The sequence below is a fragment of the Bufo gargarizans genome, chromosome 8 (genome assembly GCF_014858855.1).
Source record: "Bufo gargarizans isolate SCDJY-AF-19 chromosome 8, ASM1485885v1, whole genome shotgun sequence".
In the NCBI taxonomy this organism is placed as follows: domain Eukaryota; kingdom Metazoa; phylum Chordata; class Amphibia; order Anura; family Bufonidae; genus Bufo; species Bufo gargarizans.
Window position 1 is genome coordinate 168,736,251 of NC_058087.1, and position 72,089 is coordinate 168,808,339.

Consider the following 72,089-nt stretch of genomic DNA (forward strand, 5'->3'; position numbering starts at 1 on the left):
CATGGATTGCAGGATAAAACTTACCAGGAAAGGTTAAAGGACCTTAATATGTATAGCTTGGAAGAAAGAAGAGACCGAGGGGATATGATAGAAACTTTTAAATACATAAAGGGAATCAACTCGGTAAAGGAGGAGAGCATATTTAAAAGAAGAAAAACTACCACAAGAGGACACAGTTTTAAATTAGAGGGGCAAAGGTTTAAAAGTAATATAAGGAAGTATTACTTTACTGAGAGAGTAGTGGATGCATGGAATAGCCTTCCTGCAGAAGTGGTAGCTGCAAATACAGTGAAGGAGTTTAAGCATGCATGGGATAGGCATAAGGCTATCCTTCATATAAGATAGGGCCAGGGACTATTCATAGGATTCAGATATATTGGGCAGACTAGATGGGCCAAATGGTTCTTATCTGCCGACACATTCTATGTTTCTATGTTTCTATGTTTCTACTTGCACTTAACCGTCCTAGGCAACGGAGTGCAACTGGGTGGCGATCCCTAACCTGTGTAAGTGCGGAGTAACAAACAAACAGACAAACAAAGAGAGGTTGAACTAGCAAGGTCAAAACCAGGAGATCAAGGCGGTACCAGGGAGCAGGCAACGCCCACCGTTGCCTTGGAGACGAGGACGCAGCGCATGTCCTCGCCCCAAAGTTATCGCAGGGCGCCGGCGGCCCCGAAGGGAAGGAGCGAGAAGCCAGCGCCCTGTGGCAAGCACCATACCTTCCTTCTTGACTTTACATGTCCCAAGAGGTATGGTGGGAGATGACCAGCCTTCAATAAAAAACACGATTTTAAAATACTTTGTCGGGAGATGCTTATGCTGTATGTCTCTATAGGAGATCACCCAGAACTTTTCCTGTGTATTGTATTTTGTGATATTGTCCTTAACTTGCATTGTGAGGAAATTTGCCGTAAAATATTGTTGGATACGTGTTGTTCTGCCCAGCTGGGTTAAAGAATCATTACAGATCATGTCTGCCTCAGTCTTGGTATTTCTGAAAGTGTTTAGTGTGGTTATAGCACCATCTAGCGGTGTTAAGTTGTATTACACCTTGTTTTTCCTGTTACGAATACTACTGCATTATGGTAGTGCAAAGCATTCTGGGAAAGAGAAGTCACCAGTCTCCAGGACACAGTACAGAGCTGTCCTATGCATGTCTCCTTCTCAAACTCCTTTGTTTCAGGGACATCATGTTATGCAGAGCTGTTCAGTTAGTTGTAATTCTTACTCAGGGAGTTGTCACTACTGTTAGCTAGACATGTAATCCTATGTATAGGCAGCCATTTTACCATGTGCTTTCACTGTCAATGCAAATGTTATAGTAAATGCTATACATGCTTAATACTTATACATATTATTTGTATTCTTGTAGTTTTACCAAACAATCCTGTTTTACCAATCAATCAATCGTATATAAACAATTAATCACATATTTACGACCTGTTGACCAATAAACAAGTTAGACTACAAAGAACAGTCCTCTTATTTGGAAGACAGGGATGGTTTATGCTGAATGTCAGACTGCACACTGTGTGGACGTGTATGAAGACAGAACACATGTCTACCACCAAGTGCCGATGCTATTTATGCAGCATGGCGTTCATCATCAGAGGTTCCAGTGGAGGCTCCATCACTTATAAAACATTGATATTCTATCCTAAGCCTATGTCAATTTCTACTGTATGGTAAAGCAGGTGGCAAAAATATATTTACTAGCCTCTTGTAAAATCTTGAAAGATTCACGTTGAACTCCCTGTAGCATAAAGGGGACTGCAGTCATATGTTGGGATTGGGTGACATTTCTGTACAGCGGAGCTGCTGGCTTCCCACCTGTAAAGTTTTGCTTGACTTCAGGCTGTAGATGTGGCTATAACTGTCAGGCTGTATTGTGTACGGCAAAATGGGGTCAGAGTTTGGTTTTACTAAGTATAAAATCTAGGTTGAGTAACTGTAAGCTTAGCCCAGGTTTCTGAGACATGAACCATATGAACGTGGAGGACCGCATGTCATCAATCTGTGTAATAGACAAGGGGTGATAGGGGTTCTCCACCAGACAATCCCCACAATCATAAGCTAATCACCGAGTGTCCTGCCGCTGGGATCCACAGCTATGGCTTTAATCTGCAACTGTTTAATTCCCCTACAGCACCCCCACAGTGGAAATGAAGAATTACATAGCCCTCATTGAAATCAGTGGGCTGACCATGTAATGAATGGACATGTCGGGTCCTCCGGAGTTGCTCTTCATTCCAACCCATAAATGAGGAGACTGAAAGTGGGACTTTATTAAATGGGTTGTTTCTTGAAGACAAACCTCTGTCCATATATGTTTTAAGGAATATTTACGTCAAATTGGGAGATCCCTGCACAGGATAGTCCTCGATGAGGCCAAACTGGTGGACCCAAGCTGACTACATACTGCATGGATAGCCATTCAATAGCTGTCAATTAAAATGAGATTTCCAGAGGTTCTACGAATATGGTGTCACTGGCATCATGATCAATACTGAACTCCCATAAAACCCCATTCACTTTAATGGCAGGCAAACCTGAAAAACCTTCAGCTCATATTTGCAGCCGCCAAATACTTAGTAGAAGTGCACAAATAGTCCAAAAACATGGACAGTGACATACCAGAGGGGGATCAATGGCAAAAATTCAGTATTCAGTATTTTAATCAGGGGCCATTTTTATGCGTCTTAAAGGGAAATTCTCTGAAATGTGCCCTGTTTTAGGCCACAGTAGTACAGGCTTAAAAATTAGGCATTCACCTGACATAAAATAAATTGTGATTATGTGGCTGGAGGTACATTATGTGGTCACTGAATAACAATTTTACTGTAGCCCACTTTTTTTTTTTCACTTTTTTTGGGGGGCAACTGGTACTGTATATCCGCAAACCAATGCTGCCCTACCCAACTGCACTATATAGAAAGTATATTGGTATATAGCACCCTGCTTCAATCATTTTTTTTGGGGGGGGGGGGCAACTGGTAAATCACACCAGTAGAAATTATTTGTTCCAATAGCGTTTGCCCCTCTATATACCTGCGGTATCGCAGCAGAACCGCACACAACTGCCGCACAATACAAATGCACTATAATATACTTTCTATGTTAGAAAGTATAAGTATATCACACCCCTCTGTGTATCACACCTATCGATAGCACACTATACTAGTCCTTAAAAGGACTTTTGTGGCCCTATTAGCTAGTGTTCAGTGTCCCTAACAGCCTGTCCCTGCTCCACACAGCAACCTCTCCTACACTGGCAAAAGACTGAATGTAAAATGGCGGCCAGATCAGGTTTATTTATACGGTAGGGGGTATGTCCATGTGCTGAAACGTCTCAATTGGCTGTCCTGTACCACCTGATGGATGTGTCATGGGTCAAAGTTCTTCACAATGTAAAAGAATATGGCGCCGGTGGACCTCGCCATATGTTCGCCCTTTCAGGAAACCGCGAATGAGCAAAGTTCGCAGCGAAATGAACTGTAAGTCCATCTCCAGAACCGGCTACTGGCAGATGAAGGATGGAACTGAGCATGTGCGACCACCTCAGCGATGTTACAGCTGGTGGCCTATCTTCAGGATGAGTTATCTCTATCTGATTGGAGGGGGTCTAACATCCTGCACCCCCATTGAGCAGTTGTTTCAGAGTAGCTTCAGCCCCGTAATTTGATGCTGGAACTACGCAGCTCCATCCATCATGTAGAGGTTGGAGCTGGTAACTGCTACACAATGGACAGAGCGGTGTATCTACTGCAGAATGGCTTGTCAGCGGGAATGCGGCATGTAGGATCCCCACTGAGCAGATCGTGATGGCCTCAATCTGAGAATAGGTCATCACTAGTAAAATCCTGCACAACAAAGGGGTTTCAGTGTATACATTTTAGGTCAAATCCCCTTTAAGAGCTTTAAAATCCCTTTTTGTATATACTAGATGGTGCCTACATACAGAACCTGCTAACTGAGACCATTTAGATTAGCTATATATTGAGGAATGTGTATGTCCATGGCTCTGGTACAAATGCTATTATGCTCCCATGTGAGCCTCCAATATCTGCATGCTAACGTCCATATGTACTGCAAGGATAATACTCCCCCCCCCCCCCACCCACCCCGTTATTCATTTTCTTTAATACTCCACAGTTCACACACTAACTTCCGAAGGTTTTATCTTTTTCTCTAAAAGTGGGCACAAGTCCATCAGATCTGTACATGCCCAACCTCATTGTAAAGGATACTTAACCAAATATCTGATTAAAACGCTTGTAAACTGAGCAATATAAACAGCAAAAACATTAAATACCAAGATAGGAAGAGATAAACTTGAAATCTAGAAGAATGAAAACTTTCTGTGATCTGTAACTGCACCCGTTGCCAATCACAGGGTTATTGGTCATCAGCAACTCATTGGGTTCTTGTAACCTAGCCCTTGGTGGGTGCTTCAAATTGTGCTGGGAGTTCCCGCTTTAAGAAGACAGAGAGAGCTGCTTCATTCATTGTCTGGACACAGAGTTTGTTAAAAGGGGAATTTTGTTGCATAGTGTCCATAATGAATATTATAGATGGCCCATATGAGTATTTAGTGAAACTGTACCCAAATTAGTGCCCAGTGACAGGATCCCATTATCATTATCAGAAAGATGTAGGTTATGAGTGGTATGATTTTCCTTCAATTAATTTGGTGGGTATGGTGATGTCCCTATCCCCATTGGAAGCAGAGTAAGTTGTGCCCAGGAGTGTAGCAACAGAGGCCCAAAGTGGGGTTGGCCCATCTCACACATTGGTGGCATATCGCTAGGATATTCCAGCAATGTCATATAGGTGTGGGTCCCACCTAGTGGCGATAAGTATCTGATTGGTGGGGTTCACCCACTGATCAAGAGAATGGGGGTCCCATTTCCAGATTGAATGAAACAACAGGTTGAGTTTGTCAGCTCCGTTCACTTTCTATGGGACTTCCAGAAAAATCTGAGCCTTGAGGTTTTCACGCTTGTGGAACTCCTATAGAAGTGAATAGGGAGCATGCAGTGCATGTGTGGTACACTCTCCTTTGCTTTGGAGGCCTCCTTCTACAGATAAGTGCGGGTATAAGAGGTGGCACCTGCACCTATCGATGCGATATGGCACCAACATGTGAGATGGGCCAACACCTAGGAGTTTTCCCACAATACAAACTTATCCCCTGACCACAGGATAGGTGCTAAGTATCTGATTGGTGGGGGTTCAACCAATGTCATCAGAAAGTGCCCGATTTCCAGACTGGTCGAGTATGCCGCTGCAGTCACTTTCCAGAAAAAGCTGAGCACTGAGTCCTATAGAGAAGGAAGGGAGCAGCAGAGTCCATGTTACTCCTGGCATTCCATTCATTGGGAGAAATGGGACCCCAATCAATTAAATACTTCTCCCCTTTAAGATGGCCCAAAGAAATAAATGTCACACGGTAGTTGGTGATGGAAGGGGGGGGGCTGTTACAGTATTTTCTTTGGTATGCCTTAGGTGGAGTCTTAAGCAGCTGCCTCTGTTGCCTAACCCTTGACCTGGTAAACAAAGTGAATCATGTACAGACGTAGCAGAGATTACCGTCACATTTGGTGAGTTCTCACATCTAGTTAACGTGTCATGACTGTGATTGTTAACACTGCTACATCTGTAGGGCTATGCTTTTAGTGGGTAGGCTTTGTGTTTACTATCCCCCCGATGTAAACATTGAGAAACCAATAGCCACCAATTGTTCTTTACGTCTTACATTTATTTTTTCATTGCATTTAAGAATAAATACATTGCATCGAACTCCTGTTACATATAAAAGTATAAATATATAAATACAAAAAATGTAAAAAATATTGACTGAGAATTTGCAATGTACATTGCTACCTAATATCCCGCACTTTACCAGTGCTACTTTTGTTTAACTTCTTCATTTTTCTAAATTTTGCTCCATCCACTAAACACAATAGATAAACATCCTGGTATGGGGACTTCTCTTTATGCCGGAGCTGGATCCTCTCCTCTCTATTGCTGCTCTTGGGTGACGGCTCGTACGCAGGTGCAGCCCACGGTCACAATCTTTCTCTCCAGCGTGAAGACGGGGACGCACCCCTTCATCTCACGGTGAAGGACCAGGATCTCTTGTTTGATGGGGACGGAATTTAAGTCGTTGTCCACTTTGCCCTCGGCGTCTATGCATCCGGAAAGTTCACACTTGGCCTCGGCAATAACCACAGGGTGTCGGTGGATGTTTTTGTCATAGCTGTGGACAAAAAGAAAAAAAAAATACTTGGAGATATTGATTCAACTTTGACTAAAGCTCCTATAGACCAAATCTTAACGTCAGAGTTTAATGTACCATGCGGCTCATTGGGCCCCCTGGGGAGATAGGGCTAGAACACACTGAATGGGGCCAACACATGCCAGGGCACTGTCTTGGCCTGTCCCTCTCTCATGCTGTAAGGGGTAGGAGGCACCAGAGACCCCGTTTTGCTGACCCACACCTTCTATTATTATATCTATGCCCACAGTGTGGCACTACCCTGATAGCTCCGCCTATGTAGTGAGCGCCGCCTACTTTTTTACAGGGACTACAACCTTGGAAGAGTTTGAAAGTGTCAACCATTGCAGTAAACCCAACATTTGCTCAGGACGGTTGTCACCTCTCTTCCCCCACAAAGTATCACATAGGAAATGAGAACATGGTGTACAGTGCAAAGCATGATGGTCATTTTCTTCACTTTATCCACATTGCCATGAATCCTGGAGCAGGATGGGACCTGTGCAACTTTCTTCTATTACTCTATCCTTTATATGCAATTTTGCAACTAATTGCATTACTTCAGTTTAGCTTACTATCAACAAGGCAGGGGCGGGGCTTCCAGGAGTTGCTCTGGGGCGGTATGAATCCTAGTCACTGCCCCTGCTTAGTGCAATGTTAATCCATGGTTGCTGATTTCATTCATGAATAATCAATATTTGATTATATAGCAAACGTACATTACCTGTACTCCCATGGAGAGGTGGAGCGCTTCCTCACATCACCACTCAGGAGAGGCGAGTCCTGTCCACTCATATTTAGGCTGACTTTCACCGTAGGTGGGAATTTAGTGGCAGGTGGACATCCTTTATGACGATGAAGATCCAGGCATTGGACAGACATCAAAGTGGTGACTCCAAGGAGCAGCAGCACCGCTGTGAACTGAATGTGAGAAGACGATTAGATGACAATATAGACAATATATTTATCTCATTTACTGCCAGTGTGCGGAACATAAAAAGCTCAACCACAAGACATGCAGAAAATAACAAAGATTAGCCTAAAGAATAATAATTTACATACATAGATACAGACAGAAAGATAAGAGATAAATAAATAAATATTAGATAGATATTAGATGGATAGATATATAGTAGATAGATAATAGATAGATAGATAGATAGATAGATAGATAGATAGATAGATAGATATTAGATAGATGGATAGATAATAGATAGATAGATAGATAGATAGATAGATAGATATGAGATAGATAGATAGATAGATAATAGATAGATAGATAGATAGATAGATAGATAGATAGATATAGATAGATAGATAGATATGAGATAGATAGATAGATAGATAGATAGATAGATAGATAGATAGATAATAGATAGATAGATAGATAGATAGATAATAGATAGATAGATAGATAGATAGATACAGACAACAGATTCTCTGTTGACAAGCTAAAAAGAAAAAAAATCAAATACTGTCTAAATGTATTCTAAATTATGTTGAATAATATTATAAAAAATGATGGATGAAATTATATACGGTAAGTACTAAAAAATCTGAAATCTAAGCAGTACATAATGGAAATAATCCATAATAAGTAAAATAAAAAAAACAAATATAGGAAAAAAAATCTTAATACGTAACACAATCATAATGAAAAGTTAAAATAAATAATATATATTAAATAAAGTATATAACATAAAATAAACAATAAATCCTAATAAAGTAAAGGAAGAGGTCATTGTCGGTGCTGTCTGTGGCGGTGGGTCCGCTTCTCACCTTGCAGGTTCCTGTCAGGATGTCCATGGTTCTGCTGCTGTTTGATCTCTGGCTGCTTTCTAGTCTTGAGCAGGTGATTGCTGTGATGTGCTGAGGTCTAGACCCGGCATTATATAGAGAGCACGCCTTCCATATCTGGTTCAGCCTGTGGTTTCAGGTTCTTGTCAAGTAGGAAAATCTTAGCTGATAAATCATAGAGAGCGATAGGCTTCCTGAGCTGGAATCTGCTGATAGTTGCCCCGTCAGGGAGTCCGGGGTGAAGAATTCAGTAACAGATTTGCATATTAATAGACAATACGTCACAGTGGAAGTGGGTCGTGGTTTTCTCCAATGAGTCTTCTGATTTTTATCTCGCTTTACATCAGGTGCTTCTATGTTCTCCCATTTCTGATACTAGCATTTGACTTTTCATTCTCTGCATTTTATCAACATATAGAAAAAAGACCAAAATTCCGGATTGCAATAAATATTTAGGTTACCAGTAAACCGGCTGCTAAAATCCTGAAGCACCAGGTCACACACACATCATACTTTTTGCAGAACCTTCTATGAAAATCTCAGCGTCATCCCAATTTGAGACCACAGGTGATATAAGTTATAATACTCAGATATTCTCATCTATTTGGGATGGGTATAAATCGATATCATTGCATTTACAGGTTTGCGGGATGAAAAGATCTGAGTAACTCCCTGGATCAACGACCCCTCTCTAGTAGCTATAGCCTGTAATATTATTACGCTCCAGAAATACATCCAGGCCCCTCTTGAGTTCCTTTATTGTACTCACCATCACCACCTCCTCAGGCAGAGAGTTCCATAGTCTCACTGCTCTTACCGTAAAGAATCCTCGTCTATGTTTGTGTACAAACCTTCTTTCCTCCAGACGCAGAGGATGTCCCCTCGTCACAGTCCTGGGGATAATACATGTACAGCGCTGGCCGGGTCTTTAAAGATCGCGCCAGCTCCTGAGCGCTGCAGGCACCATAGCACCATAGCCGCAGGTGGCCCCCTGCTTCTTATAGCAGACACCCGCGGCTCATGTCCGCAACCGGCAGTAATGCCGATCGCGGACATTTAACCCCTCAGATGCCGTGGTCAATCCTGACCATGGCATCTGAGCGCACTGAAAATCGAAAGCGCGCGCTTCCAGTTATGCTCTAGCTCCCCCGTGAGGTAATCAGAGGAGCCGGAGCGTGTGTGCAGAAGCCTCTGTCTTTATGAATTACAGGAGGCTGCTGCATATTATCTCCTAAAATCATCATAGACTCCAATGCAAGTACATTGGAGTCTATGATAATAGCAATATAATGATTGCATGTTATAGCTCCCTATGGGAACTATAAAAAAGTGTAAAAAAAAATAAATAAAATGTTTTTAGCAATAAAAATTTTAAAAAAACATAAAAATTCAAATCACCCCTCTTTTGCCAAAATAAGAATAAATGAACTAAAAAAAAAAAAAAAATACACACCGTCGCGATGTGCGAAAACGTCCATAGTATAAAAATCCAAAAATATATTCCCTATACGGCAAACAGCAAAACGGAAAAAAGCGTGCAAATGGCCGATTCACCGTTTTTGATCGCTTCATTTTCTACCCCAAAAAAATTAAATAAAAAGTGATCAAAAAGTCATACACACCCCAGAATGGTATCAATGAAAAATTAGCCCCCATACAGCTCCGTACACATAATTACATAAAAGTTATAGGGGTCAAAATATGGCAACAAAAAAATAAAACTGATTTAAATTTTTTTATCACTATCAAAACGCAAAGAAAACTATACATATAAAAGGTATCGCCTCATTTGTACTGACCTGTAGAATAAAAGTGACCAGTTAGTTTTATCGTACATAGAACGTCGTAAATAAAAAACCTGTAAAACTGTGGTGGAATTGCTTTTTTTTTTTTTCAATTTCACCCCATTTGGATGTTTTTCCCCAATTCCCACTACATTATATGCAATATAAAACGGTGGTGTTGGAAAGTACAACTTGTCCCGCAGAAATATAAAATAGTGATAGCTCTGGTAAGGCTGAGAGTGCGAAACGAAAACGCAAAAAAAACTAAAAAAACTGAAAGGGTTAAAGGGGTTGTCTCACTTCAGTAAGTGGCATTTATCATGTAGAGAAAGTTAATACAAGCCATTTACTAATATATTGTTATTATCCATATTGCTTCCTTCGCTGGCTGGATTCGTTTATCCATCACCATTATACACTGCTCGTTTCCATGGTTACAGACCACCCTGCAATCCATCAGTGGTGGTCGTGCTTGCACACTATAGGAACAAGCACCAGCCTCTCTGGTGGCCGGGACCATCGGAGCGCACATAGGCTAGTGCTTTTGCCTAAATTGTGCAAGCACGACCACCACTGATGGATTGCAGGGTGGTCTGTAACCATGGAAATGAGCAGTGTATATAATGTGATAGAAACATTTATCCAACCAGCAAAGGAAGCAATATGGACAATCACAATACATTAGTAAGTGGCTTGTATTAACTTTCTCTACATGATTGATAAATGCCACTTACTGAAGTGAGAGGACCCCTTTAAGTTTGAACTATATTCTCATCCTATATGTCTATGACCCTTTTTTACATTAATCATAGCATAACCCCTTTAGGGACACCAGGACTATCCAGAATTTGGACTACCCAGGGCCATCGAGAATACACCCAACTGAGAACGAAACACAATCACGCACCACCGACCTGACACAATATTGCCAAAACAAGGTGGACTTAGATTTCTGTACTCAAACCACAATTCCAAGTTTAATGATAATAACAAGAACCTGAACCAGAACTACAAAGACACAGCCTGACCTGGGACAAAAATACCCTCATCAGAGCACATGCACCTAAAAAGAGAAAAATCGAATTGTTAACTCCATTGAGATCCCACTGTTTGCATTACATGAAGTAAATGTGACCTTTCTGATATCACTTTAGAACATACTATACTACCTAACATAGCTCAGAAATAGAGATGAGCGAGATCTTCATTTAAGATGGTGGCGTCTGGCCCGTCGCAAGCAAATGGATGAGGTATGATTTTTTTTACCGCCATTCAGCGAAACTCGATTCACTATGACGAAGCACGAGGAAACTTGCCTTTGTGGCGAATTGAACTTTCCCTGAAATTCAACACTACTCAGAATTTTCCGAGTTGCCTTTGTAAGAATAACTTAAAGGGTACCAGACAAATGGAAAAAGAAATAGGCGTGCTAAGCCTTCAAACAAGCCCTAGTCTGCTCATTTGCTGGCTGATCGTATCTGTTATGCGCCAATAAAACTGATCATTTGTCAGCAGCACTTTGTGTCATGTAAACAGGGGATGTGATGACGACGATAATAGAAGATAATGGTGGCATGAATGATCGTAACTTATGAATAAAGAATGTTCATCCAAGTGTAAAAGCTACTTTCAACAAACGCCGATCAACTTGCTCTATTGATGATTAGCGCTTGTTACGGGCCATTATTTGTCTGTGTAAACAGATCGTTAATTCAGGAACTCTTGAAATAGAGACACAAATCCCCCGACACAAGAGCCTATATAACAATCAAGGTATCGCTATCTACTCTTTAGCAAACATGATTGTTATCTACTAGAAGCTTCTTTATTCTTGCTCCTAACACTTTGAAAATAAACTAATCATTAGATGAAAGGGACCGCCATGGACACAAATTTTACCCCTAGATAGGTTAACCTATTCATAGGGCATTTCAGATTCCTAAACCTTCCTATCATATCGTGAATCTTTACTGGACATTCTTTTCTCTCCCACGATTTTTTTCCATGTCCCAAAGTCTTCTGCTCAAACTATCCCTCAAAGATGCCTAAAGTAAAAAGAAATGGTATATTGGAGGGAGAAGAGTGGGGAGAAAGCAAAATAAGAAGGAAAGCAATAAGGTCCAACAACTAAACATCAAAATTTGTTGACGTGCCTGTTAGAAAATAATGTGAATCGTTTTGTGACCACATTACCTTTGCTCATAAAAGAGATTCCTCTAAATTCCTCAGAGAACTGCTAACTTTAGACTGGAACCCCGATTTGCGATTCTTGACTCTAGATTAATATTTCTATGCTTTCACATTTCCCATCAATTAAGAGTAGAGTTTTTTTAACCAGATTTTTTAGCATCTAATCTCACTATTAACACTTTGAAAATGAACTAATTATCATTCAAGAGGGACCGCCATGGACACAAATTTTACCCCTAGATAGGTTAACCTATTCATAGGGCATTTCAGGTCCCCTAAACCTTCCTATCATATCGTAAATTTGTACTGAACATTCTTTTCTCTCCCACTATTTTTTTCTCCATGTCCCAAAGTCTTCTGCTCAAACTATCCCTCAAAAGATGCCTAAAGTAAAAAGAAATGGCATATTGGAGGGAGAAGAGTGGGGAGAAAGCAAAAGTTAAAAGCAAAATAAGAAGGAAAGCAATAAGGTCCAACAACTAAACATCAAAATTTGTTGACGTGCCTGTTATCAAATGATGTGGATCGTTTTGTGACCACATTAACTTTGCTTATAAGAGATTCCTCTAAATTCCTCAGAGAACTGCTAACTTTAGACTGGAACCCAGATTTGCGGGTCTTGACTCTAGATTTAGATCTCTATGCTTTAACATTTCCCATCAATTAAGAGTAGAGTTTTTTTTAACCAGATTCTTTAACATCTATTCTCACTATTAACACTTTGAAAATGAACTAATCATCAGATAAGAGGGACCGCCATGGGTACAAATTTGATCCCTAGATATGTTTGTTACCCTAATCAAGAGGCATTTCTCACAACATAGTAACTGATAACTTCCAATTGAATAACCTTAGATACTATGAGAGATGTACAGATGATGTCTTTATTCTGATGCAAAGAGAGCAGATTAAGTGGTTGATTTTGTTGAATGAATGGTGGCTTGACTCAGAATCATTCCCGGCTAGGGTGCATTCACATGACCGTATGTATTTTGCAGTCCACAAAACACAGATCCACAAAAAGTACGGGTGGCGTCCTTGTAAGGTCCGTGTTGCATCCACTTTGTTGTGGATCTATTGTAACAGTGTCTATTCTTGTTTACAAAATGGACAAGAATAGGACATGTTCTATCTTTTTTGCAGGGTTACGGAAAGGACAGACGGATGTGGACAGCACACAGTGGGCTGTCTGCATTTTTTGTGGACCCATTGAACCTATCCGTAAAAAATGTGGATCAGATGCGGACCAAATCTACAGTCGTATGAAAGGGGCCTTATGTACATGGCCTTTCTAGAAAAAGATGTTATCCCAGAAACTGACTTGTCTCCTAAGATGGTCCCTAGTGCGGAGGTTTCCCCAGCTTGCCATAGTAAATGGTTTTGTAGCAACTTCCCTCTATACATCGTGCTCAGAATTTTGAACAGATCCATATCACTCCAAGAGGGCAAATCCCTGAAGATATTACAAATAAATGTACAGCTTTGAAGAAAAGTGATCCCTGCTGAATGCTCAACTTTCAGTAACTTACAATAACGATGCATTTCCTGCTACGCTTTGCTTGTTTCACAGATGAAAAAATGCTGGAATGTTAAGTCAAATTACACCCTCCTGGTAGTAAATTTTAGAAATTATAGATTAAAACATAACACCCAGATGTGCATTTTGTGGGGTACAGGATAACACATAGGGAATGATATAAAGCTGGCAGGACATTTGCATTAGTTGGTGATTGTTAGATGATTTTTGGAAAAGTTATGAAGACACATCATTTAGACATCAGTTTTGGGTGTAAACTGCACGGATGGCCTTTGACATTTGAAGAGAACCTATCACCAGGACATTCGCTGATCAGCCAGGCACAATGCCTTGTAGGCCTAGCTCAGCTGAATCTCATGATACCGTTCACTGAGAGTCCGCTGCTTAATTCTGGAGAAAAAGGAGACCTGCCTGCACATCAGCAGTTCAATGCACCAAGTGGTGCTCAAACCGCTCTGTGCACCCTTGCTGCTCCTTTTTCCTCTGCCACCCCTCCTTCTTGATTACCAGGACCAGGTTCCTACATAGTCGTCTCACCTGGGCCTGTCAATCAGGAATGAGAGAGCGGGGATGGCAGAAGAAGCAAGAGGAGCACAGGTGCACAGAGTGGCTTGGGCATGCCCTTGGTGCACTTAACTACTCATTTGTATATGATGAAAAAACGACTTTTTCTCCAGAATGATGCAGCAGTTCACTAAGTAAAAAGTATCATTGCCTACACCAGAGCTAGCCTGGTGACTGTCAGTAAAATTAGAGCTTCTGTTATCCTGACAAACCTGGAATATGAACAGACAAGTGGGTGCGGTCGCTTTTGCACAAGTCTATGTCTGCTATAGAGTGGAACCATATTCTGTCAGGCAAGTGAAAATTTGCCAAATTTAGTGTTAATTTAAGAAATCTGAGACAAATTTCTCCAACTAGCTCCTTTTTTTTAGGGTATGGTCACACGGTCAGGTTTCCAGATCCAGTTTTAGAAGACAAAGCCAGTAATGAGTTCAAAACGGTGAAGAAGTAATATAGGCGTATCTGTTCTGCCCAGCAGGGTTAGAAAATTATTCTGTTTTATTCTGCCAGGGTTTTGGTATTTCTCAAGTGTTATATCACCATCTAGCAGTGTTAAATTGTATTACACTTTGCTTTTCCTGTTAGAAAGACTGCTGCATTGTGGGCGGTGCAAAGCATTGTGGGAGTGCAAAGCATCCTGGGAAATTACATCTCACTGATGTCACAGTACACACATAATAAACACAGTGATGTCACAGTACAGAGATAGTAAACACAGTGATGTCACAGTACAGACATAGTAAACACAGTGATGTCACTGTACAGGGATAATAAACACAGTGATGTCACAGGTAGGGATGAGCGAACTCGAACTGTATAGTTCGGGTTCGTACCGAATTTTGGGGTGTCCGTGACACGGACCCGAACCCGGACATTTTCGTAAAAGTCCGGGTTCGGGTTCGGTGTTCGTCGCTTTCTTCGCGCTTTTGTGACGCTTTCTTGGCGCTTTTTGAAAGGCTGCAAAGCAGCCAATCAACAAGCGTCATACTACTTGCCCCAAGAGGCCATCACAGCCATGCCTACTATTGGCATGGCTGTGATTGGCCAGAGCACCATGTGACCCAGCCTCTATTTAAGCTGGAGTCACATAGCGCCGCCCGTCACTCTGCTCTGATTAGCGTAGGGAGAGGTTGCGGCTGCGACAGTAGGGCGAGATTAGGCAGATTAACTCCTCCAAAGGACTTGATTAACTGATCGATCTGCAGCTGTGGATCATTGAGCTGCTGATCCTCAATTGCTCACTGTTTTTAGGCTGCACAGACCGTTTGTCAGTCTCATTTTTCTGGGGTGATCGGCGGCCATTTTGTGTCTTGTGGTGCGCCAGCACAAGCTGCGACCAAGTGCATTTAACCCTCAATGGTGTGGTTGTTTTTTGGCTAAAGCCTACATCAGGGTGAAGCTGTCACACCAAGTGCATTTAACCAGCAATAGTCTGTTCATTTTTTGGCCATATACAAAATCAGGGGCAAGCTGCGCCTGTCACCAAGTGCATTTAACCCTCAATGGTGTGGTTGTTTTTTGGCTAAAGCCTACATCAGGGTGAAGCTGTCACACCAAGTGCATTTAACCAGCAATAGTCTGTTCATTTTTTGGCCATATACAAAATCAGGGGCAAGCTGCGCCTGTCACCAAGTGCATTTAACCCTCAATGGTGTGGTTGTTTTTTGGCTAAAGCCTACATCAGGGTGAAGCTGTCACACCAAGTGCATTTAACCAGCAATAGTCTGTTCATTTTTTGGCCATATACAAAATCAGGGGCAAGCTGCGCCTGTCACCAAGTGCATTTAACCCTCAATGGTGTGGTTGTTTTTTGGCTAAAGCCTACATCAGGGTGAAGCTGTCACACCAAGTGCATTTAACCAGCAATAGTCTGTTCATTTTTTGGCCATATCCCAGTCTAATTCTGTCACTAAATCCATACCGGTCACCCAGCGCCTAAATACTAGGCCTCAAATTTATATCCAGCTAAATCTGTCCCTAGTGCTGTAGCTGGGCGAGTTATTTAGTGTCCGTTCAAGCACATTTCTTGTTCTGGGTTGAAATACAATTCCCAATTTAGCAATTTCATAATTTAGTGGTTCCTGCTATATCAGAGCTATTTGAAATCTATCCCAAAAAGGGTATATAATATTGAAGGTGCACATTGGGTCATTCAGAATAACTTCACACACACCCGCTACTGTGTATTTCCAAGTCTAATTCTGTCACTAAACCCATACCTGTCACCCAGCGCCTAAATACTAGGCCTCAAATTTAAATCCCTCTAAATCTCTCGTTACCCACCGCTGTACTGTTGTTGCTGGGCAAGATATTTAGTGTCCGTCAAAGCACATTTTTTGTTCTGGGTTGAAGTACAATTCCCAATTTAGCAATTTCATAATTTAGTGGTTTCTGCTATATCAGAGCTATTTGAAATCTATCCCTAAAAGGGTATATAATATTGAAGGTGCACATAGGGTCATTCAGAATAACTTCACACACACGCTTCTGTGCATTTCCAAGTCTAATTCTGTCACTAAATCCATACCGGTGACCCAGCGCCTAAATACTAGGCCTCAAATTTAAATCCCTCTAAATCTCTCGTTACCCACCGCTGTACTGTTGTTGCTGGGCAAGATATTTAGTGTCCGTCAAAGCACATTTTTTGTTCTGGGTTGAAGTACAATTCCCAATTTAGCAATTTCATAATTTAGTGGTTTCTGCTATATCAGAGCTATTTGAAATCTATCCCTAAAAGGGTATATAATATTGAAGGTGCACATAGGGTCATTCAGAATAACTTCACACACACGCTTCTGTGCATTTCCAAGTCTAATTCTGTCACTAAATCCATACCGGTGACCCAGCGCCTAAATACTAGGCCTCAAATTTAAATCCCTCTAAATCTCTCGTTACCCACCACTGTACTGTTGTTGCTGGGCAAGATATTTAGTGTCCGTCAAAGCACATTTTTTGTTCTGGGTTGAAGTACAATTCCCAATTTAGCAATTTCATAATTTAGTGGTTCCTGCTATATCAGAGCTATTTGAAATCTATCCCAAAAAGGGTATATAATATTGAAGGTGCACATTGGGTCATTCAGAATAACTTCACACACACCCGCTACTGTGTATTTCCAAGTCTAATTCTGTCACTAAACCCATACCTGTCACCCAGCGCCTAAATACTAGGCCTCAAATTTAAATCCCTCTAAATCTCTCGTTACCCACCGCTGTACTGTTGTTGCTGGGCAAGATATTTAGTGTCCGTCAAAGCACATTTTTTGTTCTGGGTTGAAGTACAATTCCCAATTTAGCAATTTCATAATTTAGTGGTTTCTGCTATATCAGAGCTATTTGAAATCTATCCCTAAAAGGGTATATAATATTGAAGGTGCACATAGGGTCATTCAGAATAACTTCACACACACGCTTCTGTGCATTTCCAAGTCTAATTCTGTCACTAAATCCATACCGGTGACCCAGCGCCTAAATACTAGGCCTCAAATTTAAATCCCTCTAAATCTCTCGTTACCCACCGCTGTACTGTTGTTGCTGGGCAAGATATTTAGTGTCCGTCAAAGCACATTTTTTGTTCTGGGTTGAAGTACAATTCCCAATTTAGCAATTTCATAATTTAGTGGTTCCTGCTATATCAGAGCTATTTGAAATCTATCCCAAAAAGGGTATATAATATTGAAGGTGCACATTGGGTCATTCAGAATAACTTCACACACACCCGCTACTGTGTATTTCCAAGTCTAATTCTGTCACTAAACCCATACCTGTCACCCAGCGCCTAAATACTAGGCCTCAAATTTAAATCCCTCTAAATCTCTCGTTACCGCTGTACTGTTGTAGCTGGGAAAGTTATTTAGTGCCCGTCAAAGCACATTTTTTGTTCTGGGTTGAAGTACAATTCCCAATTTAGCAATTTCATAATTTAGTGGTTCCTGCTATATCAGAGCTATTTGAAATCTATCCCAAAAAGGGTATATAATATTCAAGGTGCACATTGGGTCATTCAGAATAACTTCACACACACGCTTCTGTGCATTTCCAAGTCTAATTCTGTCACTAAATCCATACCGGTCACCCAGCGCCTAAATACTAGGCCTCAAATTTATATCCCGCTGAATTTGAATACAATACATTGGGCCAAATAATATATATGTTGTTGTGGTGAACCATAACAATGAGAAAAACATCTAGTAAGGGACGCGGACGTGGACATGGTCGTGGTGGTGTTAGTGGACCCTCTGGTGCTGGGAGAGGACGTGGCCGTTCTGCCACATCCACACGTCCTAGTGTACCAACTACCTCAGGTCCCAGTAGCCGCCAGAATTTACAGCGATATATGGTGGGGCCCAATGCCGTTCTAAGGATGGTAAGGCCTGAGCAGGTACAGGCATTAGTCAATTGGGTGGCCGACAGTGGATCCAGCACGTTCACATTATCTCCCACCCAGTCTTCTGCAGAAAGCGCACAGATGGCGCCTGAAAACCAACCCCATCAGTCTGTCACATCACCCCCATGCATACCAGGGAAACTGTCTCAGCCTCAAGTTATGCAGCAGTCTCTTATGCTGTTTGAAGACTCCGCTGGCAGGGTTTCCCAAGGGCATCCACCTAGCCCTTCCCCAGCGGTGAAAGACATAGAATGCACTGACGCACAACCACTTATGTTTCCTGATGATGAGGACATGGGAATACCACCTCAGCATGTCTCTGATGATGACGAAACACAGGTGCCAACTGCTGCGTCTTTCTGCAGTGTGCAGACTGAACAGGAGGTCAGGGATCAAGACTGGGTGGAAGACGATGCAGGGGACGATGAGGTCCTAGACCCCACATGGAATGAAGGTCGTGCCACTGACTTTCACAGTTCGGAGGAAGAGGCAGTGGTGAGACCGAGCCAACAGCGTAGCAAAAGAGGGAGCAGTGGGCAAAAGCAGAACACCCGCCGCCAAGAGACTCCGCCTGCTACTGACCGCCGCCATCTGGGACCGAGCACCCCAAAGGCAGCTTCAAGGAGTTCCCTGGCATGGCACTTCTTCAAACAATGTGCTGACGACAAGACCCGAGTGGTTTGCACGCTGTGCCATCAGAGCCTGAAGCGAGGCATTAACGTTCTGAACCTGAGCACAACCTGCATGACCAGGCACCTGCATGCAAAGCATGAACTGCAGTGGAGTAAACACCTTAAAACCAAGGAAGTCACTCAGGCTCCCCCTGCTACCTCTTCTGCTGCTGCCGCCTCGGCCTATTCTGCTGCTGCCGCCTCGGCCTCTTCCTCCGCCTCTGGAGGAACGTTGGCACCTGCCGCCCAGCAAACAGGGGATGTACCACCAACACCACCACCACCACCTCCGTCACCAAGCGTCTCAACCATGTCACACGCCAGCGTTCAGCTCTCCATCTCACAAACATTTGATAGAAAGCGTAAATTCCCACCTAGCCACCCTCGATCCCTGGCCCTGAATGCCAGCATTTCTAAACTACTGGCCTATGAAATGCTGTCATTTAGGCTGGTGGACACAGACAGCTTCAAACAGCTCATGTCGCTTGCTGTCCCACAGTATGTTGTTCCCAGCCGGCACTACTTCTCCAAGAGAGCCGTGCCTTCCCTGCACAACCAAGTATCCGATAAAATCAAGTGTGCACTGCGCAACGCCATCTGTAGCAAGGTCCACCTAACCACAGATACGTGGACCAGTAAGCACGGCCAGGGACGCTATATCTCCCTAACTGCACACTGGGTAAATGTAGTGGCAGCTGGGCCCCAGGCGGAGAGCTGTTTGGCGCACGTCCTTCCGCCGCCAAGGATCGCAGGGCAACATTCTTTGCCTCCTGTTGCCACCTCCTCCTTCTCGGCTTCCTCCTCCACTTCTTCCACCTGCTCATCCAGTCAGCCACACACCTTCACCACCAACTTCAGCACAGCCCGGGGTAAACGTCAGCAGGCCATTCTGAAACTCATATGTTTGGGGGACAGGCCCCACACCGCACAGGAGTTGTGGCGGGGTATTGAACAACAGACCGACGAGTGGTTGCTGCCGGTGAGCCTCAAGCCCGGCCTGGTGGTGTGTGATAATGGGCGAAATCTCGTTGCAGCTCTGGGACTAGCCAATTTGACGCACATCCCTTGCTTGGCGCATGTGCTGAATTTGGTGGTGCAGAAGTTCATTCACAACTACCCCGACATGTCAGAGCTGCTGCATAAAGTGCGGGCCGTCTGTTCGCGCTTCCGGCGTTCACATCCTGCCGCTGCTCGCCTGTCTGCGCTACAGCGTAACTTCGGCCTTCCCGCTCACCGCCTCATATGCGACGTGCCCACCAGGTGGAACTCCACCTTGCACATGCTGGACAGACTGTGCGAGCAGCAGCAGGCCATAGTGGAGTTTCAGCTGCAGCACGCACGGGTCAGTCGCACTACAGAACAGCACCACTTCACCACCAATGACTGGGCCTCCATGCGAGACCTGTGTGCCCTGTTGCGCTGTTTCGAGTACTCCACCAACATGGCCAGTGGCGATGACACCGTTATCAGCGTTACAATACCACTTCTATGTCTCCTTGAGAAAACACTTAGGGCGATGATGGAACAGGAGGTGGCCCAGGAGGAGGAGGAGGAGGATGAGGAAGAGGGGTCATTTTTAGCACTTTCAGGCCAGTCTCTTCGAAGTGACTCAGAGGGAGGTTTTTTGCAACAGCAGAGGCCAGGTACAAATGTGGCCAGCCAGGGCCCACTACTGGAGGACGAGGAGGACGAGGATGAGGAGGAGGTGGAGGAGGATGAGGATGAAGCATGGTCACAGCGGGGTGGCACCCAACGCAGCTCGGGTCCATCACTGGTGCGTGGCTGGGGGGAAAGGCAGGACGATGACGATACGCCTCCCACAGAGGACAGCTTGTCCTTACCCCTGGGCAGCCTGGCACACATGAGCGACTACATGCTGCAGTGCCTGCGCAACGACAGCAGAGTTGCCCACATTTTAACCTGTGCGGACTACTGGGTTGCCACCCTGCTGGATCCACGCTACAAAGACAATGTGCCCACCTTACTTCCTGCACTGGAGCGTGATAGGAAGATGCGCGAGTACAAGCGCACGTTGGTAGACGCGCTACTGAGAGCATTCCCAAATGTCACAGGGGAACAAGTGGAAGCCCAAGGCCAAGGCAGAGGAGGAGCAAGAGGTCGCCAAGGCAGCTGTGTCACGGCCAGCTCCTCTGAGGGCAGGGTTAGCATGGCAGAGATGTGGAAAACTTTTGTCAACACGCCACAGCTAACTGCACCACCACCTGATACGCAACGTGTTAGCAGGAGGCAACATTTCACTAACATGGTGGAACAGTACGTGTGCACACCCCTCCACGTACTGACTGATGGTTCGGCCCCATTCAACTTCTGGGTCTCTAAATTGTCCACGTGGCCAGAGCTAGCCTTTTATGCCTTGGAGGTGCTGGCCTGCCCGGCAGCCAGCGTTTTGTCTGAACGTGTATTCAGCACGGCAGGGGGCGTCATTACAGACAAACGCAGCCGCCTGTCTACAGCCAATGTGGACAAGCTGACGTTCATAAAAATGAACCAGGCATGGATCCCACAGGACCTGTCCGTCCCTTGTCCAGATTAGACATTAACTACCTCCCCATAACCATATATTATTGGACTCCAGGGCACTTCCTCATTCAATCCTATTTTTATTTTCATTTTACCATTATATTGCGATGCTACCCAAAGTTGAATGAACCTCTCCTCTGCCTGTGTGCTAGGCCTAAATATATGCCAATGGACTGTTGCAGTGGTGGCTGACATGAAGCCTGATTCTCTGCTATGACATGCAGACTAATTCTCTGCTGACATGAAGCCAGATTGTCTGTTACGGGACCTCTCTCCTCTGCCTGGGTGCTGGGCCTAAATTTATGACAATGGACTGTTGCAGTGGTGGCTGACGTGAAGCCTGATTCTCTGCTATGACATGCAGACTGATTCTCTGCTGACATGAAGCCAGATCGTCTGTTACGGGACCTCTCTGCTCTGCCTGTGTGCTAGGCCTAAATATATGCCAATGGACTGTTGCAGTGGTGGGTGACGTGAAGCCTCATTCTCTGCTATGACATGCAGACTGATTCTCTGCTGACATGAAGCCAGATTGTCTGTTACGGGACCTCTCTGCTCTGCCTGTGTGCTAGGCCTAAATATATGCCAATGGACTGTTGCAGTGGTGGGTGACGTGAAGCCTCATTCTCTGCTATGACATGCAGACTGATTCTCTGCTGTCATGAAGCCAGATTGTCTGTTACGGGACCTCTCTGCTCTGCCTGTGTGCTAGGCCTAAATATATGCCAATGGACTGTTGCAGTGGTGGGTGACGTGAAGCCTCATTCTCTGCTATGACATGCAGACTGATTCTCTGCTGACATGAAGCCAGATTGTCTGTTACGGGACCTCTCTGCTCTGCCTGTGTGCTAGGCCTAAATATATGCCAATGGACTGTTGCAGTGGTGGGTGACGTGAAGCCTCATTCTCTGCTATGACATGCAGACTGATTCTCTGCTGTCATGAAGCCAGATTGTCTGTTACGGGACCTCTCTGCTCTGCCTGTGTGCTAGGCCTAAATATATGCCAATGGACTGTTGCAGTGGTGGGTGACGTGAAGCCTCATTCTCTGCTATGACATGCAGACTAATTCTCTGCTGACATGAAGACAGATTCTCTGTTACGGGACCTCTCTCCTCTGCCTGTGTGTGTGCTGGGCCTAAATATATGCCAATGGACTGTTGCAGTGGTGGCTGACGTGAAGCCTCATTCTCTGCTATGACATGCAGACTGATTCTCTGCTGACATGAAGCCAGATTCTCTGTTACGGGACCTCTCTCCTCTGCCTGTGTGTGTGCTGGGCCTAAATATATGCCAATGGACTGTTGCAGTGGTGGCTGACGTGAAGCCTCATTCTCTGCTATGACATGCAGACTGATTCTCTGCTGACATGAAGCCAGATTCTCTGTTACGGGACCTCTCTCCTCTGCCTGTGTGTGTGCTGGGCCTAAATATATGCCAATGGACTGTTGCAGTGGTGGCTGACGTGAAGCCTCATTCTCTGCTATGACATGCAGACTGATTCTCTGCTGACATGAAGCCAGATTCTCTGTTACGGGACCTCTCTCCTCTGCCTGTGTGTGTGCTGGGCCTAAATATATGCCAATGGACTGTTGCAGTGGTGGCTGACGTGAAGCCTCATTCTCTGCTATGACATGCAGACTAATTCTCTGCTGACATGAAGACAGATTCTCTGTTACGGGACCTCCCTCCTCTGCCTGGGTGCTGGGCCTAAATATATGCCAATGGACTGTTGCAGTGGTGGCTGACGTGAAGCCTCATTCTCTGCTATGACATGCAGACTGATTCTCTGCTGACATGAAGACAGATTCTCTGTTACGGGACCTCTCTCCTCTGCCTGTGTGCTAGGCCTAAATATATGCCAATGGACTGTTGCAGTGGTGGGTGACGTGAAGCCTCATTCTCTGCTATGACATGCAGACTGATTCTCTGCTGTCATGAAGCCAGATTGTCTGTTACGGGACCTCTCTGCTCTGCCTGTGTGCTAGGCCTAAATATATGCCAATGGACTGTTGCAGTGGTGGGTGACGTGAAGCCTCATTCTCTGCTATGACATGCAGACTAATTCTCTGCTGACATGAAGACAGATTCTCTGTTACGGGACCTCTCTCCTCTGCCTGTGTGTGTGCTGGGCCTAAATATATGCCAATGGACTGTTGCAGTGGTGGCTGACGTGAAGCCTCATTCTCTGCTATGACATGCAGACTGATTCTCTGCTGACATGAAGCCAGATTCTCTGTTACGGGACCTCTCTCCTCTGCCTGTGTGCTAGGCCTAAATATATGCCAATGGACTGTTGCAGTGGTGGCTGACGTGAAGCCTCATTCTCTGCTATGACATGCAGACTAATTCTCTGCTGACATGAAGACAGATTCTCTGTTACGGGACCTCTCTCCTCTGCCTGGGTGCCGGGGCCTAAATATCTGAGAATGGACTGTTCCAGTGGTGGGTGACGGGAAGCCAGATTCTCTGCTATGGAACCTCTCTCCAATTGATTTTGGTTAATTTTTATTTATTTAATTTTTATTTTAATTAATTTCCCTATCCACATTTGTTTGCAGGGGATTTACCTACATGTTGCTGCCTTTTGCAGCCCTCTAGCCCTTTCCTGGGCTGTTTTACAGCCGTTTTAGTGCCGAAAAGTTCGGGTCCCCATTGACTTCAATGGGGTTCGGGTTCGGGACGAAGTTCGGATCGGGTTCGGATCCCGAACCCGAACATTTCCGGGATGTTCGGCCGAACTTCTCGAACCCGAACATCCAGGTGTTCGCTCAACTCTAGTCACAGGGATACATATACTACATATACAAAGCGGATTCCAAAAAAGTTGGGACACTATACAAATCGTGAATAAATACTGAATGCAATGATGTGGAGGTGCCAACTTCTAATATTTTATTCAGAATAGAACATAAATCACGGAACAAAAGTTTAAACTGAGAAAATGTACCATTTTAAGGGAAAAATATGTTGAATCAGAATTTCATGGTGTCAACAAATCCCCAAAAAGTTGGGACAAGGCCATTTTCACCACTGTGTGGCATCTCCCCTTCTTCTTACAACACTCAACAGACGTCTGGGGACCGAGGAGACCAGTTTCTTAAGTTTAGAAATAGGAATGCTCTCCCATTCTTGTCTAATACAGGCCTCTAACTGTTCAATCGTCTTGGGCCTTCTTTGTTGCACCTTCCTCTTTATGATGCGCCAAATGTTCTCTATAGGTGAAAGATCTGGACTGCAGACTGGCCATTTCAGTACCCGGATCCTTCTCCTATGCAGCCATGATGTTGTGATTGATGCAGAATGTGGTCTGGCATTATCTTGTTGAAAAATGCAGGGTCTTCCCTGAAAGAGATGACGTCTGGATGGGAGCATATGTTGTTCTAGAACCTGAATATATTTTTCTGCATTGATGGTGCCTTTCCAGACATGCAAGCTGCCCATGCCACACGCACTCATGCAACCCCATACCATCAGAGATGCAGGCTTCTGAACTTAGCGTTGATAACAACTTGGGTTGTCCTTGTCCTCTTTGGTCCGGATGACATGGCGTCCCAGATTTCCAAAAAGAACTTTGAATCGTGACTCGTCTGACCACAGAACAGTCTTCCATTTTGCCACACTCCATTTTAAATGATCCCTGGCCCAGTGAAAATGCCTGAGCTTGTGGATCTTGCTTAGAAATGGCTTCTTCTTTGCACTGTAGAGTTTCAGCTGGCAACGGCAGATGGCACGGTGGATTGTGTTCACTGACAATGGTTTCTGGAAGTATTCCTGAGCCCATTCTGTGATTTTACAATATATGGGACATCACTATAGCATCCATTCTAAGAGAAGAAATTCACAGTAAGACCACAGAACTCTACATTTTTGCGACTTTTTTTTACCATCTGCTGAACTTGCTTTATTTTTTCCATTAATGCACAGCAGGAGACCAGAAAAACATATTGTTTATGTCATGATTTCAGTAAACTTATTGGAAAGTTCAGTCAAGAAAGCCTCAGTGGTTAAAAGCACAAGTGCGAGACCTAAATTTGAGATAAATGGCAGCGTACCAAAGAACCACCTCAATTTTCTAAATATAGAGCTATAGTCAAGTCAACATGAATGACTTTTATGCTATTATTAGACCTTTGTTCACACATCCGGTAGTGGCACGTGTAAATCTCAGCACTTCAGGATCCTACAAAATATATTCACTCACGTTAGTCCCAGCCCTTGGGGCTCACAAACCGACTGCAATCCAAAAAGGAGTCACCGTATACCTATATTTGTTAGAGGGTCAGTTCTATGTATGGCCATTGATCCTTTTCTGGGACATTAGTCGAGGATGGCGCGGCAATGACGAGGACACTTTAGCTGAACCTACTCCAGCATGATGCATAGTGCTTAGCAGTTGGAGTCACAAAGCTTTTAGTTACAGATGAGAGAACCTTTTGAGATTTGGCTTGTTTCAGGTTTGTCCAATTTTTCAAAAAGTTCAGACCTGAATCAATTCTATTTGGTAAATTGGTATATAACACCCTCTAGTCTGCTAGAATTAAGATATTGCCTTTTTTTGTTAACTTTTATGAATTTTTGCTCCCCCCCCCTCGTGAATGCAATGATAGCAATAGTAAATGATGTCTGAGTGACACCGACATACATAGCTAAGAGTAAATGCATAGTTGATGACGTTAAAAAACAGCGAGTTTGAAAACACAAAGCACCAGCACAGGTCTCAAACTTTTTCATATTCCAAAGCTTACAAAAATTGTCCCTTATCGGGGGCAGATGGAGTTTAAACAAACACTCTCCGTATGGGATAAAAAACAGTGGCTTGTTGGGAAGAAGTATAAAAATCATGCCTTAAAGGGGTTCTCCAGGAATCAAGAAAACGAAAATACTTAAATATTACTTTATTATAAATATATTCCCAAATACCTTTTATTAGTTTAATGGCCCATTTTGTCTGTGAAGCAATCAATAGGAGAAATAAAATGGCCGCCGTCCTGTTAGTACACACAAAACCTGTCCTAATCACACAGCACGACAAGTTACTTCACAACACTGACTTAAAGAATTGCCTCATCCTAAGGTATAAAGTATAGAGAGGACAGACAGGACAGACTGTGGTATTGTGGGGCTGTGTTAATGGAGACTGCATACAAGTGCTGCTTATCAGCAACATCCCCTACTCCTCTTTGTACATGTCTCCTCATGAACTCCATTCCTACAGAGATTCAGTTGAAGATCATATTATCTGTATTCAGGACCATAATCCCTGACAAGCAGAGCAGAGAGGAGGATGAGGCAGCTCCTTAGCTCAGTGTTGTGAAGTAACTTGTCCTCCTGTGTGATTAGGACATGTTTTATGTGTGCTAATAGGACGGCGGCCACTTTATTTCTCCTAATGATTGCTTCCTAGACAAAATGAGCCATTATAACTAATAAAAGGTATTTGGGAATATATTTATAATAAAGTAATAGTTAAGTATTTTCATTGTCTTAGATCCTGGAAAACCGATTTAATGAGTTCAGAATGCCTGTCCATATGACATGCACACACCAAGAGTCCCACCACTTCCTCCAGGCCAGAGGCCAGAAAAATTAAATTTAGGCAAAGGCGCAGAAGTGGAACAGTAGCAACTGAACGTCCAGCAACTTGGCCGTGGGGGATCAGCTTGCACATAATCTAATTGCTGGTCGCGAATAGCTTCCTCATGGCCACACATCATGTTATTAATGTTTCATGATGGAACGGAGGACAAGGAGGAAGAGAAGTCTGAGCAGGAGAAGTAGCAGCTGATGATGATGACAAAGACACTTGTACTGGTTGGTGGTGTAGGCTGACTGCCACAAAGAAGACCAAGGAGAAGGAGGACAGACTTGTTCTGATTGAGAATGCTGAGCAGTTCTATTTTCACACTGGATCAGGTGATGCCACCCAGGGGCGGATTGGCCATAAACCTTACAGGGAAATTTTAAAATGGGCAGATGCCCAGGGGGCCACCTGGGCCTTCCTCATTTCTGGCCAGTGGAAATTTTTGGGGATGTATTTTGTGCTGCTGGCAGTATTTTGTGATGGACTGTGGTATTTGGCTCTGTTGGGGTGGTATAATGTGCAACAATATGGTATTGCTGGCCCTGCCTTCCATCAATTTGGACCTGACTACAAAACTGGGCCACTTTTAGTATTTTTTCCAGGGCCACTTTAAGTTCCCAGTCCGCCCCTCATGTGCTGCAATAGAGCCCTGGTAGCTATGTTTGTGTCTGAATACCCACAGCCTTTTTTAATCCTTCAGGTCTTATCACACAGCTGTGGTTTTGTGTGCCGACCTTGTGGAAAGAAAATGCCATATTGGAGTTGCTTGCACAGAACTAAAGGCAACCGAGCTTGGCCTAAGTCTGGCACGTTTTGAGCCTGCGCCCACAGTATTAGCGGCATCACCAGTTCCCGAGCTGACCACAATAGAAGGAAATCTGGCCCTGACAGTTCTTTTGGATGTTTTGGTCGAACATCGCCTCTGCTCTTTATTCCCACCGCGGCCACCACCCTTCTCCTCTGATGTCTTCTCCTCGGCACCCCGATCCGGCTCACAGGTCCTGTCCATAATCATTGTCATAGTCCTCACCCTCTACGCAATATGTATCAGACTGTGATACTGTATCTCATGGTGGGCTCCTTCGCCCCCTTTCGATTCTCTGCTCTGTATTTGCCTAGAGTGCCACTGTAGCTACCACTACCCTTACTGCCACCACCGTGGCAAGGAAGTGCCATCAGCACTACCACCAACACCTCTATGCATTGGGTCCGCTGCCTCCCTGTAACCTCCTCCTCATGGCAGTCCAAACACTGACTGCTGACTGTTTTTGGACTATGGGAGTCTGCACGTAAGCCAATCTATAGATGTAATCAAATGACTTGACCTAAAATTCAATTTCTAGTCATGTCAGTCTTTTATACATGATTATTGATTTTAAAGGAGTATTTGGCACTTGGTTTTATTACTGTTTACATGGTGGAGAGACTGTTTGCTGTGCCTTTTAATGGCACTTCGTATTGACATTGCGTCTAGTCCGACTGCCATCATCCAGCACGGTCATGTCACTGATTCTCAGCTCCTTTCCCTTTATCGAAGTATATTAAAAAAGTTCACAGATCGGTCTTTGCGGTATGATGGAGCTGCTACATACTGCAAAAACTATTCATAAAGTCCTCCTGACCATTATACGTACATGACAAAAAGTCATATCAGGACACCATCTAAAAATCCATAAGGTCGTGCCCTAGAAATAATAAAAGAAAAATGCAGTACAAGGACCTGGACGACTTATCTGGGGATACAGTACTATAGTAATTGCCTTTAGAGATAAGATATTTACCACGGTTTAACCTCTTAAAGGGGATGTCCTGTTTAGAACTCCTGTTTTAGTGCCCAATTAGGGAATTCTGATTTAAAAATGGGGGATCCCATTCAAGACCCTCATCTGCAAGAGTAGCTACAAGTCTCTCTCTGTTCGGTCCTGCATTACACAGGCCCACTGATTTCTGTAGTGTAATACTTAATTTCACCTGTGGGGGCACTGCAGGAAAATTGAACACTTAGTGCCAGGGTTCCCAACAGATTATAATAATAGTTCACTGTGATCAACTTATTGTAAAGTGACCCTTTTAGCTAAACGGGATTGTCTAAAGGCAATTTTAGTCTAAAGGACTGGGAGAAATAACTAGTAGAATTTTTTGGCACCACTTTAGAGTCAATATTGGTTACCTTTTAATCTTTCTATTGTGTTTTTTTACAGCTTTCACCTCAAATGATACGTAAAATTTATAGGACAGGTTGTAAAAATGATGTTAATACTGAATATGTTTTGCTTTTTTGTGGTTTTGCAGCTTTTATTTAATCATTTTTATTGGACTTTTTTTTTCTTTTGCAACTTTGTTACTTTTTTTAATTAAAGGTATACGTTTTTTTAAACTAGGTGTCTTTAATATGTACAGGAGCCTAGGCTGACTTCTACCTTTCTTAAAGGGGCTGTCCCGCCAAAAAAATAAGTATTCAAAATTTTTCAAACTAGAACCTGGGTCTGAATACTTTTGTAATTGCATGTAATTAAAAATGCAGTATGGCCACTGTATGCTCCACCCGCTGTTAGCACTTTTTCCTTAATTCTATGTCCACCTAACTAAGGTGGATGCACATTCTCAATTTAGCTACATGTACTAGGGATCGACCGATATAGATTTTTTTAGGGCCGATACCGATACCGATAATTTGTGAACTTTCAGGCCGATAGCCGATAATTTATACCGATATTCTGGGAATTTTCATTTTTGAAAAAAAAATAAAAATTCCTACACAAATCTGCTGAAAATTAATGTTTATTGTTAATGTGTATTTTTTTTTTGTAAATCTTTCTTTTTCATTTATACTTAATATTTTGGTGTTTTATTTTTATTTTTGTAACCTTTTTATTTTTAGTTTTTTTTACTAACTTTTAGCCCCCTTAGGGACTAGAACCCTTGTCCTATTCACCCTGATAGAGATCTATCAGGGTGAATAGGAGCTCACACTGTCCCTGCTGCTCTGTGCTTTGTGCACAGAGCAGCATGGAGCTTACCATGGCAGCCAGGGCTTCAATAGTGTCCTGGCTGCCATGGTAACCGATCGGAGCCCCAGGATTACACTGCTGGGACTCCGATCGGAGGAGCAGGGGAGAGGGGATCCTGTGGGGGGGCGCACTGCGCCACCAATGTTTTTAATACTGGGGTGGGGGGCGCACCATTGCTTAATACTGGGGGGGGCCTGGGGGGCGCACTGCGCCACCAATGCTTAATACTGGCGGGGCTAGGGGGGGGGGCGCACTGCACCACCAATGTCTAATACTGGGGTTGGGGGGGTGCACTGCACCACCAATGAAGCTTAATCTCTCATTTATTCATATACAGGAGGCGGGAGCTGGCTGCAGAATCACATAGCCGGCTCCCGACCTCTATGAGCAATAGCTGTGATCCGCGGCACCTGAGGGGTTAACTACCGTAGATCGCAGCTACTGCTCATAGAGGTCGGGAGCCGGCTATGTGATTCTGACAGCACGGAGAGCACTGTCAGCAGCGCGATCTGTGTTCCCCATACGCTATCAGAATATCGGCAAAATAAATGCCGATACCGATAGCGTTCAAAATCCTCAATATCGGCCGATAATATCGGTAAATCCGATAATCGGTCGATCCCTACCATGTACCTCATCCAGATGAACTTTTGTATATACGGCTATGCTTCACTCTAGTCCAGCCTTAGAGAACAGTATTCTCTTAAAATTTCTTTCCACAATGCCCACTGTGGGGTGTAGACCACAGACCTTTAATCTGTCTCTCTCTTGTATGACTGGGTACCTGAGGCCTTGAAACTCAGCCAAGGAGCTGTGGAGTCCAATAGCCAAAGTATGAGCGTTACCTCCACAGTCTGCTTCCTCGCACCGTCCAATTTGGCTGTTTAACTATCTGTAAATTCTTCCTTTGTTGCACTCAGTCAGGAAGGTTACTGGAGTTTTTATCTCTTTTGGGCCACAGCTATTGTCTGCATGCTCACAGGACTGCTAACATCCACTATATCTCTCACAGACTAACTACTGATTTACAGGAAGGGGCCAAGCCCAAGGTGTTGGGCCCACCCCAGCCTAGCGATGGTTCAACCAGATAATACATAACAGTTAAATAACATAGTCTTATACCTAATCACACATTAGAAAACATAACATGTGCAAAAATCTATCATTAGCTGTGGCATCAGGTTCCCTGCACCAGCAATGTGACCATACCTGTCTACTTGTGTTGGCCAACCTCCTGCTAATGTGGACCCACCTACAACATAGGGACAGTTTTAGATGTTTTCCACAGCTACATTCAAAGCAGAGCAATCAACTCTCTTGACACGTCTGTTTTAGTACCTACTTGCATTCTCCATGCAAAAGCAATTCTAGAGTGTCTATTCTCATGACTGTATGTTGTGCCATTCCTCTATTATTCCTACTAGAAGTTTATGAATTATTTGTCAGCAGTCTGAAATAAAGCTCCAGCTGGATGTTACCCATTGGAGGTGTGTCCCTGCACAGTCTGACACTAATCAATCAGTTCTGCCAGTGTCAGACTGTGCAGGGACACACCCACCAACCAGTAACACCCAGCTGGACCTTAATTGCAGACTGCTGGCAATTTAATCATACATTTCTAGCAGGAATTATAGAGGGATGGCACAACATAGAGCCATAAGAATTGTTATTTCATGGGAATTGGTGGTAGCTACTAAAACAGACATGTCAGAAGAGGTGAGAGGTCCCCTTTGAGTTTCCAATCTGTGAAAGTAGCCTTTCATATGAGTTAATGATGATAAAAACTGCTGTTAGCACCAAAGAACTTTCCTTTCGGCACTGATTTCTGCCATAGCGGAAACGTAGGTGGTTACATGTGAACACTGAACCCTATTACAGACATGACCACAGCCTTCTAATAATAGCTATTACTGACGTAGTTTACACTTTCCATAACACGAAGGTCTGCATAAATGGTTTTTCATGAACTTGACAATATTTAAAGCGGAGTACCTCCATCATAAAATTAAACTTGACTGTGCTCCCAATGAACAGTCACTATGTGCAGTCTTGGGGCCCTTCCTTTCAAGTACAGGAAGTTATTGTCAGCCACTTCCTGTCAGCCATGTTATCTCTCAATGCGCTAATTTTTCTGTCACCTGGACAGATGATCCACCATCATCCCGTAGTCCATCACCATGAAAGAAAACTTCTATTCAGGGATAGATTTACCTACAGGAACTATAGGTCTGAGTCTATAGGTTGCCCTTGAAGGTAGGCTGATTGTAAAAATGTACATATGAATACAATTTGTTAATTCCGTGATACGGATATGTTAACGGAGTGATCCCTGTGTCGTTTGAGTGACAGAAGGACACTCAGGAGGGACCAGGGGAAAGCTGCAGGAGGCTACAGGTTTCGAGAAGAGAACCGCTATGTGCTGCTTTACAGTAGACAGACATTTTAAGGACATACAGTACAGACCAAAAGTTTGGACACACCTTCTCATTCAAAGAGTTTTCTTTATTTTCATGACTATGAAAATTGTAGATTCACACTGAAGGCATCAAAACTATGAATTAACACATGTGGAATTATATACATAACAAAAAAGTGTGAAGCAACTGAAAATATGTCATATTCTAGGTTCTTCAAAGTAGCCACCTTTTGCTTTGATTACTGCTTTGCACACTCTTAGCATTCTCTTGATGAGCTTCAAGAGGTAGTCACCCTGAAATGGTCTTCCAACAGTCTTGAAGGAGATCCCAGAGATGCTTAGAACTTGTTGGCCCTTTTGCCTTGACTCTGCGGTCCAGCTCACCCCAAACCATCTCGATTGGGTTCAGGTCCGGTGACTGTGGAGGCCAGGTCATCTGGCGCAGCACCCCATCACTCTCCTTCATGGTCAAATAGCCCTTACACAGCCTGGAGGTGTGTTTGGGGTCATTGTCCTGTTGAAAAATAAATGATGGTCCAACTAAACGCAAACCGGATGGAATAGCATGCCGCTGCAAGATGCTGTGGTAGCCATGCTGGTTCAGTATGCCTTCAATTTTGAATAAATCCCCAACAGTGTCACCAGCAAAGCACCCCCACACCATCACACCTCCTCCTCCATGCTTCACGATGGGAACCAGGCATGTAGAGTCCATCCGTTCACCTTTTCTGCGTCGCACAAAGACACGGTGGTTGGAACCAAAGATCTCAAATTTGGACTCATCAGACCAAAGCACAGATTTCCACTGGTCTAATGTCCATTCCTTGTGTTCTTTAGCCCAAACAAGTCTCTTCTGCTTGTTGCCTGTCCTTAGCAGTGGTTTCCTAGCAGATATTCTACCATGAAGGCCTGATTCACACAGTCTCCTCTTAACAGTTGTTCTAGAGATGTGTCTGCTGCTAGAACTCTGTGTGGCATTGACCTGGTCTCTAATCTGAGCTGCTGTTAACCTGCGATTTCTGAGGCTGGTGACTCGGATGAACTTATCCTCCGCAGCAGAGGTGACTCTTGGTCTTCCTTTCCTGGGGCGGTCCGCATGTGAGCCAGTTTCTTTGTAGCGCTTGATGGTTTTTGTGACTGCACTTGGGGACACTTTCAAAGTTTTCCCAATTTTTCGGACTGACTGACCTTCATTTCTTAAAGTAATGATGGCCACTCGTTTTTCTTTACTTAGCTGCTTTTTTCTTGCCATAATACAAATTCTAACAGTCTATTCAGTAGGACTATCAGCTGTGTATCCACCTGACTTCTCCACAACGCAACTGATGGTCCCAACCCCATTTATAAGGCAAGAAATCCCACTTATAAAACCTGACAGGGCACACCTGTGAAGTGAAAACCATTTCATTCCTGAAGCTCATCAAGAGAATGCCAAGAGTGTGCAAAGCAGTAATCAAAGCAAAAGGTGGCTACTTTGAAGAACCTAGAATATGACATATTTTCAGTTGTTTCACACTTTTTTGTTATGTATATAATTCCACATGTGTTAATTCATAGTTTTGATGCCTTCAGTGTGAATCTACAATTTTCATAGTCATGAAAATAAAGAAAACTCTTTGAATGAGAAGGTGTGTCCAAACTTTTGGTCTGTACTGTATGTACCATAAGCTGTGGTCCACTTGATTAATTTCCTATCAAACTACCATTTTTAACTATAAGTAACATTTATCAAACTTGACTTTTGTTTACTGAACCGTCAATCTTTTTAAGGCTTGCATGAGATAGTTAAATTAAGCGTTCATACCTTAAATGGGTTTTTTAGTTTCCATAAACATCCTTTAAAATAATGATTTATGACGGTCACTGTAATCTTGTAATGTATTTCTTTTACCTTTATTAATCCTATCTTCCGTTCATGCAGCACTTTTTTTTATTTCCTGCAATGATAGGGAAGTGTCTATGTAACTAGTTGGGTAGGAGGAGCTATAAACTAGCTGGGCCTTAGGGGCTAGGCTGTAGCTATGGCAGAGGAAGGAGAAGTGCATCATGGGTTTGGTTGGATACAGCAACAGGAAGTGTTACATATAAGATAGAAACAAACCAGAGTGAAGGGTTTACTTGGTGAAAACGGATCAGGAGAGTCCAAAAATCATGGAGAGAGATGTACATGAGGTCAGCAACTACATGAGCAGATCTGTTATAAACCATAGTAATCCCAGAAGGTCCCTTTAAAGGGGTATTCCCATCTGAAACATTAATGTCATATCGATAGGATATGCCACAAATGTCTGATAGGAGAGAATATCAGAGGTAGGACCCGCTGTGAAGGGAGAGCAGCTACGCAGGCATGTTCACCCTCCACTTACCACTATAGGACTTCATCTACCACCTAGTACAGGACAGCAGCAGATCTCCAGGTGGACTACTTCAAGTCGACTTCCATAAGGCTGAACAAAAGTCAAAATTTCAGTTCCAGGCTAACCTTGTATCAATGGTCACAGTTTCTATGAAGGTCTCTATAGTTGAGTGACCCCTACAGTTCTGAATTTTAAATGTCCATAACAGACTTGTAGCTAACCTTCACTTCACCTGGAACAGTGAATATATTTTTCCCCACATCACCGGGTGCACATGCTCCACCAGACTTTTTTTACGTCCCTGCTCCACGCTCTTATGTATACACCAAACAAGATCCTTCTCCTAACAATTTACTTGCAGACATTGCCTCCTTGTATGAGGTTTTCTTATCAAGTACCGTACATTGCACATACACTGAACAAAAATATAAACGCAACACTTTCGGTTTTGCTCCCATTTTGCATGAGCTGAACTCAAAGATCTGAAACATTTTTCTACATAAACAAAAGACCCATTACTCTCAAATATTGTTCACAAACCTGTCTAAATCTGTGTTAGTGAGCACTTCTCCTTTGCTGAGATAATCCATCCCACCTCACAGGTGTGGCATATCAAGGTGCTGATTAGACAGCATGAATATTGCACAGGTGTGCCTTAGACTGCCCACAATAAAAGACCACTCTGAAATGTGCAGTTTGATCACACAGCACAATGCCACAGATGTCGCAACGTTTGAGGGAGCGTGCAATTGGCCTGCTGACTGCAGGAAGGTCTACCAGAGCTGTTGCCCGTGCAATGAATGTTCATTCCTCTACCATAAGCCGTCTCCAAAGGAGTTTCAGAGAATTTGGCAGTACATCCAACCGGCCTCACAACCGCAGATCACGTGTAACCACACCAGCCCAGGACCTCCACATCCAGCATGTTCACCTCCATGATCGTCTGAGACCAGCCACCCGGACAGCTGCAGCAACAATCGGTTTGCATAACCAAAGAATTTCTGCACAAACTGTCAGAAACCGTCTCAGGGAAGCTCCTCTGCTCGTCGTCCTCATCGGGGTCTGGACCTGACTGCAGTTCGTTGTAACAGACTTGAGTGGGCAAATGCTCACATTCGATGGCGTCTGGCGCGTTGGAGAGGCGTTCTGTTCACAGATGAGTCCTGGTTTTCACTGTTAAGGGCAGATGGCAGACAGCGTGTGTCGCGTCGTGTGGGTGAGATGTTTGCTGACGTCAACGTTGTGGATCGAGTGGCCCATGGTGGCGGTGGGGTTATGGTATGGGCAGGCGTATGTTATGGACAACGAACACAGGTGCATTTTATTGATGGCATTTTGAATGCACAGAGATACCGTGACGAGATCCTGAGGCCCATTGTTGTGCCATTCATCCACGACCATCACCTCATGTTGCAGCATGATAATGCACTGGCCCCATATTGCAAGGATCTGTACACAATTCCTGGAAGCTGAAAACATCCCAGTTCTTGCATGGCCAGCATACTCACCGGACATGTCACCCATTGAGCATGTTTGGGATGCTCTGGATCGGCGTATACGACAGCGTGTTCCAGTTCCTGCCAATATTCTGCAACTTTGCACAGCTATTGAAGAGGAGTGGACCCGTAGTGTCCCACTAGGTAAATGTGGGCACTACACAAGGGTCAATATGGCCACGTTATTCTCCACCTCCTGTGGAACATGGTCATTGTACTTTATTTGATGTTTTTATGTGCTTTTCCTATTATCTCCTGTATCAGGCCTCTTAGGGGTAGTTCCTCCTCCTAGACAGTAGAGGGAGCTAGGGAACCCCTAGTATATATAGTTAGGCCCAGACAGGAAAGAGTCAGTGCAGTGCAGTATAGTCCAGGAGGCTAGTTAATGCTGTCTAGCCTGCCTGAGTTTTCCTGAGCAAAGAAGCTCAAAAGCTGCCATCCAGGGAAGAGTTTGCCTCCTGAGAAATCAAGTTCCCTTAAAGGTGCAGTGCAGAGCCAAGTTTATTTCCAGCCAAACAGAGAGCTGAAGGGCAGAAGTATATACTACAGCAAGGAGACATATACCAGAGGAAGGTTTCCCTACCCAAGGATAAAGCCAGCAATAGGGCATACGGGCCTTGGAGTAAGCCAGGCAGGATCTGAGGAAAAGTGCAGCCTGATCTGTAAGTGTTTATGCCCTCTGTGTATCTTGCAAAGACTTTGCCTGCCGTTTTATATAAAGCCTGTCTGTATTCAACCTTTTTACATATGGAACCAACTACAGACTGTAAATAGTTGAACTGTTTCAGTAAAAGGAAGTTCTGGTTTACTACAACTTGTGTTCCTCAATTATTGCTACAATAAATCGGTGTGCCACCGTTCCCGGCACTGGCGTCACAAACTTAAAGGGATCTTGCCATTGGCACATTAAACCTGCAACACCCAAGGCACCTCACCTACCATCCGACCTGGTCCCTATATACAGAGAGTGCCCCAGAGGATCCATGTGCCAGCCTCTCCATCACTGCGGTACACCTGCCCAGGGTATATAAAAACCTGTGAGTACCAAAAACACCCTTGGTTAGTAACTATCCCTGTGACCTCACCATCACTCACCCTGCAGGGCGGCGTACTGCAGGCCAATATTCCACAGGCCACAATCAACAACCTGATCAAGATGTGTTGCACTGCATGAGGCAAATGGTGGCCACACCAGATACTGACTGGTTTTCTGTCCCCCCCCCAGTAAGGTAAAACTGTGCACATTTTAGAGTGGCCTTTTATTGTGGGCAGTCTAAGGCACACCTGTGCAATATTCATGCTGTCAAATCAGCACCTTGATATGCCACACCTGTGAGGTGGGATGGATGATCTCGGCAAAGGAGAAGCGCTCACTAACACAGATTTAGACAGATTTGTGAACAATATTTGAGAGTAATGCGTCTTTTGTGTATGTAGAAAATGTTTCAGATCTTTGAGTTCAGCTCATGCAAAATGGTAGAAAAACTGAAAGTGTTGAGTTTATCTTTTTTGGTCAGTGTAGCTTTAAATGCTTTTATTGACCTGATCTAACCCAATATCAGACGTATTCTCAATGCCAGGACTTGTCTATAGATTATAAAGCAGAACTATAAATCAAAATGGGTAAAATCAGGTCATTTAGAAGCTTAAGGATTTTTTACATATCACTTTGTGACCTAGATTTCAGGACATGGTATATCAATTAAACTGTGGGTGCAGATATATGGCATCTGGCAGCCGTCCAGGTACACAATTACCGATAAGACGATGTTTGCATACCGAAGATTTTTTTTTTTCAGATTTGATTATAATTTAGGGATATAAGGTTTACATTTCTCAACAACCAAAATTCCAGAGATATCCAGGTTATACCAGCATGCTCCATATCACAAAATACAAGAAGATGTATAACTTATACCAGCTGTACATATATAATTATACACAGGAGATACCCAGGTTATACCAGCATGCTCCATATCACTATATACAAGAAGGTGTATAACTTATACCAGCTGTACATATATAATTATATACAGGAGATGCCCAGGTTATACCAGCATGCTCCATATCACTATATACAGAAGATGTATAACTTATACCAGCTGTACATATATAATTATATACAGGAGATACCCAGGTTATACCAGCATGCTCCATATCACTATATACAAGAAGATGTATAACTTATACCAGCTGTACATATATAATTATATACAGGAGATGCCCAGGTTATACCAGCATGCTCCATATCACTATATACAGAAGATGTATAACTTATACCAGCTGTACATGTATAATTATATACAGGAGATACCCAGGTTATACCAGCATGGTCCATATCACTATATACAAGAAGATGTATAACTTATACCAGCTGTACATATATAATTATATACAGGAGATGCCCAGGTTATACCAGCATGCTCCATATCACTAAATACAAGGAGGTGTATAACTTATACCAGCTGTACATATATAATTATATGCAGGAGATGCCCGGGTTATACCAGCATGGTCCATATTACTATATACAAGAAGATGTATAACTTATACCAGCTGTACCTATATAATTATATACAGGAGATACCCAGGTTATACCAGCATGCTCCATATCACTATATACAAGAAGATGTGTAACTTATACCAGCTGTACATATATAATTATATACAGGAGATGCCCAGGTTATACCAGCATGCTCCATATCACTATATACAAGAAGATGTATAACTTATACCAGCTGTACATATATAATTATATACAGGAGATACCCAGGTTATACCAGCATGCTCCATATCACTATATACAAGAAGATGTATAACTTATACCAGCTGTACATATATAATTATATACAGGAGATGCCCAGGTTATACCAGCATGCTCCATATCACTATATACAAGAAGATGTATAACTTATACCAGCTGTACATATATAATTATATACAGGAGATACCCAGGTTATACCAGCATGTCCATATCACTATATACAAGAAGATGTATAACTTATACCAGCTGTACATATATAATTATATACAGGAGATACCCAGGTTATACCAGCATGCTCCATATCACTATATACAAGAAGATGTATAACTTATACCAGCTGTACATATATAATTATATACAGGAGATACCCAGGTTATACCAGCTGTACATATATAATTATATACAGGAGATACCCAGGTTATACCAGCATGCTCCATATCACTATATACAAGAAGATGTATAACTTATACCAGCTGTACATATATAATTATATACAGGAGATACCCAGGTTATACCAGCATGCTCCATATCACTATATACAAGAAGATGTATAACTTATACCAGCTGTACATATATAATTATATACAGGAGATGCCCTAGGTTATACCAGCATGCTCCATATCACTATATACAAGAAGATGTATAACTTATACCAGCTGTACATATATAATTATATACAGGAGATGCCCAGGTTATACCAGCATGCTCCATATCACTATATACAAGAAGATGTATAACTTATACCAGCTGTACATATATAATTATATACAGGAGATGCCCAGGTTATACCAGCATGCCCATATCACTATATACAAGAAGGATGTATAACTTATACCAGCTGTACATATATAATTATATACAGGAGATACCCAGGTTATACCAGCATGCTCCATATCACTATATACAAGAAGATGTATAACTTATACCAGCTGTACATATATAATTATATACAGGAGATGCCCAGGTTATACCAGCATGCTCCATATCACTATATACAAGAAGATGTATAACTTATACCAGCTGTACATATATAATTATATACAGGAGATGCCCAGGTTATACCAGCATGCTCCATATCACTATATACAAGAAGATGTATAACTTATACCAGCTGTACATATATAATTATATACAGGAGATGCCCAGGTTATACCAGCATGCTCCATATCACTATATACAAGAAGATGTATAACTTATACCAGCTGTACATATATAATTATATACAGGAGATACCCAGGTTATACCAGCATGGTCCATATCACTATATACAAGAAGATGTATAACTTATACCAGCTGTACATATATAATTATATACAGGAGATGCCCAGGTTATACCAGCATGCTCCATATCACTATATACAAGAAGATGTATAACTTATACCAGCTGTACATATATAATTATATACAGGAGATACCCAGGTTATACCAGCATGCTCCATATCACTATATACAAGAAGATGTATAACTTATACCAGCTGTACATATATAATTATATACAGGAGATACCCAGGTTATACCAGCATGCTCCATATCACTATATACAAGAAGATGTATAACTTATACCAGCTGTACATATATAATTATATACAGGAGATACCCAGGTTATACCAGCATGCTCCATATCACTATATACAAGAAGATGTATAACTTATACCAGCTGTACATATATAATTATATACAGGAGATACCCAGGTTATACCAGCATGCTCCATATCACTATATACAAGAAGATGTATAACTTATACCAGCTGTACATATATAATTATATACAGGAGATGCCCAGGTTATACCAGCATGCTCCATATCACTATATACAAGAAGATGTATAACTTATACCAGCTGTACATATATAATTATATACAGGAGATACCCAGGTTATACCAGCATGCTCCATATCACTATATACAAGAAGATGTATAACTTATACCAGCTGTACATATATAATTATATACAGGAGATACCCAGGTTATACCAGCATGCTCCATATCACTATATACAAGAAGATGTATAACTTATACCAGCTGTACATATATAATTATATACAGGAGATGCCCAGGTTATACCAGCATGCTCCATATCACTATATACAAGAAGATGTATAACTTATACCAGCTGTACATATATAATTATATACAGGAGATGCCCAGGTTATACCAGCATGATCCATATCACTATATACAAGAAGATGTATAACTTATACCAGCTGTACATATATAATTATATACAGGAGATACCCAGGTTATACCAGCATGCTCCATATCACTATATACAAGAAGATGTATAACTTATACCAGCTGTACATATATAATTATATACAGGAGATGCCCAGGTTATACCAGCATGGTCCATATCACTATATACAAGAAGATGTATAACTTATACCAGCTGTACATATATAATTATATACAGGAGATGCCCAGGTTATACCAGCATGCTCCATATCACTATATACAAGAAGATGTATAACTTATACCAGCTGTACATATATAATTATATACAGGAGATGCCCAGGTTATACCAGCACGGTCCATATCACTATATACAAGGAGATGTATAACTTATACCAGCTGTACATATATAATTATATACAGGAGATGCCCAGGTTATACCAGCATGGTCCATATCACTATATACAAGAAGATGTATAACTTATACCAGCTGTACATATATAATTATATACAGGAGATTCCCAGGTTATACCAGCATGGTCCATATCACTATATACAAGAAGGTGTATAACTTATACCAGCTGTACATATATAATTATATACAGAAGATACCCGGGTTATACCAGCATGCTCCATATCACTATATACAAGAAGATGTATAACTTATACCAGCTGTACATATATAATTATATACAGGAGATACCCAGGTTATACCAGGATGCTCCATATCACTATATACAAGAAGATGTATAACTTATACCAGCTGTACATATATAATTATATACAGGAGATACCCAGGTTATACCAGGATGCTCCATATCACTATATACAGAAGATGTATAACTTATACCAGCTGTACATATATAATTATATACAGGAGATGCCCAGGTTATACCAGCATGCTCCATATCACTATATACAAGAAGATGTATAACTTATACCAGCTGTACATATATAATTATATACAGGAGATACCCAGGTTATACCAGCATGCTCCATATCACTATATACAAGAAGATGTATAACGTATACCAGCTGTACATATATAATTATATACAGGAGATGCCCAGGTTATACCAGCATGCTCCATATCACTATATACAAGAAGATGTATAACTTATACCAGCTGTACATATATAATTATATACAGGAGATGCCCAGGTTATACCAGCATGCTCCATATCACTATATACAAGGAGATGTATAACTTATACCAGCTGTACATATATAATTATATACAGGAGATACCCAGGTTATACCAGCTGTACATATATAATTATATACAGGAGATGCCCAGGTTATACCAGCATGCTCCATATCACTATATACAGGAAGATGTATAACTTATACCAGCTGTACATGTATAATTATATACAGGAGATACCCAGGTTATACCAGCATGGTCCATATCACTATATACAAGAATATGTATAACTTATACCAGCTGTACATGTATAATTATATACAGGAGATGCCCAGGTTATACCAGCTGTACATATATAATTATATACAGGAGATGCCCAGGTTATACCAGCATGCTCCATATCACTATATACAAGGAGATGTATAACTTATACCAGCTGTACATATATAATTATATACAGGAGATGCCCAGGTTATACCAGCATGCTCCATATCACTATATACAAGGAGATGTATAACTTATACCAGCTGTACATATATAATTATATACAGGAGATACCCAGGTTATACCAGCATGCTCCATATCACTATATACAGGAAGATGTATAACTTATACCAGCTGTACATGTATAATTATATACAGGAGATACCCAGGTTATACCAGCATGGTCCATATCACTATATACAAGAATATGTATAACTTATACCAGCTGTACATGTATAATTATATACAGGAGATGCCTAGGTTATACCAGCATGCTCCATATCACTATATACAAGGAGATGTATAATTTATACCAACTGTAAATATCGTGACACAGTAAAGGTTCTGACCTGGAGGGGAAGGTATTTTCCTCCCAGCTTGTGCTGCTGGACTGATTGACAGCCAGGTGAGGTCAAGCATCGGACTGGATCTAAGGTGCCGGTCCGGGCTTTGCCGACACCTAACTGTCTATAAAGCCATCTGCAAGTAGGAAGGATCGGCACTCGACTTATCATCCGCACAAGAAAAGAGCGAACTCCAAATCAATAGCAAAGGAATCTCAGCGGACCACGGCTTCTTCAATTCATATTGTTACGGTTACTCCCCGGCTAGCTGGGAGCTGGACCGCTTGGATAGTCTGGATCTCTGCTTAGGGAGAGAGAGAGGAGCCGCTTCGTCTCGGTATCCAGAAGGATCCTGTAAATGTAGAACAATCCCGGTAATGATCTTTCAGCTAGGATAATCTTTCCCCCCTCCACAAACGAGTCGAGGCTGCGATTTGAAGGTTAAGCAAGACTGATGTTTATTGACCTGGGGCCTTCTTTTATGCAATCCTGCCCTGGGAAGGGCTACATTTACATGATTACCACAATACACAATTACATGTCTGGGACAGCCCCCACGTCTCCTCCCCTCAGATAAGCCTTTAACATAATCAACCCACACACAATGTTACCCAAGTTCTGGATGTACCCCAAAACCAGGGGGTACATCTTTACATTCGGTATCCTCAGACAGTCCTGGTGTAGGGGAACAACATATCCAAAATCCGGCTCCGTCGGTCCAAGGGTTCGGGAGTTACGGGTCCCTGAAGTCCTGACCGACCGCACACAGTGTAATTAACAGTTTTGTAACAGTGTAACTAACAGTTTTGTAACAGTGCTCCCTTTTTGTGGAACACTCTGGCAGACACTGTCTGACCCCTTTTCGGGGCAGACTAAGGCTGTCCAGACCGCGGGTTATGCTGGGCTGAGGTCTGTTTGTCTGGACAACCCGTCAGCGTTGCCATTCTGTTTCCCAGGTCTGTAGGTAATGGTGAAGTTGAAGGGTTGTAATGACAGACTCCAACGTAAAAGTCTGCCGTTATCCCCCGAGACCCGGTTTAGCCACACCAACGGGTTATGGTCAGTAACCAGAGTGAACTCTTGTCCATACAAATAGGGAGTCAATTTCTTTAGTGCCCACACCAAAGCCAAACACTCTTTTTCTACCGCTGCATAGCTGACTTCGCGTGGCAGGAGCTTACGGCTGATGTAGACAACTCGGTGCTCCCCTCCGTCTTCGCCTACTTGGCTGAGGACAGCTCCCAGCCCGAACATGGAAGCGTCTGTATGGACGATAAAACGTTTGTTAAGGGCTGGGGCCGCCAAGACGGGAGCGTTGACAAGAGCAAGTTTGAGAGCTTGGAAAGCCGTTTCACAGTGGGGAGACCACAGGACCTGTCGAGGTAAGTTTTTCTTGGTCAGGTCAGTCAGGGGTTTGGCAAGTGTGCTGTAGTCTGGTACAAACCGTCTGTAGTACCCTGCTGTGCCCAGGAATGCTAGGACCTGAGTCTTAGTGGTGGGGGTGGGCCAATTGGCAACAGCTTCTATCTTGGCCGGCTCTGGTCGCTGTTTCCCACACCCCACCCGGTGACCCAGGTACTGTACCTCGGCCATCCCAAAGTGGCATTTTTCTGGCTTCAGAGTCAGGCCCGCAGTCCGGATCTGATCCAGAACCATTCCTACGTGAGCTAAGTGGTCCCCCCAGGACTCACTGTGGATCGCTATGTCGTCCAGGTATGCGCAAGCAAAACTCTGGAAGCCATCCAGGAGCCTATCAACCAAGCGCTGGAATGTAGCTGGGGCATTCTTCATCCCAAACGGCATTACCTTAAAATGATATAAGCCGAACGGGGTGACGAATGCTGACTTGGGGACAGCCTCCTGGGCCAGGGGAATCTGCCAGTAACCCTTGCAGAGGTCGATGGTGGTCAGATAATTTCCCCTGGCTATACGATCGAGTAGCTCGTCTACCCTGGGCATAGGGTAAGCGTCCGTCACTGTCTTTTCATTGAGCCTCCGATAGTCTACGCAAAACCGGGTTGTACCATCTTTCTTGGGCACCAGGACCACTGGAGAAGCCCAGGGACTATCGGAGGGCTCAATTACCTTGAGTTGGAGCATCTCATCGATCTCCTTCTTCATCTCTGCCCTAACTGCCTCGGGGATTCGGTAAGAAGCCTGGCGTAAAGGAGCTTGTCCCGGGGTATCTACCTGGTGGGTGGTTAAGGTAGTGTACCCTGGCTTCTGGGAGAAAGTGGGGCTTTTGGACTGCAGGAGTTGGTTAAGCTGCTCCCTTTCAGTGGGGCTAAGTCGGTCCCCTATCTTGACCTGAGCTACTATATCTGCGTGGGGACTTTTTTCTAACAGATCTGGAATGGGTAGACTGTCGGGGTCTTCCTGAGGGGGACAGCATATGGCCGTCACGTTCTCCGGCCGCTCAAGATATTCCTTGAGCATGTTCACATGGAATGTCTTTCTAAGATTGCTGTCATGGCAGCTAGCTATTACGTAGGTGGTGTCTCCCCTTTTCTCCACTATCTGATAGGGGCCCTGCCAGGACGCCTGTAATTTGTCTGTCTTAACTGGCTTAAGCACTAACACCTTTTGTCCTAGGGTAAAGATTCTCTTTCGGGCCCCCCGATCGTACCACACCTTCTGTCTTCTCTGGGCCGCCTGGAGGTTAGCCTGCACTGATTTAGCTAATTGCTCCATTCGGTCCCTGAGTTCCAGCACGTACGGCACAATGGGGACACCGTCAGTCTCCATCTCTCCCTCCCAGTGCTCCCGGATCAGGTTTAGGGGTCCCCGTACTTTTCTTCCGTAGAGCAACTCGAAGGGCGAAAACCCGGTCGTTTCCTGGGGCACCTCCCGATAAGCAAATAGGAGGTGTGGCAGAAAACGCTCCCAGTCTCGGTATTCCTGAGTAAATGTTTTGAGCATTTGTTTGAGGGTCCCGTTGAACCTCTCACAAAGTCCGTTTGTCTGGGGGTGGTATGGAGAGCTCAGGAGGGACTTAATTTTGCAAACCTGCCAGAGTTGCTGAGTCAATTCGGCCGTAAATTGGGTGCCTCGGTCGGACAGGATTTCTTTCGGAAATCCTACCCGGGAAAACACCTGCACCAGCGCATTCGCTACCGTATCCGCTTGGATGTTGGATAGGGCGACAGCTTCCGGGTACCTGGTAGCGTAGTCCACTACGGTAAGAATGTAGCGCTTACCGGAGGGACTAGGGGTAGCCAGCGGTCCCACTAGGTCAATAGCAACCCTGCTGAAGGGTTCCTCCACAATGGGCATATTTACTAAATGAGCTTTAGGGTGATCGCCTCTCCTCCCTACTCGTTGGCACACATCGCAGGTCTTACAATAAGTCCTAACATCAGCGTGTACCCCTGGCCAAAAGAATGTGTGAGTAATACGGTGTAGTGTGCGGGTTACAGCTAGGTGGCCTGCCAAGGGAATGTCATGTCCTATCTTGAGTATTTCTCGACGGTATTTGTGGGGCACTACCAGCTGTCGCCTCTGCTGCTCCCTTTTCTCCGTCAAGCGATACAGCTTTCCCTTTTCCCATAAAAAGGTTTCGTTATCTGACCCGCTCCCTCCGGTCTCTGCTCGTTCCCGGTACTTTTGTAATGTCGGGTCAGTCTTAGACTCTGTCTCGAAAGCATCTGGGGTGTCCCAGGGTATGGAACCTAACGGGTCAGTCGAGGTCGGGGTAGGTCTTACCTGTGTCTCCCGCACCGGTGATAGTTCTTGCTCCGTTCGGGCTTGGGCTCTGGTAGTCACTGGGTTTGCCTCGTTGTTGTCCACTGGAGCATAGGCAGAAGTCATGGGGCCCAAATCGTTGCCCAGTAGTACTTCGGCAGGTAAATTATCCATTATGCCCACGTTTACGGACCCCTTTCCCACTCCCCAATCAAGATGTACTTTAGCGGTCGGAATTTTGTACACATCCCCCCCGCCACTCTAACGGCCACAGTCTGCCCTGATCGCTTGTGCTCCGGCACCAAATGGCTCTGGACTAGTGTAATCGTAGCCCCCGTGTCTCTTAACCCCTCGGTAGATCGGCCCTCGAGCCATACCTTCTGCCGATGGTGCTGGCGGTTATCCGAAGCAGCATATACCGGATCTGCTTCGTGAAGTGGTCCCAAATATTCCTCCATAGGGGCTTCTTGGTTAACACAGAGCGCCCGGGCAGGACGAGATGACCCAGGGGGGTAATTATAATTCCGGGGGGTCTGGTGTGCATTAAGGGGGCAGCTAGCCATGAGGTGCCCTGGTTGCTTGCATCGGTAGCAGGTCGGTCTGGGGCGATCAGAGTTGTTACTCGGTGGTCCTGAGTACCGTGCGGGGCCCGCGGGCACCGAGGCTCGGAATTCAGTACGTGGTGGCATGCGGTAAACATCTTTGTGTTCAACCCGTGCTGGGGCTCGGTAGTTCGTGGGTTCGTGTAGACGGGAGTCGTAATGTTCATCGGCCAATTTGGCTGCTTCTTCTAAGGTAGAGGGTCGTCTGTCTCGCAGCCATTCCTTCCCCTGCTGCTCCATGCCGTTATACAAATGTTCTAAGAGAAATAATTGTAAAATTTCCTCACCAGTCACAGCTTTACTTCCGCTCATCCAGTGATTTGCCGCTCTCCGCATTCGGTGCGCCCATTCCATATGTGTGTCGTTAGGCTTCTTTCTCGTGCTACGAAATTGTCGGCGATACGTGTCAGGAGTTACAGCGTACCGCCGCAACAGTGTCTCTTTGACCAGCGCATACTGTGTCACTTCCTCAGCGCCCAGAGTCCGAAATGCTTCCAGAGCTCGCCCGGATAGTTTTCCAGACAATATCGTGGGCCACTCTCTGTTGGGAATCTGGTGCAGGGCACATTGCCTCTCGAAGTCCGCTAAATATTCATCAATTCCTGTCTCGCTCTCTAGGAAGGGTCTAAAAGCTGCATAGGGTATCTTTGGCCTCCCTGCGTTTCCGACAGGAACGATTACCTGCGGTGCTTCGGCATTGCGGTGTGCGGTCACTAGGCTGAGTTCGTGGGCTCGAGCCTTCCGTATATCCTCGTCCGCTTCTGCCATCAACTGCTGTACCAGTTCCATAGGTGGGTTCGGCCCGTACAGAGAGAGCCTCTCCCGAACAATCCTGGTCTTTTCGTCACTACTCGTGGTTGGGGTTTCTGCCATCGTGAAGCCCTGATCCAGTTCGGTTAGTTCTGCGATCAGTTCCCTTCTCGGACGGTTGCTGGCGTTCCCCCCTCTGCTTTCGAGTAAATCCTTCAAGGTCGCACGTTTCAATTTTTCGTAAGCGCTCTCCATCCGTTCAGTACCTCTCCTAGGAAATCCAGGACAATCCCACCGCTGCCATCCAAATGTTACGGTTACTCCCCGGCTAGCTGGGAGCTGGACCGCTTGGATAGTCTGGATCTCTGCTTAGGGAGAGAGAGAGGAGCCGCTTCGTCTCGGTATCCAGAAGGATCCTGTAAATGTAGAACAATCCCGGTAATGATCTTTCAGCTAGGATAATCTTTCCCCCCTCCACAAACGAGTCGAGGCTGCGATTTGAAGGTTAAGCAAGACTGATGTTTATTGACCTGGGGCCTTCTTTTATGCAATCCTGCCCTGGGAAGGGCTACATTTACATGATTACCACAATACACAATTACATGTCTGGGACAGCCCCCACGTCTCCTCCCCTCAGATAAGCCTTTAACATAATCAACCCACACACAATGTTACCCAAGTTCTGGATGTACCCCAAAACCAGGGGGTACATCTTTACATTCGGTATCCTCAGACAGTCCTGGTGTAGGGGAACAACATATCCAAAATCCGGCTCCGTCGGTCCAAGGGTTCGGGAGTTACGGGTCCCTGAAGTCCTGACCGACCGCACACAGTGTAATTAACAGTTTTGTAACAGTGTAACTAACAGTTTTGTAACACATATGCTTAGCATTTATTCCATAAATCTTTACAGCAAATGGACGCGTTTCGGCCCGTCCAGCCTTCGTCAGCAAACATTTCACAAAGTGATACACATCTCAAGTTATAGTGACTCCCCTAATCACAAAGCTGCTCATAATCAAATACAAACTTGCAAAATAAAAAAGTACAAAAACGATACCGCAAGATCACAAAGTGTCATCTGAAAGGGAAATAAATAATAATTAGTACATTAGATACATTATTTATCATCTAGTTGAGTGATTTCATAATCCCTATTGAGTCCCCTGGGCTGCAAAGTGCCCAGGGTGTGGATCCAATAGGCTTCCCTACGTAATAACCGTTTTTTAATATCTCCACCTCTCCTATGCCTTGTGACCTGCTCCAACACTTGGAATCTCAGTTGGGAGATAGAATGACAATGTGGCCTAGTGTATATTGGGGAGACCATGCAGACTGTAAGGGACCGTATATGCAAACACAAGTCCACAATACGGACTGAGAATGTGTTGTTACCAATACCAGCTCGTTTTCACAGTGCATCTCATTCTATCTCCCAATTGAGATTCCAAGTGTTGGCGCAGGTCACAAGGCATAGGAGAGGTGGAGACATAAAAAAATGGTAGTGTCACGGGAAGAGATGGAGGCTGTAGTGAAAGCCCTCGTGGAGGCTAACCAGCAACAGCAGGAGACTAACCGGCAACTGCTATAGGCTAATCAGTGACAGCAAGAAACTAACCAGAAGACAGGAGAATCTCCGGGGGTCCACGGTGTCCGGAAAGCAGTCCGCACGGCAATCCCCAAAACGGATGACGTCGAGACCTACCTAGCGGTATTCGAGAAGGTGGTCGAGAGGGAGGGTCTACCCCGAGACCAGTGGGCTGACATTATTGTGTAACACCGCAGAGGTGCATTACCACCTTTTACACCTCTCCACTATCTTCTATGGTTGATTCAACGTCATCATGTGTATTTTTTTCCAGGTCCTGCACATTGTGTATTTGTATTTCTGATTTTGTGACTGTTGACATGTAATGTGCCTGGTTCACCGGCAGATGGTGGCATCAATGGCAGAGTTAGTTTGCCTGGAATAGAACCTTCTTTCGATTCTAGTCCACTCTTTAGAGAGGGAGGAGTTTAGTTAGTGGAGGGTAGTCTAACCTACCCCTTCTAGGGGAGAGGTTGTGTCTACATTACCCCCTGCTTGGGGAAGGCAGCACCTGCTGGACGAGCCCTGCAGAAGCCAGTTTTGGAGTACGCCCTCCTAGGAGAAGGCTGTGTGCCAGCCAGCAGAGCCCTGTCTGCTCTGCTGGAACCAGAGAGAAAAGCTGAAAGCTTCAGAAGCCAGGAGGAAGAGATCCCTGGATAAAAATAAAGATACAGATCAAGATAAAGGCAGAGTCAGACTACATAAAGCTAAGTTTAGCAGAAAGGAAAAGTTTCTATTTAATCCTGATAGCACAGCAGAGCTAGAGAGTAGCAGAGGTAGTAGGGCCGAGATTGTTATTGACTACTAATTTATGCCAAAGTTTGCTGGTAACCAAGATAGAATTGGAAGATTGTTCCCTGATGCAAGTTTATTCAAGTAAAGCTGTTATCAACTTCAATATAAGTCTGGACTCAATTCATTTAATCATCCCCTTCATCAACTATCCTTTGCAATGCTTCGGACGACCACGCCCGGGATTCCAGGATATCCAGGTAGGAGCACGTGCACAGCCACACCTAAAGGGACATTATAGGCTACCTTTACACCACTCTGGCATTCCTACACCTGGGTACCACATCACCATCTACTTAGGGGGACTCTGCCCCTCGTTGCTGAAATGCAAATGGCGTCACAACAAAACTCTCATAACATCTTAAAAGGATCCTATGAACGTTCCCCCCCCCCCCCCCAATCCATTGCAATTGCTCCGTTCCTGACATCCGGACCCCAACAGGTCTACTTTGATTTGTCAGCCGAGCAAGCGGTGGTCTACAACACAGTCAAGGGTGAGATCCTGGCGCGACTAGTGGTAAATGTGTTAGTTCGGGCCCAGTGGGTGCATTAGTGGGAGTTTGACCCGGCCAAGCCAGCGAGATTACAGTATTATGACTTGGTTCACCTATTGCAGAAATGGCTACAGCCCGAGGTGCTGAATCCTGCTGCTATGCTGGACCGTATTGTGACTGACAAGTTCTGGAGGGCTTTGCCACCCCCCTGTCACGGACGGTGTACAGGAAACAAGACAAAGCAACATGCATATGACTGAGTGGATCCAAAGCTAAGGAACCAAAATGGAGACCCCTGCACAAGACCTGAGACTATCCCTGGCTGCTCAGCCTATGCAAAGATCCGAAAGGTGGAGGTTTGCATATCCACGTACCTCGACTATATACCCCTGAACACCCTACAATAGTGAGGGGACACGACCACCGGCTCCCTACTCCAGACACGGAGGGAGTCAGGGTCACCTGGGATCCAGCAAACAGAAAATAACAGATAAATGTTCAGCACTTAACTTTGTAGCAGACAGGAAAACAAGATCAGCATGCACACACACTCCAGCAATGCACCATGGGGAGGGATTTAAAGGGAAGCAATCAGTCTAACTCCATGACAGCTGAGAGAGGCTAACGAGATGAGGAACTGAACAGTACAACAAAGAGAACTCAAGGAGGAGGTTCTGAAAGGTCTCTGTCAGAGCTTCTCAGCTGTCTGGTTGTGACAGTACCCCTCCCTCTACGAGTGGACTCCGGACACTCAGAGCCCACCTTCTCAGGATGGGACCTATGGAAAGCCCTGATGAGACGAGAGGCCTTAATGTCCGTCACTGGGACCCACATCCTCTCCTCAGGACCATAACCCTCCCAATGAACAAGGTACTGAAGAGAACCGCGAACAAGACGAGAATCCACAATCCTAGAGACCTGAAATTCAAGATTCCCATCAACCATAATCGGAGGAGGAGGCAAAGGCGAGGGTACAATGGGCTGAACATAAGTTTTCAATAAGGACTTATGAAAAACATTATGGATCTTCCAAGTCTGAGGAAGATCAAGACATTAGGCAACAGGATTGATGACAGACAGGATTTTGTAAGGCCCAATAAACCTAGGACCCAACTTCCAGGAGGGAACCTTCAATTTGATATTCTTGGTAGACAACCACACCAGATCACCAATATTCAGGTCCTGGACCAAGCACACGTCTCTTATCTGCCACACGCTTATATCTCTCACTCATGCTCTTTAGATTATCCTGAATCTTTTGCCAAATAGATGACAAAGAGGAGGAGAACCTGTCCTCATCAGGTAAACCAGAAGACCCCTCTCCCGAGAAAGTCCCAAACTGCGGATGAAACCCATATGCACCAAAAAATGGTGACTTATCAGAGGACTCCTGACGACGGTTATTTAAAGCAAACTCAGCAAGGGACAAAAAAGAACACCAATCCTCTTGATTCTCCGCCACAAAACAGCGCAGATATGTCTCCAGATTCTGATTGACGCGCTCTGTCTGGCCATTCGACTGCGGGTGGAAAGCAGAAGAGAATGACAACCGAACCCCCAAGCGAGAACAGAAAGCCTTCCAGAATCTGGAAACAAACTGCGTGCCCCTATCAGAGACTATGTCTGAAGGAATACCGTGCAATTTGACAATGTGATCAATAAATGCCTGTGCCAGCGTCTTAGCATTGGGCAAACCAGGAAAAGGGATGAAATGCACCATTTTGCTAAAACGGTCCACCACCACCAGAATCACAGTCTTCCCCGAGGAACGAGGCAGGTCCGTGATAAAGTCCATGGACAGATGTGTCCAAGGACGGGAAGGAATGTGTAAGGGAAGGAGAGGACCTGATGGCCGTGAATGAGGGACTTTAGCACGAGAGCAAGTCTCGCAGGCTGCCACAAAACCCTCAACCGACTTACGAAGCGCAGGCCACCAGAATCTCCGAGCGATGAGATCCAGTGTGGCTCTTGCCCCCGGGTGCCCAGCAAGGACCGTATCGTGGTGTTCCTTAAAAATCTTGTGTCTTAAAGCGAGAGGTACAAACAACCTCCCAGGAGGACAAAGATCAGGAGCCTCTGACTGGGCTGCCTGCACCTCTGCCTCCAATTCAGAAAAAAGAGCAGAGACCACCACACCTTCAGCCAAAATGGGACCCGGGTCTTCAAAATTCCCGCCTCCCGGAAAACAACGTGACAGGGCATCTGCCTTCACATTCTTAACTCCAGGGCGGAACGTGACCACAAAATTAAACCTAGAAAAGAACAAAGACCATCTGGCCTGTCTCGGGTTCAGACGCTTGGCTGACTCCAAGTAGGCCAGATTTTTATGGTCAGTAAATACGGTAATAGGGTGTCTGGCTCCCTCTAGTCAATGGCGCCATTCCTCAAAAGCCAACTTGATGGCCAACAATTCCCTATCTCCCACATCGTAATTTCTCTCTGCGGAGGAGAGTTTTTTCGAGAAAAAGGCACACGGTCGCCATTTGGCAGGAGAGGAACCCTGAGACAAGACCGCCCCCACCTCAGAAGCATCAACCTCAACTATGAAGGGTAAAGAAATATCAGGTTGCACCAAGATGGGAGCGGAAGCAAAACTCTCCTTGATATTAGAAAAAGCCTTACGCGCCTCTACTGACCAAGAAGAAAAATCTACCCCCTTTCTGGTCATATCAGTGAGTGGTTTAACAATAGAGGAATAATTCAAAATAAACTTCCTGTAATAATTGGCAAAGCCCAAAAAACGCATCAGCGCCTTCTGATTCTCAGGAAGCTCCCACTCAAGCACAGCGCGGAACTTCTCGGGGTCCATGCGAAAACCAGAAGCGGAGAGAAGAAACCCCAGAAATTTAATTTCTGGAACCGCAAACACACATTTTTCCAGTTTCGCATATAATTTATTCTCCCGCAGGATGAGCAAGACCTGACGTAAATGTTCCTTATGAGTTTTGAAATCAGGAGAAAAAAATCAAAATGTCATCCAAATACACTAATACAAATTTTCCCATCAAATGATAAAAAATGCTGTTCACGAAATGCTGAAAAACGGCTGGGGCATTCATCAAACCAAAAGGCATAACCAAATTCTCAAAATGGCCCTCAGGAGTATTGAAGGCCGTCTTCCATTCGTCTCCTTCTCTGACCCTGACCAGGTTGTATGCCCCTCTTAGATCTAATTTGGAAAAGACTTTAGCCCCAACAACCTGGTTAAACAGGTCCGGGATCAGAGGAAGCGGATAAGGGTCACGAATTGTGATACTGTTCAGCTCCCTGAAATCCAGAAAAGGTCTTAAAGAACCATCTTTTTTCTTAACAAAGAAAAAACCAGCGGCAACAGGTGACTTCGAGGGTCGTATGTGTCCTTTTCTCAGACTCTCAGAGATATAAGCACGCATAGCGATCCTCTCAGGTTGGGAAAGATTGTATAAACGAGATTTAGGCAGTTTGGCGCCTGGGATGAGATTAATAGGGCAATCGTACTCCCTGTGCGGGGGCAAATCCTGAACTCCACTCTCAGAGAAGACATCCGAAAATTCAGAGAGAAAAGATGGTACAGTCTTAGTAGCAACCTCAGAAACAGATGTCGTGAGGCAATTCTCTCTGCAAAAGTCACTCCAACCATTTATTTGCCTCGCTTGCCAATCAATGGTGGGGTTATGTTTAGTGAGCCAGGGTAGCCCCAACACTAGAGGGGTAGGTAATCCGCTAAGGACGAAACATGACACATCCTCAACATGAGCATCACTCACAATTAAACGGATATTGTGAATAGAGTTGAGCGGACACCTGGATGTTCGGGTTCGAGAAGTTCGGCCGAACTTCCCGAAAATGTTCGGGTTCGGGATCCGAACCCGATCCGAACTTCGTCCCGAACCCAAACCCCATTGAAGTCAATGGGGACCCGAACTTTTCGGCACTAAAAAGGCTGTAAAACAGCCCAGGAAAGGGCTAGAGGGCTGCAAAAGGCAGCAACATGTAGGTAAATCCCCTGCAAACAAATGTGGATAGGGAAATGAATTAAAATAAAAATTAAATAAATAAAAATTAACCAAAATCAATTGGAGAGAGGTCCCATAGCAGAGAATCTGGCTTCACGTTACCCACCACTGGAACAGTCCATTCTCATATATTTAGGCCCCGGCACCCAGGCAGAGGAGAGAGGTCCCGTAACAGAGAATCTGGCTTCATGTCAGCAGAGAATCAGTCTTCGTGTCATAGCAGAGAATCAGGCTTCACGTCAGCCACCAATGCAACAGTCCATTGTCAGATATTTAGGCCCAGCACCCAGGCAGAGGAGAGAGGTCCCGTAACAGAGAATCTGGCTTCATGTCAGCAGAGAATCAGTCTTCATGTCATAGCAGAGAATCAGGCTTCACGTCACCCACCACTACAACAGTCCATTTTCATAAATTTAGGCCCAGCACCCAGGCAGAGGAGAGAGGTCCCGTAACAGACAATCTGGCTTCATGTCAGCAGAGAATCAGTCTTCATATCATAGCAGAGAATCAGGATTCACGTCAGCCACCAATGCAACAGTCCATTTTCATAAATTTAGGCCCAGCACCCAGGCAGAGGAGAGAGGTCCCGTAACAGACAATCTGGCTTCATGTCAGCAGAGAATCAGTCTTCATATCATAGCAGAGAATCAGGCTTCACGTCAGCCACCAATGCAACAGTCCATTGTCAGATATTTAGGCCCAGCACCCAGGCAGAGGAGAGAGGTCCCGTAACAGACAATCTGGCTTCATGTCAGCAGAGAATCAGTCTTCATATCATAGCAGAGAATCAGGCTTCACGTCAGCCACCAATGCAACAGTCCATTGTCAGATATTTAGGCCCAGCACCCAGGCAGAGGAGAGAGGTCCCGTAACAGACAATCTGGCTTCATGTCAGCAGAGAATCAGTCTTCATATCATAGCAGAGAATCAGGCTTCACGTCAGCCACCAATGCAACAGTCCATTTTCATAAATTTAGGCCCAGCAACCAGGCAGAGGAGAGAGGTCCCATAACAGAGGATCTGGCTTCATGTCAGCAGAGAATCAGTCTGCATGTCATAGCAGAGAATCAGGCTTCACGTCACCCACCACTGTAACAGTCCATTTTCATAAATTTAGGCCCAGCACCCAGGCAGAGGAGAGAGGTCCCGTAACAGACAATCTGGCTTCATGTCAGCAGAGAATCAGTCTTCATGTCATAGCAGAGAATCAGGCTTCACGTCACCCACCACTGCAACAGTCCATTTTCATAAATTTAGGCCCAGCACCCAGGCAGAGGAGAGAGGTCCCGTAACAGACAATCTGGCTCCATGTCAGCAGAGAATCAGTCTTCATATCATAGCAGAGAATCAGGCTTCACGTCAGCCACCACTGCAACAGTCCATTGTCAGATATTTAGGCCCAGCACCCAGGCAGAGGAGAGAGGTCCCGTAACAGACAATCTGGCTTCATGTCAGCAGAGAATCAGTCTTCATATCATAGCAGAGAATCAGGCTTCACGTCAGCCACCAATGCAACAGTCCATTGTCAGATATTTAGGCCCAGCACCCAGGCAGAGGAGAGAGGTCCCGTAACAGACAATCTGGCTTCATGTCAGCAGAGAATCAGTCTTCATATCATAGCAGAGAATCAGGCTTCACGTCAGCCACCAATGCAACAGTCCATTGTCAGATATTTAGGCCCAGCACCCAGGCAGAGGAGAGAGGTCCCGTAACAGACAATCTGGCTTTATGTCAGCAGAGAATCAGTCTTCATATCATAGCAGAGAATCAGGCTTCACGTCAGCCACCAATGCAACAGTCCATTGTCAGATATTTAGGCCCAGCACCCAGGCAGAGGAGAGAGGTCCCGTAACAGACAATCTGGCTTCATGTCAGCAGAGAATCAGTCTTCATATCATAGCAGAGAATCAGGCTTCACGTCAGCCACCAATGCAACAGTCCATTTTCATAAATTTAGGCCCAGCACCCAGGCAGAGGAGAGAGGTCCCGTAACAGAGAATCTGGCTTCATGTCAGCAGAGAATCAGTCTTCATGTCATAGCAGAGAATCAGGCTTCACGTCAGCCACCAATGCAACAGTCCATTTTCATAAATTTAGGCCCAGCACCCAGGCAGAGGAGAGAGGTCCCGTAACAGAGGATCTGGCTTCATGTCAGCAGAGAATCAGTCTGCATGTCATAGCAGAAAATCAGGCTTCACGTCAGCCACCACTGCAACAGTCCATTGTCAGATATTTAGGCCCAGCACCCAGGCAGAGGAGAGAGGTCCCGTAACAGAGGATCTGGCTTCATGTCAGCAGAGAATTAGTCTGCATGTCATAGCAGAGAATCAGGCTTCACGTCACCCAACATTGGAACAGTCCATTGGCATATATTTAGGCCCCGGCACCCAGACAAGGGGAGGTAGTTAATGTCTAATCTGGACAAGGGACCGACAGGTCCTGTGGGATCCATGCCTGGTTCATTTTTATGAACGTCAGCTTGTCCACATTGGCTGTAGACAGGCGGCTGCGTTTGTCTGTAATGACGCCCCCTGCCGTGCTGAATACACGTTCAGACAAAACGCTGGCCGCCGGGCAGGCCAGCACCTCCAAGGCATAAAAGGCTAGCTCTGGCCACGTGGACAATTTAGAGACCCAGAAGTTGAATGGGGCCGAACCATCAGTCAGTACGTGGAGGGGTGTGCACACGTACTGTTCCACCATGTTAGTGAAATGTTGCCTCCTGCTAACACGTTGCGTATCAGGTGGTGGTGCAGTTAGCTGTGGCGTGTTGACAAAACTTTTCCACATCTCTGCCATGCTAACCCTGCCCTCAGAGGAGCTGGCCGTGACACAGCTGCCTTGGCGACCTCTTGCTCCTCCTCTGCCTTGGCCTTGGGCTTCCACTTGTTCCCCTGTGACATTTGGGAATGCTCTAAGTAGCGCGTCTACCAACGTGCGCTTGTACTCGCGCATCTTCCTATCACGCTCCAGTGCAGGAAGTAAGGTGGGCACATTGTCTTTGTAGCGTGGATCCAGCAGGGTGGCAACCCAGTAGTCCGCACACGTTAAAATGTGGGCAACTCTGCTGTCGTTGCGCAGGCACTGCAGCATGTAGTCGCTCATGTGTGCCAGGCTGCCCAGGGGTAAGGACAAGCTGTCCTCTGTGGGAGGCGTATCGTCATCGTCCTGCCTTTCCCCCCAGCCACGCACCAGTGATGGGCCCGAGCTGCGTTGGGTGCCACCCCGCTGTGACCATGCTTCATCCTCATCCTCCTCCACCTCCTCCTCATCCTCGTCCTCCTTGTCCTCCAGTAGTGGGCCCTGGCTGGCCACATTTGTACCTGGCCTCTGCTGTTGCAAAAAACCTCCCTCTGAGTCACTTCGAAGAGACTGGCCTGAAAGTGCTAAAAATGACCCCTCTTCCTCCTCCTACTCCTCCTCCTGGGCCACCTCCTCTTCCATCATCGCCCTAAGTGTTTTCTCAAGGAGACATAAAAGTGGTATTGTAACGCTGATAACGGCGTCATCGCCACTGGCCATGTTGGTGGAGTACTCGAAACAGCGCAACAGGGCACACAGGTCTCGCATGGAGGCCCAGTCATTGGTGGTGAAGTGGTGCTGTTCCGCTGTGCGACTGACCCGTGCGTGCTGCAGCTGAAACTCCACTATGGCCTGCTGCTGCTCGCACAGTCTGTCCAGCATGTGCAAGGTGGAGTTCCACCTGGTGGGCACGTCGCATATGAGGCGGTGAGCGGGAAGGCCGAAGTTACGCTGTAGCGCAGACAGGCGAGCAGCGGCAGGATGTGAACGCCGGAAGCGCGAACAGACGGCCCGCACTTTATGCAGCAGCTCTGACATGTCGGGGTAGTTGTGAATGAACTTCTGCACCACCAAATTCAGCACATGCGCCAAGCAAGGGATGTGCGTCAAACCGGCTAGTCCCAGAGCTGCAACGAGATTTCGCCCATTATCACACACCACCAGGCCGGGCTTGAGGCTCACCGGCAGCAACCACTCGTCGGTCTGTTGTTCTATACCCCGCCACAACTCCTGTGCGGTGTGGGGCCTGTCCCCCAAACATATGAGTTTCAGAATGGCCTGCTGACGTTTACCCCGGGCTGTGCTGAAGTTGGTGGTGAAGGTGTGTGGCTGACTGGATGAGCAGGTGGAAGAAGAGGAGGAGGAAGCCGAGAAGGAGGAGGTGGCAACAGGAGGCAAAGAATGTTGCCCTGCGATCCTTGGCGGCGGAAGGACGTGCGCCAAACAGCTCTCCGCCTGGGGCCCAGCTGCCACTACATTTACCCAGTGTGCAGTTAGGGAGATATAGCGTCCCTGGCCGTGCTTACTGGTCCACGTATCTGTGGTTAGGTGGACCTTGCTACAGATGGCATTGCGCAGTGCACACTTGATTTTATCGGATACTTGGTTGTGCAGGGAAGGCACGGCTCTCTTGGAGAAGTAGTGGCGGCTGGGAACAACATACTGTGGGACAGCAAGCGACATGAGTTGTTTGAAGCTGTCTGTGTCCACCAGCCTAAATGACAGCATTTCATAGGCCAGTAGTTTAGAAATGCTGGCATTCAGGGCCAGGGATCGAGGGTGGCTAGGTGGGAATTTACGCTTTCTCTTAAATGTTTGTGAGTTGGAGAGCTGAACGCTGCCGTGTGACATGGTTGAGACGCTTGGTGACGGAGGTGGTGGTGGTGTTGGTGGTACATCCCCTGTTTGCTGGGCGGCAGGTGCCAACGTTCCTCCAGAGGCAGAGGAAGAGGCCGAGGCGGCAGCAGCAGAAGAGGTAGCAGGGGGAGCCTGAGCGACTTCCTTGTTTTTAAGGTGTTTACTCCACTGCAGTTCATGCTTTGCATGCAGGTGCCTGGTCATGCAGGTTGTGCTAAGGTTCAGAACGTTAATGCCTCGCTTCAGGCTCTGATGGCACAGCGTGCAAACCACTCAGGTCTTGTCGTCAGCACATTGTTTGAAGAAGTGCCATGCCAGGGAACTCCTTGAAGCTGCCTTTGGGGTGCTCGGTCCAAGATGGCGGCGGTCAGTAGCAGGCGGAGTCTCTTGGCGGCGGGTGTTCTGCTTTTGCCCACTGCTCCCTCTTTTGCTACGCTGTTGGCTCGGTCTCACCACTGCCTCTTCCTCCGAACTGTGAAAGTCAGTGGCACGACCTTCATTCCATGTGGGGTCTAGGACCTCATCGTCCCCTGCATCGTCTTCCACCCAGTCTTGATCCCTGACCTCCTGTTCAGTCTGCACACTGCAGAAAGACGCAGCAGTTGGCACCTGTGTTTCGTCATCATCAGAGACATGCTGAGGTGGTATTCCCATGTCCTCATCATCAGGAAACATAAGTGGTTGTTCGTCAGTGCATTCTATGTCTTTCACCGCTGGGGAAGGGCTAGGTGGATGCCCTTGGGAAACCCTGCCAGCGGAGTCTTCAAACAGCATAAGAGACTGCTGCATAACTTGAGGCTGAGACAGTTTCCCTGGTATGCATGGGGGTGATGTGACAGACTGATGGGGTTGGTTTTCAGGCGCCATCTGTGCGCTTTCTGCAGAAGACTGGGTGGGAGATAATGTGAACGTGCTGGATCCACTGTCGGCCACCCAATTGACTAATGCCTGTACCTGCTCAGGCCTTACCATCCTTAGAACGGCATTGGGCCCCACCATATATCGCTGTAAATTCTGGCGGCTACTGGGACCTGAGGTAGTTGGTACACTAGGACGTGTGGATGTGGCAGAACGGCCACGTCCTCTCCCAGCACCAGAGGGTCCACTAACACCACCACGACCATGTCCACGTCCGCGTCCCTTACTAGATGTTTTCCTCATTGTTATCGTTCACCACAACAACAAAAATATTATTTGGCCCAATGTATTGTATTCAAATTCAGCTGAATATAAATTTGAGGCCTAGTATTTAGGCGCTGGGTGACAGGTATGGGTTTACTGACAGAATTAGACTTGGAAATGCACAGTAGCGTGTGTGTGAAGTTATTCAGAATGACCCTATCAGCACCTTGATTCTGATATACCCTTTTAGGGATGTATTTAAAGTAGGCCTGATACAGCAGAAACCACTAAATTAGGAAATTGCTAAATTGGGAATTGTATTTCAACCCAGAACAAAAAATGTGCTTTGACGGACACTAAATAACTTGCCCAGCCAGAACAGTACAGCAGTAACGACAGTTTTAGCGGGATATAAATTTGAGGCCTAGTATTTAGGCGCTGGGTGACAGGTATAGATTTACTGACGGAATTAGACTTGGAAATGCACAGTAGCGTGTGTGTGAAGTTATTCTGAATGACCCTATGTGCACCTTGAATATTATATACCCTTTTAGGGATAGATTTCAAATAGCTCTGATACAGCAGAAACCACTAAATTAGGAAATTGCTAAATTGGGAATTGTATTTCAACCCAGAACAAGAAATGTGCTTTGACGGACACTAAATAACTTGCCCAGCCAGAACAGTACAGCTGTAGCGACAGATTTAGCGGGATATAAATTTGAGGCCTAGTATTTAGGCGCTGGGTGACAGGTATAGATTTACTGACAGAATTAGACTGGGATATGGCCAAAAAATAACCACACTATTGCTGGTTAAATGCACTTGGTGTGACAGCTTGACCAACCACACTACTGAGGGTTAAATGCACTTGGTGACAGGCGCAGCTTGCCCCTGATGTAGTATATGGCCAAAAAATGAACAGACTATTGCTGGTTAAATGCACTTGGTGTGACAGCTTGACCAACCACACTACTGAGGGTTAAATGCACTTGGTGACGGGCGCAGCTTGCCCCTGATGTAGTATATGGCCAAAAAATAAACTGACTATTGCTGGTTAAATGCACTTGGTGTGACAGCTTCACCCTGATGTAGGCTTTAGCCAAAAAACAACCACACCATTGAGGGTTAAATGCACTTGGTGACAGGCGCAGCTTGGCCGGCAGGACAAAACGGGAACTACAAGCAAACGGAAAACCTTCAATTTCCGCCTCAACCCTGCCAATAGTAACAGACGGAACATTTTTAAAAGATTTTTTCCTGTTTGTTTCTTTATTACTCCCAGAAAACTGCCTGAATCTCCTAGAGGGACAAATATTTGCCAAATGATTTATACCTCCACAACAAAAACAAACCCTCCCATGCGAGCTGAATCTTCTATTGTCAGAAGCAATCAACCCCAGCTGCATGGGCTCCTGCTCAGCAGGGGCTGACAGCGACTGAGACCCCTGCGCACAGAATGGGACCGCTGCACTGTCCTGGGACTGAGTATGACAGGAAGGAGAGATCTCTCCTCTCTCTCTAAGACGCCTGTCAATACGAACGGCCTGAGACATAGCAGAGTCCAAAGAAATAGGCCTCTCATGAAAGGCAAATGCATCTTTCAATCCCTCTGAAAGACCATGGCAAAATTGACTTCGGAGTGCAGCATCATTCCAACCAGTATCAACTGCCCATCTCCGAAATTCTGAGCAGTACATTTCTGCGGATTGTTTACCCTGGCATAACAGACGTATTCTAGACTCAGCCAAAGCAACACGATCCGGATCATCATATATCTGACCCAGGGCTAAAAAGAATTCATCCACTGAACGGAGAGGCCGTGCCCCCTCCGGCAGCGAAAAGGTTCAGGACTGAGCGTTACCTCTGAGCAGCGATATAATGATCCCTACCCTCCGTTCCTCATCACCAGAGGAATGGGGAAGAAGGCGAAAATGGAGTTTGCAAGCCTCTCTAAAACGCACAAAATTCTCACTACCCCCGGAGACCGTATCCGGGAGCGAGATCTTAGGCTCAGAACAAACTCCATGAACGCAAGCTGAACCGGTCACTTGAAGCTGAGAAAAAGTCTTACGGAGATCAGCTACCTCCAATGAAAGACCCTGGAAGCGTTCAGCCAAAAGTGAAACCGGATCCATGCTTGAGACGGTTTTGGCGGCTTATAATGTCGCGGACGGTGTACAGGAAACAAGACAAAGCAACATGCATATATGACTGAGTGGATCCAAAGCTAAGGAACCAAAAGGGAGACCCCTGCACAAGACCTGAGACTATCCCTGGCTGCTCAGCCTATGCAAAGATCCGAAAGGTGGAGGTTTGCATATCCACGTACCTCGACTATATACCCCTGAACACCCTACAATAGTGAGGGGACACGACCACCGGCTCCCTACTCCAGACACGGAGGGAGTCAGGGTCACCTGGGATCCAGCAAACAGAAAATAACAGATAAATGTTCAGCACTTAACTTTGTAGCAGACAGGAAAACAAGATCAGCATGCACACACACTCCAAGAGGAAGTATAAGCCGCCCAGCAATGCACCATGGGGAGGGATTTAAAGGGAAGAAATCAGTCTAACTCCATGACAGCTGAGAGAGGCTAACGAGATGAGGAACTGAACAGTACAACAAAGAGAACTCAAGGAGGAGGTTCTGAAAGGCCTCTGTCAGAGCTTCTCAGCTGTCTGGTTGTGACACCCCCTTCAGCACTGGGTCAGCCAGGTGTCTCCGGCTAGTGCCCTTGAGATGGTGAACCTGGTAGAGCGGTATGAGGCTACCAAGAACCTAAAGGGGGTCAATAAAACCCAGAAAAACCCTGCCCCAGACCCGTCGGCCAGAGCCAAAAAAGACCGCTCGGGACGTACTCACTGCAGATCTGGCCCCTGTTAGTGGTGTCATGAGCCTGGCCATGTAAGGGCCGACTGTCTCTATCTAGCTGAGCCCATGGACACAAACTTTGGTTGCCACAGTCACTGTATGCCAGAAAGGTGTGTGCAACAGGCACCCCAGAGACTCTCGATAACAAACATTTGTGTCAGGTGGAAGTAGAAGTCACTCCTGCGATGGTGCTGCTGGACTCAGGGAATCTGGTGACCCTTGTGAGGGCTACACTGGTGAGACCCAATGAGTTTACTGGCCGGAAAGTCAGCGTGTTATGTATACATGGAGACTTCAAAGACTACTCCACCGTTGTGGTGTCTCTAAACACGGTTGCCGGCCGGCGGATCCATGAGATGGCAGTGGCCACAAACCTGCACTGTGAGTTAATACTAGGAAGAGACTTCCCGTTGTTCCCGGCCCTGTGGACAGCCGCTAGACCTACCAATCCCTAAAAGTCAGGGATAGCCCCAGCGGATTGGCCTTGCTCAGATGGGAGGCTAGAACCCTGGGAGCCTGAGGCAGAAGGGCCAACAGTAGGGGTGAGCACCACTCCGTTGGATGAGGGGGAGATAACCCCGCTGAATGTGATGGTTGGGGAGGTGGAGGACTTGCCGCCGGGCCCTGAATTGGCAGACCTGAATGTCTCCGATGACAATTTCGACACGGCACAACACAGGGATCAGACTATATCCCGAGCCTAGGAGAATGTGTTGATATTCGAAGCACAACAACCTGGAGCCGCGTCGGTTTTTCTGTGTTTTTTGTGGTTCAACGCGATTTGTTGTATTGGGTCACCCAACTATGAGGTAATAATGTTGAACAGTTGCTGGTTCCCAAGGCATATCGTAAGCTGGTATTAGATCTGGCCCACCAACATGTTCTCGGTGGCCACCTGGGGCTACAGAAAACTCAGGACTGTATACTGGCACAGTGTGTTCAGAGAGGTGGAAGAATTTTGTAGGTCTTGCCCGACCTACCAGATAACTAGCCCCCAGTCACCCTTCCGTTGTCCCCTAGTAACTCTCCTGGTTATCGAGGTACCCTTCGAGAGAATCGCCATGGACCTCCATGGACCCGCCACTAACTGTCTTAAAAGCCAGCTGGTTGGCAGCAGGGAGAGAAGGCCGGTACCTAGTTTAGCAGTGCCATTGACAGGGCTCTTGAAGCGACGGAAGTCGGTGATGGTTCGCTGGGGTGAACGGGCGGAGGAGGTTTTTTCTGCTTTGAAGCCGGCCTTGTCCGGGTCACTGATTTTGGTGAAGCCCAACTTCAAGAGGGAGTTTGTGGTACAGACTGATGCCTCCGAAATAGGCCTCGGAGCTGTACTGTCTCAGGAAATCAGCTACAGTATAGTGGAGAGAGAGAGTGCCTGGCTATCAAATGGGCACTTGAGTCTCTCCGCTACTATTTGTTGGGGAGAAAGTTCCGCCTGGTGACCCACCACTCCCCTCTTAAGTGGATGAGCCAGGCCAAAGAGAGGAATGCCTGGGTCACCAGATGGTTTTTGTTGTTGCAGAACTTCAAGTTCATGGTGGAGCACAGAGCAGGCCGGTTACATCGAAACACGGATGCCCTGTCCGGGGTGCACTGTTTGACAAGTGTTCACCCCCTCAGGGTTGAACAAAGGGGGGGGGGGGGGTATGTGACACAGTAAAAGGTCTGGTCTGGAGGGGAAGGTATTTTCCTCCCAGCATGTGTTGTTGGACTGATTGACAGCCAGGTGAGGTCAAGTACCGGACTGGATCTTAGGTGCCGGTCCAGGCTTTGACGACGCCTACTGTAACTGTCTTAAAAGCCAGCTGGACAGCAGCAGGGAGAGAAGGCCGGTACCTGGATGAATGCTTGCGACCTGTTTGGGGAAAAACAGGTCGAGTAAATCCTGGACTTCACCTTTGGCGTGGACCTATTAGAAAGGTGCCTGGACTTGGACTCTTTATGCAGAAGCTGCAGCATGGTGTGAATGAACACCAGGACTTTCAACTAAGGTGAAGTTTGTTTCTGAGCTGTTAAACCTGCTTGTGTGAATAAAACACTGCAATTTGATCAAGATCTGTTTTTGGTGCCTCTGTTCTGCAACCGCTCACTCTGCCTACCACAGCAATTCCCCACAATATATATTTATATACAGGAGATGCCAAGGTTATACCAGCATGCTCCATATCACCATATACAAGAAGATATATAACTTATACCAGCTGTACATATATAATTATATACAGGAGATGCCCAGGTTATACCAGCATGCTCCATATCACTATATACAAGAAGATGTATAACTTATACCAGCTGTACATATATAATTATATACAGGAGATACCCAGGTTATACCAGCATACTCCATATTACTATATACAAGAAGATGTATAACTTATACCAGCTGTACCTATATAATTATATACAGGATATACCCAGGTTATACCAGCATGATCCATATCACTATATACAAGATGATGTATAACTTATACCAGCTGTACTTATATAATTATATACAGGAGATGCCCAGGTTATACCAGCATGCTCCATATTACTATATACAAGAAGATGTATAACTTATACCAGCTGTACTTATATAATTATATACAGGATATACCCAGGTTATACCAGCATGCTCCATATCACTATATACAAGAAGATGTATAACTTATACCAGCTGTACATATATAATTATATACAGGAGATACCCAGGTTATACCAGCATGGTCCATATCACTATATACAAGAAGATGTATAACTTATACCAGCTGTACATATATAATTATATACAGGAGATACCCAGGTTATACCAGCATACCCAATATCACTAGGTTAAACTGACGCCTGGTGAATATAGGATGTTGCACATGTGCTGCATTAATGGAAGATTTGATTCTCTATTTAACCATATATGACGTGACCTCCCAAACCAAGAGCCACAAAATTTACAATGATGCAGAAATCAGGTCAACCGACCACGTTCTGCAAAGGATCTGCCTTCCATATACGTCAAGAACTTCTATGGATGAATGAACATGTATGAAAAGCTTCGTTTCCCAGCATTTACCACACAATTTATTGAAAAAATTCTTTGAAAATGTGATGTCTGCTAAACATTTTAGTTTCATATCTGATATGTTGGTTTTATGAAAGCCCAACTACTACCTCCTACACCTTCTCCCCTTCAAGCCACTCTGAGAGACGCTATATGCAGAGCTATCACTATAGATTTGCGTTGAATGTCCTTCTGATTACCTGTGACATGAAGGGAACACTGTGGACAATTCTTTCCTTGATAAAGATATGAGTGGTCCTAGGATGTGTAGCAACATGACTCCATGACTGCAAAAGTGGGGTTTAAGGGATGGGTAGAGCGGTTACATTCATCTATCAACTGGGGTGGGTGGTGGTACCCAGTAGATACTAAGTATGTAAGGGATGGGATGGTTCTCTAGTTGCCTAGCTCCTCGCTCCTTTATCTTCTTGGATGCATTTTTGATTCATTGCCTTGTCTGGTTGCCAGTGAACACATCGTTGGTGGACAAATCATCAGTTGTCCAACTACTAGTTACAATAAAAGATTAAAATATAAGTAGTTGGGTAGTTGCTCAGGACTTAAGACTCTCAGGGTGCCTTTGGCCACCCAGAATGGCCTTCATTGAATGTGCCTCTGGTTGTTTTAAGTTGCAGGGAAAGAAGCCACATGATAGTTCAGCTTTCTGTTTCTCAATGCACAGATGGACTACCAGTGTTCAGCTTCCTGCTATTTCCTGGAGATGAGTAACCACTGGTCCTCAAGTATGAAATATTAACCCTTCCTCTGCCCTAAACCACCAGGGATTTGGACAATAACTGCTTCTATACCCTAAACCACCAGGGATATTTCTGTTAACTCCTTTCTCTGGCCTACACCACTAGGGATATTGATACTAGCTCTTTCTACGCCTTAGAACACCAGTGACAATGGCATCAATTCCATCTATGCCTCAGACCACTAGTGATGCAGACAATTACCCTTTCACTGCCCTAGACCAAATATTAAGATTTTATATACCCTAGATAACCAGGGATGCTACTGACAACACCATAACTACCCTAGGCCAATGGAGATGTGTAATTATCCCTTTCTCTATCCTAGACTACCAGGGGTGCTGATAGTTACCCAATTTCTGCAAAAAAAACACCAGAAATCTGTCAGTAGCCTCTTCTCTGAAATAGGGCACCAGGGGTATAGATTTTAACCCTTTTACTGCCCTCCATCACCAGAGTAGCAGACATTAATCCCTACACTGCCTCCATTACCCTGGCTACTTATTAAAAACCTAATAACTTGCCTAGTGAATTATATTATCACCACAGAATAAGCACTAATTTTTCTCAACTTTAAAGATGTTAGACGAATGCCAGATGGCCACAGTTTTATTTTTTTGTCATAAGTTGATATTTGTAATGCAAAAATGTATAGCCTTTTATACATTATGAAAGCCTGGCCATCACCAGGTTAGTAGGGATTCTTCTTATTGTAGTGCCCCGGAGCAAGGGTACTTTGGACTATGGACATCTGTCAACATTTGCCCTTATTGCTACTATGCAAACACATCAACTCCCTACTTTATTGCACTTTGAAGGGTTAACTTGCACTGTGATTTATGCTGTTGTGTGCACTTATACTGTTTCATATTGCTGAACTGCATTTATATGTTTATAGCAATATATCATGTTCATTTGCCCTGTTATTAAACTATAGGTGCATTGCACTGTGGAAAGGGTTAATACACAGCCAGCTAATACTGAGAGACTTTATGACTTTTGTGACACAGTGAGAGGTTTCGTATGGGAAAACAGGTATTTTCCTCCCAGCATGTGCTGCTGGGCTGATTTACAGCCAGGTGAGGTCAAATACCGGACCGGATTTTAAATGCCAGTCCAGGTTTTGGCAACATCTGGCTGTCCTTAAATAGGCAGCTGGGCTCAGAAGCGAGGTTTATGTGTTGGGATCTGGAAGCCTTGCGTCTGGATGAAGGCTTGCTACATGTTTGGCGTGAAAACAGGTTGTGGCTGCTATCAGCAAGGACTCTGAGGCAGAATTGCTGCATGGTGTGAATTATGGCTGCTTGTTTTGTCACTTGCCTAAAGTGTGAATAAAATACTGAACTGTTTGATCAAAAGAACTTGCTGTTGCCTCTATACTGCGTCCGCTAATCCTGTCTGCCAGAGCGAAACCCCACACTATCTACCTAAGCAAAGTTTTGGAGGGGAAAAACAAGACACATTGACCTTCTGACTGTCTGGTTTATCTCTGTTGTTTACATCTGAAGACTTGTTAATGTAATGACCCAGAGTGCCATTACCATTTCGCACTCCGCTACTGTCTTCTATTGGCTAACACAGTGTCATCTTATGCATTTATTTCCACTACAATGTGCATTGCTATTTCCATGCAACTGTTAATGTTCATGTGGTGTACCTGGTTCACCAGAGGATGACAGCAAGCATGGCAGAGCTACATTTGCAGAGGATGGAACCTTCTTTCCGTTCTCTTCTCTCCTTCTAAGGAGGAGTTTAGTTAGTTAGAGGTCAGTGGAGAGTACCCCCTGCTTGGGGAAGGAAGCAGGTCCATGTCCCTGCTGGACGTGTCCTGCCTAATCCAGCTAAAGCACCTTCAGCTCTGCTGGATATTGAGGCCACAGCTTGAAGCCTCAGAAGCCAGGAGGAGTTTTTCCTGGACAAATCTAGAGTCAGACTACACAGAGAAGTTTCAGCATAAAGTAAGAAGCAAAGTTCTACAGAAAGCTTGTCAGCACGGCAGAGCCAGAGAGCAACAGATATAGCAGAGTTGAGTTTGTTTGTTTGCCTGCCAGAGTTAATGCTAATGCCTGTTGGGAACCAAGACAAAGCATACAACTGTTGGAGAAACGTTTATGTGAAGTAAAGATGTTATTGAACTTCATCACAAGGTCTGGACTCAATTTAATTCTTCAAATACCTCGGTTATTCCCCCTATTTACTCTGCTTCGGACGACAACGTCTGGGTTCCACCGTATTCAAGTAGGAGCACCGTGACACATGCACCAAAATGAAGGGACATTTAGGCCACCCTACACCACTCTGGCATTCCTACACCTGGGTACCATCCACAGTATCACTAAAAGGGGCCCTGTGCCCTTGTTGCTTCACTGCAACTGGCGCCACGAAAAACATTTACTTTAAGGGACCCGTTGCCTGTGCGTTGCATTTATATCTGGAAAAACTGTTTATTCATTCCTATAGACTTACATAGAAGTTGTATACAAGCCCATGATAGACTAAAATTGGAACATTGTTTTTGTTTAGGCTGTACTTCTCCATTCCAACCCTCCCACTAGAAGGTTCTAATTTAACTAGAAACTGTATGTAGTAGTGAGAGCTACTAGCTGTCTGCAGATATGGTCCAGTGCTTCGTAGAAGAGACTTTGCCAGTCTGCAGATAGGGACCAGTTCTTGGTCTAAGTAACCAGAAGACGATTCTGAGATGAGGATGCTGAGCCACAGACCCCATGTTACCAGCCTGTTGACCAGGAAGCCAGCCGGACGAGTGAGCCACAGAACATGGACCACCAAGCTTTTGGCAAGGGTACCAGCCCTCTGAGGGAGAGAGGAATAGCTAGCTTAGGCCTTTCCTCATCCTGAAACCATCTTTTGCCCAGGAGGAGACTGGAGAAGCCAGCTCAGTGCAGTTTCTGTATTGTTTTGCACTTCAGTTACTCAAGTAAAGAAGCACACTGGTTTACTGCAGACCCTGACACTCTGGGTTTATTTCCCATTGGAAACCATGCCTTACCTTCCCTTCCCTAGAGCAGCAACACGTGGTGACACCTCAACAGTGTCCGGGGGACCCAGCATCACGTTGAGACCACCCCAAACCCGTCCACTGTATTGCAAACCAGGAAAAAAATAAAGAGGCAAGCAGATGATTATTTTATTCTATAGTTTATTTTAAAATGTACAACAAAAATAAAAAATATTCAAAAGCTTGAGAAACATTTTCATGAACATAGTTAAGTGTTAAATATAAAAAAAATATATTATATATCCTACATAAATAAAATAGAATAAATTATTTCCGATGTCCATCAGTCATAAGATCACCAGCTATTTGAGGTATTGGATAATGGGCCGGAACACAGGTGCAGCCCACGGTGACTAGCTGCTTGTCCAGCTTATAGACAGGAACACATCCTCTCATCTCACGGCGCAGGACCAGGATCTCCTGTCTGATGGGGACTGAGTTCATGCTGAGGTCCACATTACCCTCAGGGTCCAAACAGCCATGGTGGAGACATCTGGCCTCATTGATGACAAGTGGAAATCTGTTGTTGTCCACGTTAGAGCTGGAGGAAAGGGAAGTAGAGTAGGAAAAAAGCATTCAAGAGCAAGTTCACATTTAGGCACAGTGGGATCAATGGCTATAAAATATAAAAATATTCGCCTGTATAATAATACTGTATCTTAGGCTACTTTGACATTAGCGTTTTTCTTTTCCGGCATAGAGTTGCGTCACAGGGGCTTTATACCGGAAAAGAACTGATCAGGCATATCCCCATGCATTCTGAATGGAGAGTAATCTGTTCAGGATGCATCAGGATGTCTTCAGTGCAGTCATTTTGACTGATCAGGCAAAAGAGAAAACTGTAGCATGCTACGGTTTTATCTCCGGCGAAAAAAACTGAAGACTTGCCTGAATGCCGAATCCAGCATTTTTTTCCATAGGAATGTATTAGTGCTGGATCCGGCATTCAAAATACCGGAATGCCGGATCCGTCCTTCCTGTCTGTGCATGCGCAGACCTTTAAAAATGAGAAAAAAATTAATGCAATGCATTTTTACGACTGATCAGTCTGAAAAATGCCTGATCAGTCAGAAAAAATGACATGAGTTTGCATACAGTTTGCCTGATCAAGCAGGCAGTTCAGGCAACGGAACTGCCTGCCGGAATCAAACAACGCAAGTGTGAAAGTACCCTTAACTAACTTGTTTAATTTTGCACATTCAGCAT

General features: G+C 45.0%; 1 protein-coding gene across 1 annotated transcript; it reads right to left on the reverse strand.

The window, feature by feature from the left end:
* Window positions 1-5,999: 5,999 nt before the first annotated feature.
* LOC122945474 (interleukin-17A-like) lies at window positions 6,000-47,372 on the reverse strand. Its single transcript, XM_044304541.1, has 3 exons — window positions 47,220-47,372; window positions 7,005-7,201; window positions 6,000-6,262 (listed from the first exon to the last, which is right to left on the reverse strand). The coding sequence occupies exons 1-3, from the start codon at window positions 47,370-47,372 to the stop codon at window positions 6,025-6,027; spliced, it is 588 nt and encodes a 195-aa protein (XP_044160476.1). The 3' UTR covers window positions 6,000-6,024.
* Window positions 47,373-72,089: the final 24,717 nt, after the last annotated feature.

Coding starts and splice junctions, on each gene's coding strand:
- LOC122945474 (XM_044304541.1), bottom strand. CDS start 47,372: ATGGATAATTTACCTGCCGAAGTACTACTGGGCAACGATTTGGGCCCC. Junction 7,202..47,219: donor CACCGGTGCGGGAGACACAG/GTAAGACCTACC, acceptor TCTCACATTCAG/TTCACAGCGGTGCTGCTGCT. Junction 6,263..7,004: donor ACCTCTCCATGGGAGTACAG/GTAATGTACGTT, acceptor TTTTGTCCACAG/CTATGACAAAAACATCCACC.